Source organism: Mobula birostris, chromosome 20 (genome assembly GCF_030028105.1).
Source record: "Mobula birostris isolate sMobBir1 chromosome 20, sMobBir1.hap1, whole genome shotgun sequence".
Taxonomy (NCBI): Eukaryota; Metazoa; Chordata; class Chondrichthyes; order Myliobatiformes; family Myliobatidae; genus Mobula; species Mobula birostris.
The window spans coordinates 59,129,257-59,201,345 of NC_092389.1; the positions used below are offsets into that span (position 1 = coordinate 59,129,257).

At 46.0% G+C, this 72,089-nt stretch overlaps 3 protein-coding genes and 1 long non-coding RNA gene across 6 annotated transcripts in view; 2 read left to right on the forward strand and 2 right to left on the reverse strand.

The window, feature by feature from the left end:
* Window positions 1-692: 692 nt before the first annotated feature.
* On the reverse strand, window positions 693-12,214 carry LOC140185264 (E3 ubiquitin-protein ligase TRIM11-like). Its single transcript, XM_072238656.1, is given in 7 exon segments — window positions 693-1,315; window positions 6,787-6,905; window positions 6,993-7,015; window positions 8,933-9,166; window positions 9,585-9,680; window positions 10,370-10,837; window positions 10,839-12,214. Coding segments are annotated over 7 exon segments (1,740 nt in total). The 5' UTR covers window positions 11,082-12,214; the 3' UTR covers window positions 693-758.
* Window positions 12,215-12,684: 470 nt separating this feature from the next.
* On the forward strand, window positions 12,685-31,436 carry LOC140185379 (uncharacterized). Of its 3 annotated transcripts, XR_011882550.1 has the most exons (3): window positions 12,704-13,037; window positions 24,367-25,635; window positions 26,066-31,436. It is a non-coding gene; the product is annotated as an uncharacterized lncRNA (long non-coding RNA). The 3 variants fall into 3 exon arrangements; XR_011882548.1 differs by lacking the exon at window positions 26,066-31,436 and having other exon boundaries at window positions 12,685-13,037; window positions 24,367-25,996; XR_011882549.1 differs by lacking the exons at window positions 12,704-13,037; window positions 26,066-31,436 and adding an exon at window positions 15,121-22,570 and having other exon boundaries at window positions 24,367-25,996.
* A 5,828-nt stretch (window positions 31,437-37,264) lies between these two features.
* LOC140185343 (probable G-protein coupled receptor 139) lies at window positions 37,265-39,241 on the reverse strand. Its single transcript, XM_072238724.1, has 2 exons — window positions 39,175-39,241; window positions 37,265-38,172 (listed from the first exon to the last, which is right to left on the reverse strand). The coding sequence occupies exons 1-2, from the start codon at window positions 39,239-39,241 to the stop codon at window positions 37,265-37,267; spliced, it is 975 nt and encodes a 324-aa protein (XP_072094825.1).
* Window positions 39,242-71,625: 32,384 nt separating this feature from the next.
* Window positions 71,626-72,089, forward strand: part of LOC140185007 (probable G-protein coupled receptor 139) — a 2,186-nt gene continuing 1,722 nt past the window's right edge. The window contains exon 1 of the mRNA XM_072238236.1: window positions 71,626-71,701. Coding sequence (XP_072094337.1) covers window positions 71,626-71,701 — 76 coding nt within the window. The remainder of the gene's footprint in view (window positions 71,702-72,089) is intronic.

Genomic DNA, 72,089 nt, shown 5'->3' on the forward strand with positions numbered 1-72,089 from the left:
TAGAATATTTAAGCAAGGAGATAACGGTGAGCCTTTATAAGAGAGAAATTAGGCCGGGTTTGGAGTTTAATCAGTGTTTTGGGCCCCATATCTCAGAAAGGGAAGGGGAGTCTCATTGAAACCTACCGAGTGTTGAATGGACTAGATAGAGTGGATGTGGAGAGGTTGTTTCATGTGGTGGGGATATCCAGACTGGAGGACACAGTCTCAACATTGAGGGGAGATCTTTTGAACAGAGGGAAGGAGGAATATTTTTAGCCAGAGAGTAGTCATCCTGTGGAATACCCTGCCACAGACTGCGGTGGAGACTGGCTGTGGGTATATTTACGGCAGAAGTTGGTCATTTCCTTGTCGATCAGGCCATCAAAGGACGTGGCAAGAAGGCAGGAGTATGGGGATGAGTAGGATCCGGGATCAGCCCTGATGGAACGGCGGAGCGGAGTCGATGGGCTGAACGGCCTAATTCTGCTCCTGTGTGTTATGGTCTGACCAAGATTCACCCTGACCCCCCTCTCCCAGTCAGCACCGCCCCCACTTGTCGCATTTAACCTGTACATTATGGGTGGACTTTAGGACGCGGGGGAGCTCAGGACCCGCCGCCCGCGGCTGCTGCTGAATCCGCAGTGTTTCTGTTCGGTTGTCGGATGCAGTGAACAAGTTAAAATTAATGGATCAATAATTCTCATCTCGTGTTTATTTCACTGTCCGCACATTTACAGGGACTTTACTCCTGACGCCGGTCCCGGGACCCGACCCGTTTACAGACCCGGAGCGGAACCGGAGTAGATCCTCAGCCACTGGTTTCCATCCCAAGTCCGGAAGAGAGGATAAAGTTTTTCCGTGAATTTATTCCTAGTGAAGGTGTGGAGATGGGACTTGGTCTCCGCATTGTAAAATGAAACTGTCCCGGACTCGTAACTGAGATAAACTCCCACCCTCCCGGGGATGGGACCGACAGGGAGACGGGACTCAGGGGAGGGGAACTCGTCATCGAACACGTCACAATCCCGATGTAACACATCATCATCCTGCCCGATGACCCAGAATCCGGTCTCCGGACTCAGTCTGTCCCCTCTCTTCCTCTTCACAGATTCTGCGGCGACTCCCAGACCCCAGTCCCGATTCCCCGTCACCTCCACCTCCCAGTAATGTCTCCCCGATGTGAATCCCTCCGATCCCAGCACACAAGCCCAGTTTGTGAATCTCTTCCCGGTGTCAGGGAGATTCCTCCGGGTCCCGGTCCATCTCACAGTCTTCCGATCCTCAGACACCTCGAGACACGGATTCGCCGTTTCCACATCCAGGGTGACAGAGACTGGGGGGAGAAGCAGAGAATTAGAGAGTCCCCGGGGATCGGGGGGAGACTCGGGCAGCGTGGCCCCCGGGATCGGGGGGGAAAACTCGGGCAGTGCGGTCCCGGGAATCGGGGGGAAACTCGGGCAGCGTGGCGCCGGGGATCGGTGGAAGACTCGGGCAGCGCGGCCCCGGGGATCGGTGGAAAGTCCGCTCGGCCTCAGGCGCAGTCGGGTGGCCGACACGGACCTTTCCCGTGGTTTGACCCGACGAAAGCGGGTGGAGAACTAATGTCTCCCGAAGGGTTTTCAGCTGGACGGAGAGCCACAAAATGCTGGAGGAACCGAGCGGGTCAGGCAGTATGTGTGGAGAGAGATGGACAGTCTACATTTCAGGTCGACATCTTCCCTCAACAACAGAAATAAATAGGGGAGATAGACAGCAGTTCCGTTTTTTTTAGGTTTGGTTTTTTTTTCTCTCAATAAAATATCTTTTTCATGGTTAGTTACTAAGAGATTGGGAGGCTAAACGACATTTGTTACTTGGAATCTGTGCTTGTACATGCTAACCGTTATTCATGTAATCCCGATCTCTTTGTATCATTATTATTATATTTATTAATTTTGAAACTTAATAAAAAGATTGAAAAAGAAAGACAACAGAAACGAGTGCGGGAAACGGGTGGATTAAGATGGGAAGAGGGTGGGTGAATGGATTTTAACTGGAGGTCACAGAGGCTTTTCAGCCCAACTTGTTCTTGCTGACAAATTTAATGAGCTAGTCCCATTTGTCTATTATTCCTTTCCACCTTTCTTATCCACGTACCTGCCAAGATGATTTAAAACATTGTGACTCTACTCACTTCTACAGTTGATCAAGGGCCCGGTGTAAACAGAGATAATCCTCTTCCCTGTCCACTGTACCATGAACCTTAGTGTCATAGGCAAACCTACTAATGATGTCACCTACACTATCATACAAATCATTAATAGGAATGACAAACAACCGCGGCCCCAGCACCGACCTCTGCAGGTCACAGGCCTCCAGTCCTCTGTGATTAAGAGACACTTGGACAGACACTTCAACAGGCAAGGCACAGAAGGAGACTGACCTAATGCTGGCCAATGGGATGAATGTAGATGGGTAAATGGGTCAGCACAGAGATGATGGGTTGAAGGGCACATTTCTATGCTGTACGACGAAGGGCTTTGTGACTGTAAGTGAACTGAATAACTGAAACACCACCACCCACCCCGTGTTGAGAATCCCAAACAGACAGTGACCCCTGACCCTTGACTCCTCAGATGGGGAAACATCCTCCCTGTATCCTGGCTGTTGAGCCCTGAAATAATTTCATGTTTCCCTGAGATCTCCTCTCATTCTTCTGAACAGTGAACAGAGAACATAGAACAGTACGGCACAGGAACAGGCCCTTCATTCAATGTTAACATTCATTTGTGTGTGTGAAGTGTGGAGTGGGGGAGTGTGAAGGTTCGAGACAGTAAAGGAGTTGATAATGGGAACCAGCAGGGGAGAGATAAACGGCAGATTGAACCAGAACCAGGTGGGGGAGGGGTGGAGAGCCTGTGGGTGAACTGTGTGTGTAGACGCAACGAGAAGCTGGAGGGGGACAAAGATGGAGATGAGGATCCCTCTGTCCCCTTTCCCACAACCCCATCGCCCACAGCCCCTCAAGAGGAAAGGGGAGGAATTTTCAGGGACCTTGAAGCAACAAATGTACTAATGAAGTGTTTCAGTCCGAACTGTCGACTGTTTACTCTTTTCCATAGATGTTTCCTGACCTGCTGAGTTCCTCCAGCATTTTGTGTGTGTTGCTCTGCTTTAAATATACTCAATTATTTGGACTCCACAGCTGCCTGTGGGAGATTCACTATCCTGTGGATAAAGGAATTCCTCCTCATCTCTGTTCTAAATGGACATTATCTAATCGGAGGCTGTGCCTTCTGTTCTCGACCGATCCACTATAGGAAACATCCTCCCGACATCCACTCTCTCCGGGTAGGTTTCAGTGAGTTCAGGCCGAGACCCTTCATCAGGACCTGTGTTGCTTGGATTACCGGCATCTGCAGATTTTCTGGTGTTTCATATTTAAAGCTGAAGTTGATCGGTTCTTCATTAGTCAGGGTGTCAAAAGTTATGGGGAGGAGGTAGGAGAATAGTGTTGAGAGGGATAATAAATCAACCATTCTTCTAAACTCCAGTGAGTACAGGCCCAGAGCCATCAAACACTCCTCATATGTTAACCCTTTCATTCAGGGAATCATTCTCGTGAGCCTCTCCAATGCCAGCACACCTTGTCCTACATAAGGGAGCCAAAGCTGCTCACATACTCCAAGTGTGGTCTGACAAATACCTTATAAAACATCAGCATTACATCCTTGCTCCTGCATTCTAATTCTGATGAATGAAAGCAAACAATGAGTTTGCCGATCTTACCACTGACTCAGACTAAAAGTTAACCTTTAGAAAATCCTGCACAAGGACACCCAAGTCCCTTTGCACCTCAGAATTTTGTATTTCTCCGTTTACAAAATCATCCATGCCTTTATTCCTTCTGCCAAATGCACGTGCGACTTCCCTACTCGATAATCCATCTATCAGTTCTTTGCCCATTTTCCTGATCTGCCTTCCACAGCACTACTTACCCATTCACCTTTTCCATATCCTCTGAAACCCTGACCACAAAGGCATCAATACTGTTTGAAATCTTTCTTTGTCTATCTTGGCTTTGTGCTCCTCAAAGTTTTCCAACAGATTTGTCGGGCAAGATTTCCCCTTAAAGGAATCCATGCTGTCTTTTCTATTTTATCATGTGCCTCCATGTACCCAAAAGCTCGCCCTTAATACTGGACTCCAACATCTTCCCAGTCACACCACATCCAGACTAACACACCGATAATTTCTCTTCCTCACCTGCTCTCTCTTCTTAAAGAGTGAAGTGACCTTTGCAGTTTTGCAGTCGTCTTGAATGATCCAGAACCTAGTGATTCTTGAAAGATCATTACTAATGCCTCCACATTCTCTTCAGCTGCCTCCTTCAGAACACACCGGTGTAGTCCAACTGGTTCAGGTGATTTATTTACCTTCATACCTTTCATCTTCCCCCGTACTTTCTCCCTAGTAACAGCAACAACACTCATTTCTGTCCCCTGACACTCTCATTTCTGATAAACTTCTTGTACAGTATCTTCCAGTGAGGATTGACACAAAATACTAAATAGGTACTGCTGTCATGTCTCTGTCTCCCATTCCTAACTCTCCGGCCTCATTTTCTAGGGGTCCAATACCACTCTCACCTGGCTTTTACTCTTAACAATTTTGTGTCCTCGTTTTCATTGTTGGCTTGTTTTCCCTCATATCTTTTCTCTTCTGATTGCATTTTTGTTACTTTCTCTTGGTTATCAAAACCTTTACTCTCCAACATCCTGCTAATTTTTGCAACATTGTATGCCCTCTCTTTCACTTTCATGTTGTCTGTGACTTCCCGTGTCAAACACAGTTACCTCATCCTGCCTTTGGAATACTTCTTCACATTCGGGACGTGTCTATCCCGTGCCTTCCGAATTGCCCCCAGAAACTCCAACCGTTGCTGTTCTGCCATCGTCCCTGTTCTTGTCCACTTCCAACCTACTTCGGTTAGCTCCTCCCCATGCCTCTGTCATTCCCTTTACTCCACTCTAATACTGATACATCTGACTTTATCTTCTCCCTCTCAAACTGCGGCGTAAATTCTATCATTTTAAAATCACTGTTTCTGTCGGGTTATTTAACTTTAAGCTCCCTAAACATATCTAATTTGTTATACAAATCCCACTCCTGAATTGCCTTTTCTCCCATTGGGCTCAACCAGAAGCTGTTTGAAAAAGCCATCTCGGGGGCATTCTACAAATTCCCTCTCTTGGGATGCAGCACCAACCTGATTTTCCCAATCTACCTGCATGTTGGAATCCCCCATTCCTATTACCACCCTGCCCATTTTACATGCCTTTTCCATCTCCTGGTGTAATTTGTATCCCTTTTGTATCCAGGTCACTATTTGCAGGCCTGTATATAACTCGCATCAGAGTCTTTTCACCCTTACCGTTTCTTATTGATGCTGTAGCGCCGGTACCCACAAAGATTCTGCATCTTCCAAACTGATGTCACCTCTCTCTAAGGATTTCATTTCATTTTTTACAACAGAGCCTCCCCATCCCCTCTGCCTACCTGCCTGTCCTTTGAACACAAGGTGTATCCTTGGATGTTGGGCTTCAACCAGCATCTCCTTTCAGCCACAACTCAGTGACGCCAACAACGTTGTACCTGCCAATCTCTACCTGTGCTACAACATCATCTACCTTATTCCGTATACTGGAGCATTCAAATATAACACCTTCAGTCCTGTATTCATCAGCCTATTCGACACTGTCCACAGGAACTTAAGCCAGGTCTTTGATGTTGATGAAAGACCACACTGGGGGTATTGTCTGCATTTCTGCTGCCCCGACTCTGGGAGGGGTGTGATTACACTGGACAGGAAGCTTCAGGGTGGGGAGGCTCGGGTTAAAAACAGAGAGATTGGATGTGCTCGGGCTAATTCCCTGTAGTGTAGGATGTTCAGTTACTCAACTCTATAAAACCATAAGGGGCCTAGACACAAAAGGACATAATCTTCTTATCCAGGACATAGTAGAGAACCAGAGGGCTTAGATTTAAGGTGGGATGCGATCTATGGGGTAACTTTCTCAAAGAAAGGGAGAGAGAAGTGGGCAGAAGGAATTTACTATCAGCAGAAGCTGTAGAAAAAGATGTAATTAAAATATTTTAAAATCCATTTGGACAGTACACAGAGGGATATGGGACAAACACTCACAGATGGGACATGCTCAGGAAGACATCTTAGTCCAGCAGATGGATGAAGTGGGCCGTGGGTTCAGCATCTGCCAAACCCTCCCAGATCATCCTCCTGAGGAATCTCACCCCGGAGTCTGTCTGTGAACTGTTGATGTGACGTCATGTCAGAGGGCAGCTCAGTGCCCAGAACAGACAGACTGGGTAAGGACGGCAGATTTCATTCCGGAATAGGAATTTTAACCTGTCTCTTTGACCGTGTGTCACACTCTGATGGTCTGTGTATGTTATGGTGTTATTTGCTTTCACAACCAACAATATCATAAAATCAGTATTAATTTCCCAGCTCCTGTGGTAGGATTCAAACTCATGTCTTGGCGTGTTAGTGCAGTGGCCTGGGATCAGGGCCCAGTGGTTCATCTGCCAGTCCCATGTATTGGTTGTATTGTGACCCTGTGCTGGTGTGTTCAGGGGTCTGACATCTCCAGCTGACCATGTGACTGTGATGCCTCCCAGTCGGTGGGGTCGATGTGGAATAAACTTCAGTTCCCCTTCAGCCCATTATTACAGCCAATATTTACTTTAAATTGGAACTAAATTGAGTCTCATGAACAGGGAGAAATGAGTCTCTGTTAGTTTTACCTCGATTAATGGCATCAAGTGTTTCTCTCAGCACTGTGTTCAACAAATAGAGGTGATCGAATTTTTCAACCGGTAGGGTCTCATCTGTCACTGTCAATTCCTGGATATCGTCATTAATCCTGTAAATATTAAACTGCTGGTTATAAACTACAATTTTGAACTATTTTACAAATCCATACAGGGTTTCAGTAAAGAGCATGTCCTACCTCCTGTTCTGACGAGCTTCCTCCTGAAATAAATAAAACACAAATCTGAATAGACAGAGACTCTCGACATCCTGAATTTCATCCAAACCATTACAAGGTGTTAAAAATTCCCACTCCTGCAGTCACTCACACACACAGACAATACAGAGCCAGGGGTTGAAAATTCCCACTCCTGCAGTCACTCACACACACACACAGACAATACAGAGCCAGGGGTTGAAAATTCCCACTCCTGCAGTCACTCACACACACAGACAATACAGAACCAGGGGTTGAAAATTCCCACTCCTGCAGTCACTCACACACACAGACAATACAGAACCAGGGGTTGAAAATTCCCACTCCTGCAGTCACTCACACACACAGACAATACAGAACCAGGGGTTGAAAATTCCCACTCCTGCAGTCACTCACACACACAACAGACAATACAGAACCCGGTGTTGAAAATTCCCACTCCTGCAGTCACTCACACACACACACAATACAGAACCAGGGGTTGAAAATTCCCACTCCTGCAGTCACTCACACACACAGACAATACAGAACCAGGGGTTGAAAATTCCCACTCCTGCAGTCACTCACACACACAGACAATACAGAACCAGGGGTTGAAAATTCCCACTCCTGCAGTCACTCACTCACACACACAGACAATACAGAACCCGGTGTTGAAAATTCCCACTCCTGCAGTCACTCACACACACAGACAATGCAGAACCAGGGGTTAAATTACAGGGTATTTCTCTGAAAGCTGGGCCATTACTGAGAGGATGAAACTTGCAAGGAAGACAGGACACGTCATGCATTTTCATCTGGATGAAGCGTTAGAATGATGAGATGGGCGAACTCAAATCAGTGATGGATTTGATAATGAATCCGATAAGAAATTTAGTGAAGAGGATGTGGAACTCACTGGCACAGGAGTGGTTGAAGCGGAACAGCAGAGATTGAATGTCACGGGTAAACTAGATAAACAGATGAGGGACCGTGGAGTTCAGATCACTGTCGCTGGGTGTGGTGGGTAGGTGGGAAGAGGCTTGTGAAGCAGTGAAATTGATAGCAGAATATGGACCGAATGGCCTGTTTATGATGGAGAATGGGATATAATCCCGTGTGAAATTTATCTGAAGATGTAGAGTCGGTGAATGTTTCTGTAATCTGACGGAAACCGGATATAGCGGATAAATCTGATGTGTGGGTCACATTCTTTGTTCTCAGTGATTGACAGAAAGACCCTCACACCCACCGCACCAGACACACTCACAGCCCCTGACTGGAACTGTGTGTCAATGTGAGCTTTAGAGAATATTTAATGTGATAATCAAAGACACAATCAGCAGCTCTGCGTTATAATCAGAGTAAATCATTTCAGAGAAGATTGGATTCTGTCCTGTGATGTACAGAAGTTGTGGAAGTCCAGTTTTGGGACAATAGTAGCACTGAATAGTTGTATCAATTGTCTGGTGAGAGAGTTTACTGCCGTTTGTAAATGTTGTGTGTAGGAGCAACGCATCTGTTTTCTCTCTGCATTGTATTCTGAATTACATGGTTATTATGGCAACTAGTCACGTCAGTGGGGTGTGGTAAAAGGAAAAGGTGAGGTATTAGTACTTTGTTCTGGGCTGTTTTGAGCTGCGGACAGATGGATGGCATACCTTTTGTTGACAAATTCGTTACAGTTTAATTTACGATTAATTACGCTTAAGTTTCATCGCTTCAAGATTGTATGTTGCTATTGAAAGATCGAATACATATCTTCGACATTTTGGAACATGATTATTGGAGTGATCGGGAGGTGCAACTTACAAGTATAACAATCTGTGCGAGGTCGCCAGCAGCGGCAACTGATTTGTTAGAAATGGCCACTGTTTACTTCAAATATTCCACTGTTCATTTAGTGTCCTTTGACAGAAATAAATTGAAATAAAATCCCTCACCTTGAGAAATATCACACTGTCTTTTTGATCCATCTGTTCCTTTATCTTTGAGATTTCCTCCTGAATAATCCTAATATTCTTTTGAATCGCTCGAAGATTTTTCTCCATTGGATTTAGAATCTTTGCCTCTTCTGTCCTGAGATCCCTGAGCAAGCTCTGCTCTTTCTCAGTGATAATCTGGCGCAGTTCAGCAAACTGGGATGTGATGTGGGTCTGAACGCTGTGTGACTGTTTCTGTCGAATGAAAGGTGAAGTTTAATTTACTGTATTGCTGTGTTGTATTTCCTTATGACATTAAGGTGACCATTCCGTCCATTGAAGACCATGCTAGTTCTGAGAGCATTCCCGTCAACCCCATTCACTCACGTTTTCCTGAAACTTATTCTCTCTCAATGACCCATTAACTCCCACCTGATTCACATACACCCTCCCCCACCTTCACGGGGTTAATTGTAATGAACCACTTTTCCAGTGTGTCCTTGGGATGTGTCTGAAACTGTCGTGGTCACAGGGAGAACATGCAAACTCCACACAGACAGCACCAGGGGCCAGGATCGAACCCAGGTCACTGGAGCTGCGATACTCTACTATTCCGCATTAAAGGCAGCAAAACTATACAGTAATATCAGAAATTCCGCGCAGGAAGCCTCACCCGAACTCCGGAAATCTTCTCTTTCTGTTGCTGTTCCTTTTTCTGGAAGTCTGATTTCTTTTTTGTGAGAGAGTCTAAGGAAGATTTTAGCTGATCCTGGAAGTCAGAGAGCGAAGGAAATAGAAACGAAGATGGATGAAAGGAAACAGGTGATCAATCCCGATTATCGGACAAAATGCCGGAGGAGCTCAGTGAGTCAGGCAGCATCTATGCCGGGGAAATAAACAGTTGGTGTTTCGGGATGAGACCCTTCATTAGGACTGGGAAGGAATGGGGCAGAAGCCGGAATAAAAAGGTTGGGGATGAGAACCAGCTGACAGGTGACGGGTGAGACAACGTGAGGGGGGACGTGGGGGAGGGTGATGAATTAAGGAGCTGAGAGTGAACATGTGGAGCAGGTAAAGAGCTCAAGAAGAAGGAATCTAATACTAGAGGACAATTGAACACTGAAGAAACGGGAGGAATTGGGGGTGTTTGGAGTCCTGAATGGTGACGAGGGAGGAGGTGTAGCACTTGCCCCGCTTTCAGGAGTCAATGCCAGGAGGTAGATCCGTGGGGAGGAGCGAGTGGATAAGGGAGTTACGTACAGAGTGATTCCCACAAAGAGCGGAGAGCTGTGGGGAGTGGGTGGGATGGGCTGTGGGAGGGAGGCTGTGCTTGCTGGTAGAATCCTGATGGAGATGGCGAAAGTTGCGGAGAATAATATGTTAGTGACGGAGGCTCGTGTGCTAAGTAGGACAGGACAAGGAAGGATGGGGTGAATATAAAATCCGGGTTAGTTTTACCTTGTAGATTTTAACAGCTTCTTTAATCGGCATGAAGCGATGCTCTCTGTGTTTCTGCGCATCTCTACATATCAGACAGATCAGTGTCTTGTCCGTTTCACAAAACAGCTTCAGTTCTTCCTCATGTTCCTCGCAGTGAAGTTTACTTTCCTTCCCCTTCTGATTCGGGATAAGATTTCGAAATTTTTCTGCCAGATTTACTAAGGCCCGATTGGCCCTGAGGGTGCGGTCAGTAAACACCAACCTACATTCCGGGCAGGAGTTTCTCTCCTCCCTTTCCCAACACCGTGTGATACAAGAGCGACAGAAGTTGTGTCCACACTCCAGGATAACCGGATCGGTGAAGAAATCTAGACAGATTGGACAAATTACCTCCTCGGTTAAACTCTCGACCTGTCCTTTCGAAGCCATGTTAACTCCCAGCACTTCCTGATTCAGAACGCTTTCACTTTCGGGGAGCTGCTGATCCCCTGCAGTACCGCGATTGTCCACTACACGCGCTGCAGACTCGGGGAATGAACATCATGTCGCTGCCTGTGTCAGTGGGGAACAAATCGTGGTGATTTCCACACAAGGGTGGGATCGGAAACACATTAAACAGGTCGGGAAAGAAAAACTCGGCCATAGACAGCCCAGGCCCGGCTGCAAAAGGAGGAGGGGTTGTTATGGGGCTCGCAACCCCTGCAGAAAAAAAAAACACAGGACTGGACATTCCACGTCACGGGGTGGAAAGCATTATTTTGATTTATGAAATCTTGAAGAAAATTCCTGACTCCGCTCCAATGGAAGGCCAGTTTCCACAAATCTGGACAGGGCCCAGAAGTTGATTCATCGTGAATCTTAATTCGCCATGAAATATTCACAAGGATAAAACGTGCAATGCCTTTACCGGAAGATCAGTGAGCCTCTGTCACGCAGCTGCTGTGGCACAGGCTCATGCATCTTTCTCCACATATCTTCGCCAGTCCTCAGTCCGCAAAGGGATGAGTGACCGTCTCGTCTCCACTGCAGTAATCTCGGGGCAGCACGCTGTGGGAGTGATCTTCAGCCATGCAGCAAGGGTCAGACTAAGAGGGCCCTCTCACCGCCTTCCAGGTATGATTTGTCACGATGATAAAATATTTTGATCGCCCTCCTGATGAGCCTTCAGAAGGTATTGGATAAGGCCTGGTACATCACGGTAAATCCCTCCCAGCCATTGAGCACATCTACATGAAACGCTGTCGGAGTAGAGCAGCATCCATCATCAGAGATGCTCACCGCCCAGGCCAGGCTCTTTTCTCGCTGCTGAAATCAGGTAGAAGGTACAAAAGCCTCAAGACTCACACCACTACGTTCAGGAAACAGTTCCGATCCATCAACCAACAGACTGTTGAACAACACAGTATAACCGTACTCAATTGCCGTTCATTCAGATGCTCCCCCAACCAATCACCGTACTGGGCTTGTATCAAAATTAGTGACATTAGAGGTGGTTTGTCTGAGACAGATCTCACTGGGCCTGTCTCAGAATGAGAGGGATAAGAGACACCCACAGTCTCACAGGATATCGACAGGGTGGGAGCAGGACTGATGTTTCATCCCGCTGGGGTGTGGATCCAGGGGTCACAGACCCAAAATCCGAGTTCACCTCAGCAGGACTGAGATGGGAAGAAATTTCCTCACCCAGAGTGCAATGAATCTTTGGAATTTTCTCCACAAGGTTTCTAAATTGATTAGACATATCTGAGGGCTCAGCAGTGATGGGAACGTTGACGGAAATTGGTGCTGAGGTGACAGAGCAGGCATTTTCCGAGTGAATAGCAAAACAAGCGCAAGGGGCCGAATAGCCACGCCTGCTCCTATTCATTATTTTCTAAAACACGAGTTTACCTTTGCTCCCTGTTTCCGTTTGCCTTCAGCCCTTCGGATTCCATGGGAGAGCGGTGAGAGCTCCAGAAATCAATCAGGTTATTTTATGTTCTCTTTATTTATTGTTATTGAGTTATATTTGCATTTGCAGTTTGTTGACCTCTGCACTCTAGTTGATCTTTCACTGATCCTGGTCTAGTTACTATTGTATAGATTTTCTGAGTATGTCCGCAGGAAAATGCTACTCGGGGTTGTATGGGGTGACTTATATGTACTCTGATAATAAAATTTACTTTGAACTTTGAATTTCGGGGAGCTTCCTTTGATTCTGAGTACAAATTGAGACTGACAGCTACAGCTCACTGCAGCAGCCCGCCCTCAGACACACTCACAGCCAATCAGAGAGTACCGCTGGGAGAGTGTTGCTCCCATTGGCTGAGGGGTGTCAGTGGGCGGGACGCTGAGCGTTCGGTGCGGACGGAAGTTTGGAAGCGAGAGCGAGTTGATCCGCTGAGAGGCCAGAGATCGGGAGTTACCTCCGGTAAAGGCTGCAACGCCGGCCGGGGTCTTGAATCCTTACGATGGCAGAGGTGAAGAGACTGGCGGTGATTCTGCGAGATGTTTCACCTACACAGAGGGTGCCCGGAATTTCCCCGCTGTCGATCTGGGTCTCTTTTCTGGAGCTGCCTCCCTGAACTGGCTCCTGCTGCGGGGAGACGGGAGCTGCCCCGCATTGCTGCCGATGGATCTCCGGTGCTCAGTGCGCTCCCCTGCGCAGTCCGACAGGCTGAAGGCCAAAGGAGAACAAGGCGGGAAGGTAAACGCGTGCTTTAGAAAATTAAAAAAAAGGAGCGGGTGTGTCTGTTCGGCCCCTTGCGCCGGTTAGACCATTGACCATAAGGAGCAGAAGTCGGCCATTCGGCCCATCGAGTCTGTTCCGCCATTTTATCATGAGCTGATCCATTCTCCCATTTAGTCCCACTCCCCTGCCTTCTCACCATAACCTTTGATGGCCCGGCTACTCAGATACCTATCAATCTCTTCCATAAATATACCCAAAAACATGGCCTCCACTGCTGCCCGTGGCAACAAATTCCATAGATTCACCACCCTCTGACTAAAAATATTTCTTCGCATTTCTGTTCTGAATGGGCGCCCTTCAATCATTAAGTCATGCCCTCTCGTACTAGACTCCACCATCATGGGAAACAACTTTGCCACATCCACTCTGTCCATGCCTTTCAACATTTGAAATGTTTCTATGAGGTCTCCCCTCATTCTTTTAAACTCCAAGGAATACAGTCCAAGAGCGGACAAACGTTCCTCATATGTTAACCCTCTCATTCCCGGAATCATTCTAGTGTATCTTCCCTGTACCCTCTCCAACATCAGCACATCCTTTCTTAAATGAGGAGACCAAAACTGCCCACAGTACTCCAAGTGAGGTCTCACCAGCTCCTTATAGAGCCCCAACATCATATCCCTGCTCCTATACTCTATTCCTCTAGAAATGAATGCCAACATTGCATTTGCCTTCTTCACTACCGACTCAACCTGGAGGGTAATCTTAAGGTTATCCTGTACGAGGACTCCCAAGTCCTGTTGCATCTCCGAACTTTGAATTCTTTCCCCATTTAAATAATAGTCTGCCCATTTATTTCTTCTGCCAAAGTGCATAACCATACACTTTCCAACATTGTATTTCATTTGCCACTTCTTTGCCCATTCTTCCAATCTATCCAAGTCTCTCTGCAGACTCTCCGTTTCTTCTGCTCTACCGGCCCCTCCACCTATCTTCATATTGTCAGCAAACTTAGCCACAAAGCCATCTATTCCATAATCCAAATCGTTGATATACAATGTAAAAAGAAGCGGCCCCAACACTGACCCCTGTGGAACACCACTGGTAACCGGCAGCCAACCAGAATAGGATCCCTTTATTCCCACTCTCTGTTTCCTGACAATCAGCCAACGCCCTATCCACGTATGTAACTTTCCCATAATACCATGGGCTCTTATCTTAAGTAGCCTCATGTGTGGCACCTTGTCAAAGGCCTTCTGAAAATCCAAATATACAACATCCACTGCATCTCTGTTGTCTAGCCTACTGGTAATTTCCTCAAAAAATTGTAATAGATTTGTCAGGCAGGATTTTCCTTTAAGGAATCCATGCTGAGTTCTGCCGAGCTTGTCATATGCCTTTCATGCAGAACATGCCTGACCTTTGACCTCAGCGCCACTTTCCTCCAACTTTCCCAACATCGCAGAGCCCCTAAATTTGCTCTTTGAATTTAGAAACCTTGTGGAGGAAATATCACAGATTCACAGCACTTTGGGTGAAGAAATTTCTACTCATCTCAGTCCTGCTGAGCTGACCTCGGATTTTGTGACCCCTGGTTCCTCATCCCAGCCTGGGGAAACATCATTCCTTCCTCTACCCTGTCAATACCCTGTGAGACTGTGTCTGTAAACCTTCTCTGCACTCTTTCAGCCTTATTTATATCCTTCCTGTAATTTGGTGACCAAAACTGAACACAATACTCCAGATTCGGCCTCACCAATGCCTTATACAACCTCATCATAACATTCCAGCTCTTAGACTCAATACTTCGATTAATAAAGGCCAATGTACCAAAAGCTCTCTTTACGACCCTATCTACCTGTGACGACACTTTTAGGGAATTTTGTATCTGTATTCCCAGATCCCTCTGTTCCACTGCACTCCTCAGTACCTTACCATTAACCCTGTATGTTCTATGTTGGTTTGTCCTTCCAACGTGCAATACCTCACACTTGTCAGTATTAAACCCCATCTGCCATTTTGCAGCCCGTTTTTCCAGCTGGTCCAAGTCCCTCTGCAGGCTCTGAAAACCTTCCTCACTGTCTACTACACCTCCAATCTTTGTATCATCAGCAAATTTGCTGATCCAATTTACCACATAATCATCCAGATCATTGATATAGATGACAAATAACAATGGACCCAGCCCTGATCCCTGTGGCACACCACTAGTCACAGGCCTCCACTCAGAGAAGCAATTCTCTACTACCACTCTCTGGCTTCTTCCATCGAGCCAATGTCCAATCCAATTTACCACCTCTCCACTTATACCTAGCCACTGAATTTTCCAAACTAACCTCCCATGCGGGACCTTGTCAAAGGCCTTACTGAAGTCCATGTAGACAATATCCACTGCCTTCCCTTCATCCACTTTCCTGGTAACCTCCTCAAAAAACTCCAACAGATTGGTCAAACATGACCTACCACGCACAAAGCCATGTTGACTCTCCCGAATAAGCCTCTGTCTATCCAAATGCTTGTAGATTCTGTCTCTTAGTACTCCTTCCAATAACTTACCTACCGCCGACGTTAAACTCACCGGCCTATAATTTCCCGGATTACTTTTGGATCCTTTTTTAAACAACGGAACAACATGAGCCACTCTCCAATCCTCCAACACTTCACCCGTAGACAGAGACATTTTAAATATTTCTGCCAGGGCCCCCGCAATTTCAACACTAGTCTCCTTCAAGGTCCAAGGGAACGCCCTGTCAGGTCCCGGGGATTTATCCACTTTAATTTTCCTCAAGACAGCAAGCACCTCCTCCTTTTCAATCTGTACAGTTCCCATGGTCTCACTACTTGATTCCCTCAATTCCATAGATTTCATGCCAGTTTCCTTAGTAAATACAGACGCAAAAAAACTATTTAAGATCTCCCCCATTTCCTTTGGTTCCGCACAAAGCCGACCACTCTGATCTTCAAGAGGACCAATTTTATCCTTTACAATCCATTTGCTCTTAATATACTTGTAAAAGCTCTTTGGATTATCCTTCACTTTGACTGCCAAGGCAACCTCATGTCTTCTTTTTGCCCTCCTGATTTCTTTCTTAAGTATTTTCTTATACTCCTCAAGCACCTGATTTACCCCCTGTTTCCTATACATTTCATACAACTCCCTCTTCTTCTTTATCAGAGTTGCAATATCCCTTGAGAACCAAGGTTCCTTATTCCTATTCAATTTGCCTTTAATCCTGACAGGAACATACAAACTCTGCACTCTCAAAATTTCCCCTTTGAAGGCTTCCCACCTACCAATCACATCTCTGCCGGAGAACAACCTGTCCCAATCCACGGTTTTTAGTTCCTTTCTCATTTCTTCAAATTCGGCCTTCTTCCAGTTCAGAACCTCAACCCTAGGACCAGATCTACCCTTGTCCATGATCAAATTGAAACTGATGGCGTTATGATCACTGGAACCAAAGTGCTCCCCTACACAGACTTCCGTCACTTGCCCTAATTCGTTTCCTAACAGGAGATCCAATATTGCATCCCCCCTAGTTGGTCCCTCTATATACTGATTTAGAAAACTTTCCTGTACACATTTTACAAACTCTAAACCATCTAGACCCCTAACAGCATGGGAGTCCCAATCAATGTATGGAAAATTAAAATCCGATACCACCACAACTTTATGTTTCCTGCCGTTGTCTGCTATCTCTCTGCAGATTTGCTCTTCCAAGTCTCGTTGACTATTGGGTGGTCTGTAATACAATCCCACTAATGTGGCCATACCTTTCCTGTTTCTCAGCTCCACCCATAAGGATCAGTAGACAAGCCCTCTAATCTGTCCTGCCTGAGCACTGCTGTAATATTTTCCCCAACAAGCAATGCTACTCCCCCACCTTTCATTCCTCTGCCTCGGTCACATCTGAAACATCGGAACCCTGGAATATTAAGCTGCCAGTCCTGCCCCTCCTGTAGCCAAGTTTCACTAATTGCTACAACATCATAATTCCACATGTCAATCCACGCCCTCAACTCATCCGCCTTCCCTGCGTATAATACTCCTAGCATTGAAATATATACACCTCAGAAGATTTTTACCACCACTCACAACCTTTCTATCAGCGGATTTGCTTAAACTTTCAATATCATTTATTTTCACCCCAGCCACACTGTCAGCTCTGGCACTCTGGTTCCCATCCCCCTGCAAATCTAGTTTAAAGCCTCCCCAATAGCACTAACAAACCTCCCTGAAAGGATATTGGTCCCCCTGTGGTTCAAGTGTAACCCGTCTCTCTTGTACAGGTCCCACCTGCCCCAGAAGAGGTCCCAATGATCCTGAAATCTGAAACCCTGCCCCCTACACCAGTTCCTCAGCCACTTGTTCCTCCTCCAGAGCATCCTATTCCTACCCTCACTGGCACCTAGCACAGGGAGCAATCCTGAGATTACCACCCTTGAGATCCTGCTTTTCAAATTCCTACCAAGCTCTCTATACTCACTGTCCAGGACCTCTTCACTCTTCCTTGCTATGTCATTGGTACCGATGTGCACCACGACATCTGGCTGGTCACCCTCCCAATCGATCAGAGACATCCTTGACCCTGGCACCCAGGAGGCAACAAACCATCCTGGATTCTCTGTCACGACCACAGAACCTCCTATCTGCACCTCTAACTATCGAGTCCCCTATCACTACCGCTCTCCTCTTTCCCCCGCCTCCCTTCTGCACTGCAGAGCTAGACTCAGTGCCAGAGATCCGGCTACTGCAGCTAGTCCCAGGTAAGTCATCCCCCCCAACAGTATCCTATGCGGTATACTTGTTGCTGAGGGGAATGGCCACAGGGAACCCTGTTCTGCCTGCTCTTTCCTCTTCCCTCGCCTGACAGTGACCCAATTTCCTGTCCTCTGCTCCTTTGGCGTAACCACCTCCCTGTGGCTATGATCTATAATCTCCTCATTCTCCCGAATGATCCGCAGGTATCCAGCTCCTGCTCCAGTTCCCTAACGCGGTTTGTCAGGAGCTGCAGCTGGATGCACTTCTTGCAGGTGTTGTTGTCAGGGACACCGGAGGGCTCCCACATCCTGCAAGAGGAGCATTCCAACATCCTGCCTGGCATTCTCTCTACGCTAGACAATCTGAACAAAAAACTTACCGGAACCTACCCTGGCCTGTGCCTGTTCTCGCCGAAGCCTGTTGAGCCAAAGCCGCCCCACTCTGACTCAGTCCACTCCAACGATGGCCGCTGTATATGGTGATCTGCTTTTTAAACCTTGGCGCGCTACGTCACGCGCCTGCACAGTGCAGACCCTTCTCCCCGAGCAGATCTTTAAAAAAAACTACTTTTTCGACCCGAAATTCTTCCACTCACTTCTTCAGCTACTTGCTTCGACTGAAACAAGAACCGCTGAAATTTTCCCTTTTTAAACCTTGGCGCGCTATGTCACGTGCCTGTGCAGTGCAGACTCTTCTCCCCGAGCAGTTCTTTTAAAAAAAACTACTTTTTCAACCCGAAATTCTTCCGCTCACTTCTTCAGCTACTTGCTTCGACTGAATTCTCCTTCATTTTCTCTTCATTTCCTTCATCCCACAGGCTGACTCTGGGAGGGAGACCAGTCCTGTGCACAATGTTCCATGTATGCTCTCACCAGGACCCCATATACCTTCAGAAGAGATCTTTATTCTTGTATCAAACCTTCCTTCCCATTCATGCCCTTCATTTAATATCGAACTCAAACAGTGAACAGATACAACACACCCTCACTCATGAATTTAAAGGGCAGGTGTTGTAACAGGTTGAGCTTCATACCGGGGGCCACGGAGCAAGCTGGGAGTCACAAAGGGAGGAATGTGGGAGTGTTGTGTGTCTGAGCCCAGCTGTGTGTGTTTGTGTATCAGAATCAGGTTTCATATCACTGGCATATGTGGTGAAATTTGTTGTTTTGTGACAGCAGTACATTGCAATATCTAGTGATAAAAACTACAAATTACAATCAGTATGTATAAAATTAAATTTGAAGAGCACTGCAAAAAGCGAGGGAAAATACTGAGGAAGTGTTCTGGAGTTCATTGTCCATTTAGAAATCTGATGGCAGAGGGGAAGATGCTGTTTCTGAACCGGTGAGTGTGTCTTCGGGGCCCTGTACATCCTCCTTGGTGGCAGCAATGAGAAGACGGCATGTCCTGGGTGTTGGGTGTCCTTAGTGATGGCATCATCTTTTGACTGTGTCCTGGATGCTGTGGAGTCCAGTGTCCATGAAGGAGCTGGCTGAGTTTACAACTTTCTGCAGCATTTTCCGATCCTGTGCAGTGGCCTCTCCACACCAGGCAGTGACAAAACCAGTTAGAATGCTCTCCACAGTACATCTGTAGAAATTTGCAAGTGTTTTTAGTGACAGACCGATTCCCTCAATCTCCGAATGAAATATAGCCGATGTTGTGCCTTCATTGTAACTGCATCAATATGTTGGGCCCAGGATAGTTCCTCAGAGATGTTGACAAGCAGGAAATGGAAATTGCTACCTTTTTCACTTCTGATCCAACGATGAGGATTGGTGTGTGTTCCCTCGACTTCCCCTTCCTGAATCCACAATCAATTCCTTTGTCTTAATGATGTTGAGGTCAAGGTTATATATGTGTCTATACACACAGACGTGGGTGTGGAGAGAGCAGAGCAGTGGGCTGAGCACGCATCGTTGAGGTGTGTCAGTGTTGATTGTCAGCAAGGAGGAGATGTTATTTCTGATCCACACAGACTGTGGTCTCCTGGTGAGGATCCAGTTGCAGAAGGAGGTACAGAGGCCCAGGGTTTGGAGCTTGTTGATTACAATTGAGGGTCTGATTTTGTTGAACGCTGAGCTGTAATCAGCAGCCTGACTTGTGTATTGCTATTGTCCTGCTGATCTAAGGCTGAGTGGAGAGACAGTGAGATTGCATCCGCTGTGGACAGATTGTGGCGATCAGCAAATTGCAGTGGGTCCAGGTCCATGCACAGGCAGGAGTTGATTCTCGTCATGACCAACCCCTCATATAACCGTATAACAATTACAGCACGGAAACAGGCCATGTCGGCCCTTCTAGTCCGTGCCGAACTGTTACTCTCACCTAGTCCCACCAACCTGCACTCGGCCCATAACCCTCCGTTCCTTTCCTGTCCATATTTCTATCCAATTTAACTTTAAACGACAACATCGAACCTGCCTGAACCACTTCTGCTGGAATCCCGAGATTCGTTTTTCTGTGGGCAAGCTCAGTAAAGCAAAGAACCATAATAGAATTCACAAACAGGCACCCGTTAGTCTCGCGAGACCATGGATTTGCGCCTTGGAAGGTTTCCAGGGTGCAGGCCTGGGCAGGGTTGTATGGAAGACCGGCAGTTGCCCATGCTGCAAGTCTCCCCTCTGCTCGCCACCGATGTTGTACAAGGGAAGGGCACTAGGACCCATACAGCTTGGCACCGGTGTCGTCGCAGAGCAAATGTGTGGTTAAGTGCCTTGCTCGACGACACAACACGCTGCCTCAGCCAAGGCTCGACTAGCGACCTTCAGATCACTAGACGAAAGCCTTAACCACTTGGCCACGCGCCAACATAAAAAACTGTACTCAACAGGACAGACAAAAGAAAAAGGAAATCATATGCAAACAAAAACAACAAACTATGCAAATACAAAAGAAAATAAATAAATAAATATAATAATAATAATGCATATTAATAACATGAGATGAAGAGCCTTGAAGGTGATTACAAAGGTTTGAGATTGGTGACCCTGTCCACCTTTGATCCCCGATGAGGACTGGCTCATTGACCTCCTGTTCCCTCCCTCTGGGGTTAATAATCAGCTCCTTGCTCTTGCTGACATTGAATGAGAGTTTGTTATGAGACCACAAGTTACAGGAGAATAATTAGGCCATTTGGCTCACCGAGTCTGCACGGTAATTTCAACACGGCTGATTCATTATCCCTCTCAGCTCCAGTCTCCTGCCTTCTCCCTGTATCCCTTCATGCCCTGACCAGTCAAGGATCTATCAACCTCTGCCTTAAATATTAATAATGACGACCTCCACAGCTGGCTGTAGCAAGGAATTTCACAGATTCAGTAATCTCTGGTTTAAGAAATTCTTCCTCATCTCCATTTCAAAAGGACACTCCCACATCCTTTCCACAGGCCTTGCAACAGGGCCGGGATTCTTGTGATGTCTGCATGTGTATTTGAGTCTGTGTGCGTGTTTGCTTCTATTGATGTGTGTGAGTGTGCATGTACTGTACACAGCATGTGTCTGTGCGAGCACGTGTGTGTCTGTCTGTGTTTCGTATGAGTCTCATGGCCTGTGTGCCTCTCTGCGCGAGCAGGTGTGGATCAGTGTTTGAGTGTGTGTGTCTGACTGTGAAAGTGAGTGTGAGTGTGTGTCTGTGTGAGTGAGTGTGTGTGTGAGTGTGTGTGTCTGTGTGTGTGTCTGTGTGAGTGTGTGTGTCTGTGTGTGAGTGTGTGTGTGAGTGTGTGTGTCTGTGTGAGTGTGTGTGTGTGTGAGTGTGTCTGTGAGTGTGTGTGTCTGTGTGAGTGTGTGTGTGTGTCTGTGTCTGTGTGAGTGTGTGTGTCTGTGTGAGTGAGTGTGTGTGTGAGTGTGTGTGTCTGTGTGAGTGTGTGTGTGTGAGTGTGTGTATGAGTGTGTTTGTGTGTGTGTCTGTTAGTCTGAGTGTGTGAGTGTGTGTGTGAGTATGTGAGTGTGAGTCTGTTAGTCTGAGTGAGTGTGTGTGTCTGTGTGAGTGAGTGTGAGTGTGTGTGTCTGTGTGAGTGTGTTTGTGTGTGTGTGTGTCTGTGTGAGTGAGTGTGTGTGTGAGTGTGTGTGAGTGTGAGTGTGTGTGTCTGTGTGGGTGTGTGTGTGTGTGAGTGTGTGTGTCTGTGTGAGTGTGTGTGTGTGTGAGTGTGTTTGTGTGTGTGTGTCTGTTAGTCTGAGTGTGTGAGTGTGTGTGTGAGTATGTGAGTGTGAGTTTGTGAGTGTGTGTCTCATTCTGCCTTTGGAGGGATGTCTGTGTGCTTCTGCGTCTTTGCTCAAATTTGAAATTAAACTTATTATGAAAGTACATATACATAACCATGTACGACCATGATATTCATTTTCTGACGGGCATGCACAGTAGAACAGAAAAATGTAATAAAATAAAAATAAACTACACACGAAGACCGACAGACTCATAATGCTGAGACGATGAGTTGCAGAGGCCTGGAAAATGTGTCCATGCGTGTGGGACCTCCTTCCCCAAGGCAGCAGCGGGAAGAGAGCGTGGCCTGAGCGGGTGGGAGGTGTTATCATTGATGCTGCTTTCTTGTGGCAGCACTTCTTGTCGATGTGCTGAATTTTTTTTTGCTGGCTGGGAGATGTCCAGCACTTTCTGTAGAATTTTCCGTTCATGGGAACCGGTTTCTGTCCCGGGCTGTGATGCAACCAGTCAGGATGCTGTCTATCATGCATTTATCGAAGTTTGTCAGAGTTTTAGACGACAAGCTGAACTTGTGAAAACTTCTAAAGCAGTAGCAGTGCTGTGCCTTCTCTGTGACAGCAGGTACGTGTCAGCTCTCTGAACTGGCAGCGCCAAAGCATTTATAGTCATCAGCCCTGTGGAAGAATATTTGAAATATGAAATCAAAAGAGCTGTGTGTTGTTAAAGCGTTGTGGCCTTGTGGATTTTTCCCAGATAGAAACACAAGCTGATTTCCCTGTAACTCGGAGGGAGGAGAATGGAGAGAAGGGGAGGGGGGCGGGCAGAGAGGGTGAAAAGAGCTGTGTGTTGTTAAAGCTTTGGGACCTTGTGGATTTTTCCCAAATAGAAACATGAGCTGATTTCCCTGTAACTCAGAGGGAGGAGAATGGAGAGAAGGTAGGGGGTGGGGGAGAGAGGGTTAAAACAGTTGTGTGCTGTTAAAGTTTGTGACTTCGTCGATAGCCTGTATTTATCCAATTCAGTTGCAAGTCTGCAGAACTAAGGTCATTGTGCTGACCACAACCCCTCAGTAGAGCGATAATACAGCTGTACAAATGAGATAAGTGTGGACGGTTGGGAAAGGACGTTCTGAATTAACTCCTCTGTTCTGATAAAGTCACACACACTTGTCTGCTACTGGATCCGAACTCAAGCTGAGCTCCCTCTAACTCAGAGGGTGGAGAGTGGGGGAAGGGTGGGGGGAGAGTCGGTGGGGTGAGAGATGTAGTGAAAGAAGGGTAGGGAGGGGGAAGAGAGGGTTAAAAGTGTTGTGTGTTGTTAAAGCTTTATGATTTTTTCGATGGCCGGTATTTATCCAATTCAGTTGCAAGTCTGTTAACTAAGATCATTGTGCTGACCACAACCCCTCAGTAGAGCGATAATACAGCTGTACAGATGAGATAAGTGTAGACGGATGGGAAAGAACGTTCTGAATTGACTCCTCTGCTCTGAGGAGTTCATACACACTTGTCTGCTACTGGAACCAAATACAAGCTGATTTCCCTCTCATTCAGAGGGCGGAGATTGGTGGGAGAGATATGGAGAGAAGGTGAGGGTGGCAGACAGAGAAGGGAAGTGAGGGGGAAGAGAGGGTTAAAAGAATTGTGTGCTGTTAAAACTTTGTGACTTGACAGCCTGTATTTATCCAATTCAGTTGAAAGTCTGTAGTACTAAGATTATTGTGCTGACCACAGCCCCTCAGCAGAGCGATAATACAGCTGTACAGATGAGATAAGTGTGGACGGTTGGGAAAGAACGTTCTAACTAACGCCTCTGTTCTGATATGGACACATACACTTGTCTGCTACTGGAACCAAACACAAGATGATTTCCCTCAAACTCAGCGTTCCACAAATGTGGACTCTCTATGATCTCATGGTAAAATAAATGATTTTCCACAATGATTGTGGACAGAGGTTAAAACACCTGCGACATATTCACTGGAATTCAGAAGAATGAGACGAGGTCTTATGGAAACATATAAAATTATGAAAGGGATAGATAAGATTTAGGCAGGAAAGTTGCTTCCACTGGGAGGTGAGACTGGAACTTCCGGACACAGCCTCAAGATTCTGAGGAGTAGATTTAGGACGGAGATGAGATGGAACTGCTTTTCCTGGAGTGGTGAATTTGTAGAATTCTCTGCAAAATGAAGCAGTAGAGGCAACCTCAGTAAATATTTTTATGACAAGGGTGGATAGATTTTGCATCGTATGGGAATTAAGGGTTATGGAGGGTTAAGGGACAGGTAGGTGAAGGTGAGTCCTTGGCCACATCAGCCATGATCTTATTGAATGACGGAGCAGGCTCGATGGGCCAGATGGCCGAGTCCTGCTCCTAATTATTATCTTCGTATGTTCTTATATACCCACCTACAGAGTCTAAGACAGCCCGAGTCCAGCCCGGATCCAAGATTCTGGATGAAGTTTTAATGTTAGCAGACGACAGAACAAAGAGCTCGAATCCCAGCGTGACGTGCAGTAGAAAGAGTTTTTGAACTCCATCGACGAAGAGATGGAGATTGGACACGAACAATTAATGACATTAATAATGTTACCATGGAAACGTGGTTAAAGGGACTGTGTAAGGCTGCCACTGATGGGACAGCACGTCAGCATATTGATTTTGTAAATGTCACCAGGTGCAGACAGACAGCGGGATACGCTATTACTGACTTTATTTTCCATTTCCAGGACACATGGGAGTCTTCTGCTGGAATAGACTTGCAGGACAGCTCTGCTTTCGAGGTACAGACAGTCTTGAACTGCACAGCGACGCTGATTATCTACGACACCTTCTCCTGACATGTAAACCTCTGATGTATTTACATTCTACCACCCTGTATACTGAACTATTTCAGCTGATTTATTATCAACTGGTCCTTACCGAACACAGAGCAGAAACTCTTTCTTTAACCGGACACATCCATTACGTACGGTCCAGAGGGTGTATCAGCAGAGATGTCATTGAGTGAAGAACAGAAAGAAGAATTTGAAATACCAAAAACAACCCATCATGCTATCCATCAGATGGTCAGGATGTACAACAGTTCCTGTCTCCTGTCCTCCTCAGCACAGTGTCCCCACGGCTGTGTGCTGAGCCCATTGCTGTACACTCTGCTCACACATGACTCCACAGTCAAACACCTGAGTAATCACACCGTCAGGGTCGCCTATGACACCACACTTGTGGGGCTCATCGCCAACAACTGTGAGATGGCCGACAGAGAGGAGGTGGAAGAGCGCTGAGCCTGATGCCTCTTCCTCAATGTCAGCAGGATAAAGGAGATGGTTATTGACTTTGGGAGAACTCGCACCTCTCACATCGCTCTTTACATCAGTGACGTGGCAGTGGAAACTGTCAGCAGTCTCAAACTCTCATGGTGCCAGAACACATCCTACACCGTCACAGTAAACTCACCGACCCTCCGCTTTCTGAGGAGGCTGTAGAGAGCTGGGCTGTGCACTGTATATCCACACGCATTTCAATCTGCAGGTGCGCAGTGGAGAATATCCTAACTCGTTGCGTCACTGCACAGTACGGAAACTGCACTACAGCTGACAGGAAGGCTCTGAACTGGCGGTCCAAACTGCCCAAAGCATCAGTGACATCAGCCTGTCCACCATCAGGGAGATGGATACAAAAAGGTGCCTGTCCACCATCAGGGAGATGGATACAAAAAGGTGGCCTAAAGGCCAGTAACATCATGCAGGATCCCACCCACCCGACTCACGGACTGTTGTCCCAATCCCGTCATGGAGGAGGCTACATTGCATCCACACCAGAAACGCCCCAGTTACTCAAAACAGTTACTCGCCCCAAGAAGCAGTAACTGACACCTCCTCCCATTAACCCACTCCTCCACACCCGCAACCACCAATACTTTATCATTTCCTGTCAGTCACCTCATGTACAGCCAGGTGTCACTTTAAGGACATACAATCAATCTGTGTATATAAGCTATCCTATGTATTTATATTTATTGTATTTTTATTATTGTGTTCTTTATCATTGTGTGTTTCCCTTTTTATTGCTGCATCTGATCCGGAGTAACAATTGTTTTCTTCTCCTTTACAGTTGTGTACAGAAAATGACATTGAACACAGCTGCTCTGATAAACATACCGGCAACATCATCACAGACACATGACAAAGCCGCGCTCACAACAACAGAAACACAAATCATTCACACATTTTACGAGAAGCAATACAAATAGAACAAAACCATGTAGAGTGTAGTGGTCAACATATTCATAGTACAACATCGCACTCATAGTGTTAAAAACTAAAGTGGCCAGTTCCAGATAAAATGTTAAACCAGCCTTCCTGTCCGTAAAATATGAATGCAATTGATTGTCACAAACAAGAGAAAATCTGCAGGTGCTGGAAATCCGAGCAACACACAGACACAATGCTGGAGGAACTCAGCAGACCAGGCAGTATCTATGGAAAAGAGTACATTCGACGTGTCGGGCCGAGGCCATTCGGCACACTTGCCTTTAGATAATCCAATAGATTTAGCACTTCTGATGTCAGCCTCACCGCCCTATAATTGCCTGGTTGAGAACAGTAGGTGGTGAATCTGTTCAATTCGTTGCCACAGGTGGCTGTGTTGGCAGGTTATTGGACTATAAATATGGCGGAGGTTGACAGGTTCTTGATTACTCCGGGCGTGAATTGTTCTGGTGGGAGGGCAGAAGGATGAGTTCAGGAGGGAAATGGATCAGCCATGATGAAATGGGGGAAGCAGACTCGATGGGCCGAATGACCTGATTCTGTTCCAGTGTCTTGTGCTCCAAACACATATTTATCACCTCACCAATACTTTCCGGTTTCTGCAGAGATCGCTCCCTCCATTTGTCCTTCTCCACTAATGTTCCTCCTGGCAGCTTTCCCTGAAAGCGAGATGAGTACGACACCCGGTGGATCCGGTGCTCCTGATGCAGCTCCTCCACGTTGGTGAGGCCCGGCGTAAACTGGAGGGATCGCTCCGTCCAGCACCTCCGTTTCATCTGCCAAAACTGGAACTTCCCTCTGACCAAACAATTTTATTCCTGTTCTCATTCCCGTTCCAAAAGGTCGGTCCAAGGCTTCCTGTTATGCCATGATGATGCCAACCACTGGGTGGAAGAGTAACACCTTATAGTTTCTTTATATAAACTCCAGCCAGATGGTATGAGTATCGATTTCTCCTTCCAGTAAACGTTATCCTTTCCCCTCTCCTCATCATCTTTCCCCCACTCTGGCTCTTCTCACTTGCATATCACCTCCTACTGTTAACACTCCTCTTGCCCTTTCTCCTATGGTATATCCTCTCCTTTCCAATCAGATGTATTACTCTCCATCCCTTTATCTTTCCCAGCTGAAGGACTTCACCTTACAGCTATCCTCCTCCTTCTGCCCCGCCTTTTTATTCTGGCCTTCCCCCTTCCATTCCAGTCCTGAAAAAAACGGTCTCAGCTCGGAACGTCAATTGTTGATTCATTTCCATAGACGCTGCCTAACCCGCTGAGTTCTTCCAACATTTTCTGTGTGTAACTTTCCTACCCAGCGGCGTCCTGGCGGAATGGCAGGTCCTCTGTGGACGGCACTCTCGCCTGGTGGTTTTCTGCCGCAATGGCCGGTAACTTGTTGATAACACCTGCCACCTGGTGGTGTCCTCCCGCAATGACAGGTCCGCGGTGAAGAACCCTCATACTTGACGGTGTCCAGCCTCTCTGGACAGCACTCAACAGTCCACGTTTTGTAAAATGACACTTCATCGGGACCGGAAAGGACGGGAACAGGTGCTAGAATGAGAAGTTGAGGAATGTCGTAGATGTACAAGCTGGCAGTTGGTCGGTGAGTTTGGCAAGCTTGGTGGGAGGGGATGGAACTGAATTCAGAAGCTGGGAGATGAGGGTTGGAAAAGTTAAAGAGCTGCAGAAGAACGAATCTAATGGGAGAGTAGAGTGTAGCACTGACGAAAGGAAGGATGATTGGAACCAGAGAAAGTTGATGGGCCCGCGGTAAGAAAAAAAGGTGACAGGGTAATTAGTAACACACATATAAAATTGCTGGAAGAACTCAGCAGGCTATGCAGCACCTATGGAAGAGAGTACAGTCGACGTTTCCGGCTGGGACACCAGCAGGGCTGGTGGAATAAAGATGAGAAGTCAGGCTTACAGGCTGTGGAGTTGAGAGAGAGAAACAAAAGCTGATAGGTACAACCGGAAGGAGGGGTATGGGTGAAGTAAATAAGGTAATGGAAGAAAGTAAAAGAGGGTGGAGCACCAGATGGAGGCGATACCCATCTGCCCTCTATTACATTTCCCTTGTCCAGTCCCGTACCTCTTTCCCCAATAAACTTCCCAACCCTTTGCTGTTCTGACGTTCTCCCATGAAATGTCTTGATACAGCTTTGAATTTATCGTTCCCTCAGCGATTACAAGCTGTCAGGACCTTACGCAGCGAAGAAGTCCCAAAGTATAATGCTCCTTCCATCATGCCTCAGAGTTATGATGAGGTTCTGGTGTTGGTGGGCAGTGCTGTTTTCCCTCCAAACAAAGTAATGCGCATTTCTGCCAAAACCTTCAACATTTGTCTCACCTGTCCTCAGAACATTGTCCCAGAAGTCTTGTAGAGCATCCAGGTAGTCTTTTGTAAGCTTGAGACGTGCAGAAAGGTTTTTTTTTTTGAAGAGCAGTCATTTCCTCCGTGGTGTTCTTCCATGAAAACAATTCTAGCTCACTGTTTTTCTAACAGTGGACACACAAGACTTCAGCAAGTTCTAGAGATTTCTGCATGTTTTTTTTTTCCTGTTATCCTTGGGTTATTTTTCATCTCGTTAAGGATTCCCTTGTGATCTTTGCAGGACGTCTAATCCTAGGGAGAGTGGCAACAGTACTGAATTTCCTCCATGTGGAGATAGGTTCCTTTACTGTGAACTGAAGCAACACTCGGGACTTTCGAAATGTTTTTGTAGCCTTTTGCATCTTCGTGCATCTCTACAGTACTTCTGCTGAAAGTTATTTTTTTGATCGAGATATGGTCCACATTAACAGGTGCAGGCTCTGACGGTAACTCGACTTTGTGAATCTTCATATATATATATATATAGGGCAGGACACCTCTACAACCAACAATTCAATCTGATCTCATTGAACACGGGACTCCGAATAGATATTGTAGACGGCATTATCCCTGAGGTTCACATACTTTCCCCAGCAAATGTAAGTATTATTGCTTCATTTTTCTCATTAAATAAATGAACAAGAGTTGTTTTCTCTGTCTAGTTTTATGAGATTAATGAAGATCAGATCATGTTTATACAGAAGTTGAGAAAACTCTGCGGGGTTCATAAACTTTCTAGCACCACTCTAAACCTGGCCCTCACAGCTACAAAAACCCTGGCCCACACGGCGCCACAGCACCTGGCCTTCTCACCCTTCAGCCCTTGCCTAGACACTACCGATAAGCAATAAACCCACCACAAATAGATAGTTCTGTAAGGCTCAGGGCTACCAGCTCGTGTTTGTCTGGGGGAAAGCCTGTCCGGCCGTCAAACCGTGTCTCCCGTTTGCGTAGTCGCTGTGTAATGCGCCCTGGTACAAACTCACACAACAAATATCAGACAGCACACAATGTACGATTTACAGATTACACTTTATAGATCTTACTGGAACTGTGTAATTAACACAGATACAATATAAAAGGAAAGTTAAAGGCGCCAAACTTATCAGAGTTCAACCACTTCGTGCACAGCAGTTGGAGCTCAATTAACGGGGTCTTCTTTCCACCAGTCGATCTCCTCCGACCCGCCGCCTGGGACCAACCACGGTGGTCGATCAGAGGGCGTCCAGCACGTACTTCCTCTTCGGTTCTCCTCCCGACAAGTCGGTCCACTTACCCAGACTCCCACACATACAGATAGAATAACACAGCTTCCATTGGTTAGTTCCTCTGTTATCTATAACTATAACCCAAGCATTTCAACGACGGAGAACATTACCTAATAGTTAGCATTGCAAAGAAGCCATTTCAGCATACTTAGCAGTTAACAGTTAACATTACAGTTAATATTACTGAGAACCCTACAGTTATAAACATACACATTAAAATTTGTGCAAAGACGAGGAAGACCCCAGTAAAGGTAAGTGTTGACTTAGTTAGTGAAGGCGTGGGGCAGAGCAATATGGCAGGTTTCGGTGATGATGAACGACCAATTATGAGATCAGGAAACACCAGATCATTTCCCACTGCCCGCAGAACTGCATCTAATCAAAGGCGACACGCTTTTCCTTCTCCTTTTCCACGGGATGGCAACAAAAAAAAAAAGCCGAGATAAAAAGAAAGAGAAAAGGAACCAGGAGGTTAAACACAAGCTGGGATTGCAGAAAATATGTCACCCCTAAGCTCCAGGTTGCAGGGTTAAGTAACACCAAATATCCAGTAAATTCTGTTAATTTAATCCTGAGTACACCCCCACCCCCACACACACATAACATAAAGATCAGAGAAAACCAAATGTGGGGAGGTTACATCTTAATACGAGGTGAAGCCAAATAACCAGGCCTCGGGACATAATCTATTCCCCAGATGGTCAAAATAAAACCTAACACTGCGGTCTTACATACCTTAACCCTCACAGTGGAAAGCCTTTCATTATCATGGTCCATGGAGAAAACATAACCTCCACAAACGACCACCCACCATCACAAACACTGCTCCATACGTCACTATAATCCTGACCCACCCACCCACCACCAAAAACACTGCCCCACACGCCACTATAATCCTGGCCCACCCACCACCACAAACACTGGCCCACAGACGCATATGCGGCCTAAAGCGTCTGGGGGTCCATTTCAAGTGTTATTGTGGGGCCCTACCGCCGATTCCCCCTCTCCCCAAAAAAAAATAAAGAATAAAAACTAATATTCAAGTTGGTTTGCATCAATAATGGTATCATTTCGGACTTAAACGTTGATGCATTATATGCACTTTCAGCATAATGGACAGAGAGCTCAACATAATCCAAACAATTATCTTAATTAAAAACTGAAACAATGACATTTTTTACTTTGGAATGAGAAGCCTCGCCCTTTTCAGCAACTAGTCTGCATCGAATGGCACTATGTGTTAGGTATCAGCTGACATAAGAACAGACAGCTTAAAGAATGTCCCTCTAATTAAATTAATGACAAAAGCAATGTCATATTTAATAAAAAATCACACTTTATTAATTCAATAAACAGTGTCTGAAAGTGAACTTCTGGAAGGTTACAACAAACTGCCTCTCGCTCTCTTTAAGCACCACGGACAGCTCACGTAAGACCTGGAGAGCGAACAGGAGGAGAGTCAGAGAGAGAGGGGACGCAAGCGGGAGAGCGATATTACGATTTGTGGAAACGCCGCCAAATCACCTATACACATTTTGAGTGAAATATGTGGCTTATTTTATTATAATTATAAACTTTATTTCTGCTAAAAATGTGTTAAAGGACTTATCACTAGAACTTCAACACCCTCCTGTGCTTGAGTGCTGAGAATGCTTTAATGAGCTCATCTTTGTCCAGTGATCTTGCTATTTCATGCTGAATTGATACCTGAGCAAGAGCTGACAGACGCTCCTGGAGCATTGTTGTCCTCAGATGCGTTTTCATGAGCTTTAGTCTCGGAAAACTTCTCTCTCCACTCACTACAGTCACAGACATTGTCAGCATGAGTCTCAGAGCAATGGTGAGGTTAGGATACAGTTCAACCAGCTTGTTGCTGTAAATGTAGCTCAGAATTTGCAGGCCAGTTTTTTTTTTTTTTTTGCAGGCACAACAGCAGCCGACACCTCGCGCAGAAGGTCCTCAGCATCCACATCACCAAGTGTCCTCTCCATGTTTACGCAGCTGTCTTTCAGTGTGCGACTTTGGGTGGCTTTTTTCATTTCCTCTCTTCCATAAATGAAGCCAAACAGACTGTAAAACGACTCCATCAGCTTGAAGCGCTTACTGATGCCTGTGATGGCAGAGTCCACTAGTGGAAGGAAAACTTCTCTCTTGTACCGTTCCTCGGGTGCCACTGTCAGGGAAGGATCTGCACTTTGGGACTCGCACTGGAACTGGCGTTTTGGTTTTCTGATTCATGCAGTAGGAAAGACCATTGGTATCCCTATCTCTTCAGCTGTGTCTCTGGCATCTGTTTGGGCGGATGAAAGGCCGTTCTCTCTGTATTCCTTGAGAAATTTCAGAACATATTCCACCTCGCGCTGTAGCACATCGATTCCCACTTGTGGGCTCTGGAGCAGCTTGCTGACACGATTCACCTCATGTAAAACGTTGTACCAGATGATACCAGTCAGCAGGAATTTCCATGACATGATCTCCTGTTCTAGGCCTCTGGCTGCAGATGTGGTTTCACTGTCACATTTCTGTGTGGCATGTTCAATCAGTCACAGGAGCGCATTGCCAACATCGGGAAGCTGGTAGCGCAGGACTTTCACACTTTCCACGCGGCACTCCCATCGCGTGTTGGATATGGCCTTGAGGGTCATCTGTGGCACGTTCTCTTTGAAAAGCTCCCATCTCTGTGTCGCTGAGCTGAGCAGTGTGGAAAGACGTTGCAGCGCCCCAAAGAAGCTCACAGACTCCACTGTTGATTTTGCAGCATCGACAATGACTAGGTTTAGGCTGCGGCTGGCGCATGGCATGAACAGAGTTTTTTTGTTAGTACCTAGCACCCTCTTCTGCGCCCCGCTATTTTGCCCCGCATATTGCTCCCGTTATCATATGCCTGCCCGCTGCATTTTGAGATATCTAATCCTAACTTCTCCATATGCGTTAAGAAAACGTCGGTTAGGCCTGCGCCTGTTCTGCACCCTCCACAATCGTACTGAACCTCCTTTGCAGTCTTCCAGCACAAAAGATGCTTTTTATAGAATGCGATCTAGAACTAAATGCAACTTTTCAAGAAACTTAGCAACTCAAGCAGCATCTATTGAGAAGAATAGAGTCGAGGCTTCGGACGAGACCATTCCATTACATTACGGTGAGTCAAAGCGTCTGGCAGCGACACCTGCAAGAAGTGCATCCAGCTGCAGCTCCTGACAAACCGCGTTAGGGAACTGGAGCAGGAGCTGGATGATCTGCGGATCATTCGGGAGAATGAGGAGATTATAGATCGTAGCTACAGGGAGGTAGTTACGCCAAAGGAGCAGAGGACAGGAAATTGGGTCACTGTCAGGCGAGGGAAGGGGAAAGGGCAGGTAAGCAGGGTTCCCCTGTGGCCATTCCCCTCAACAACAAGTATACCGCATTGGATACTGTTGGGGGGGATGACTTACCTGAGAGACGCTGCGGCAGCCGGATCTCTGGCACTGAGTCTGGTTCTGCAGTGCAGAAGGGAGAATGGAAGAAGAGCAGAGCGGTAGTGATAGGGGACTCGATAGTTAGAGGTACAGTTAGGAGGTTCTGTGGTCGTGACAGAGAATCCAGGATGGTTTGTTGCCTGCCTGGTGCCAGGATCAAGGATGTCTCTGATCGATTGCATGACATTCTGAAGTCGGAGGGTGATCAGCCAGATGTGATGGTACACATCGGTACCAATGACATAGCAAGGAAGAGTGAGGAGGTCCTGGAGAGTGAGTATAGAGAGCTTGGTAGGAAGTTGAAAAGCAGGACCTTGAAGGTGGTAATCTCAGGATTGCTACCTGTGCTACGTGCCGGTGAGGGTAGGAATAGGATGCTCTGGAGGATGAACAAGTGGCTGAGGAACTGATGTAGGGGGGCAGGGTTTCAGATCTCAGGATCATTGGGAACTCTTCTGGGGCAGGTGGGACCTGTATAAGAGAGACGGGTTACACTTGAACTACAAGGGGACCAATATCCTTTCAGGGAGGTTTGTTAGTGCGACTGGGGAGGCTTTAAACTAGATTTGCAGGGGGATGGGAACCAGAGTGCAAGAGCTGACAGTGTGGCTGGGGTGAAAATAAATTATCTTAAAAGTTCAAGCAAATCCGCTAATAGAAAGGTTGCGAGTGGTGGTAAAAATCTTCTGAGGTGTATATATTTCAATGCTAGGAGTATTGCGGAGAAGGCAGACGAGTTGAGGGTGTGGATTGACACGTGGAATTATGACGTTATAGCAATTAGTGAAACTTGGCTACAGGAGGGGCAGGACTAGCAGCTTAATATTCCAGGGTTCCGATGTTTCAGATGTGATCGAGGCAGAGGAATAAAAGGTTGTGGGGGGGGGGGGGCGATAGCATTGCTTGTCAGGGAAAATGTTACGGCAGTGCTCAGGCAGGATAGATTAGAGGGCTTGTCTACTGAGTACTTATGGTTGGAGCTGAGAAACAGGAAAGGTATGGCCACATTTCTGGGATTGTATTATAGAACACCCAATAGTCAACGAGAATTGGAGGAGCAAATCTGCAGAGAGATAGCAGGCAACTGCAGGAAACATTAAGTTGTGGCGGTAGGGGATTTTAATTTTCCACATATTGATTGGGACTCCCATACTGTTAGGGGTCGAGATGGGTTAGAGTTTGTAAAATGTGTTCAGGAAAGTTTTCTAAATCAATATATAGAGGTACCACCTAGAGCGGATGCAATATTAGATCTCCTGTTATGAAACGAGTTAGGACAGGTGACGGAAGTGTGTGTACGGGAACGGCTTGGTTCCACTGATTATAACACCATTAGTTTCAACATGATCATGAATAAGGATAGTTCTGGTCCTCGGGTTGAGGTTCCTAAACTGGAAAAAGGCCAAATTTGAAAAAAAAATGAGAAAGGATCTAAACAGTGTGGATTGGGACAGGTTGTTCTCTGGCAAAGATGTGTTTGGTAGGTGAGAAGCCTTCAAAGGAGAAATTTTGAGAGTGCAGAGTTTGTATGTTCCTGTCAGGATTAAAGGCAAGGTGAATAGGAATAAGGAACCTTGGTTCTCAAGGGATATTGCAACTCTGATAAAGAAGAAGAGAGTTGTATGACATGTATAGGAAACAGGGAGTAAATAAGGTACTTGAGGAGTACGAAAAGTGCAAGGAAATACTTAAAAAGGAAATCAGGAGGGCTAAAAGAAGACATGAGGTTGCCTTGGCAGTCAAAGTGAAGGATCATCCAATGAGCTTTTACAGGTATATTAAGAGCAAAAGGATTGTAAGGGATAAAATTGGTCCTCTTGAAGATCAGAGTGGTCGGCTATGTGCGGAACCAAAGGAAATGGGGGAGATCTTAAATAGGTTTTTTGCGACTGTATTTACTAAGGAAACTGGCATGAAGTCTATGGAATTAAGGGAAGCAAGTAGTGAGATCATGGAAACTGTACAGATTGAAAAGGTGGAGGTGCTTGCTATCTTGAGGCAAATTAAAGTGGATAAATCCCCAGGACCTGACAGGGTATTCCCTCGGAACTTGAAGGAGACTAGTGTTGAAATTGCAGGGGCCCTGGCAGATATATTTAAAATGTCGGTGTCTACGGTTGAGGTGCCGGAGGATTGAAAAATAGCTCATGTTGTTCCGGTGTTTAAAAAAGGATCGAAAAGTAATCCAGGAAAATATAGGCCGGTAAGTTTGACGTCGGTAGTGGGTAAGTTATTGGAGGGAGTACTAAGAGACAGAATCTACAAACATTTGGATAGACAGGGACTTATTAGGGAGAGTCAACATGGCTTTGTGCGTGGAAGGTCATGTCTGACCAATCTATTGGAGTTTGTCGAGGAGGTTACCAGGAAAGTGGATGAAGGGAAGGCAGTGGATGTTGCCTACATGGACTTCAGTAAAGCCTTTGACAAGGTCCCGCATGGGAGGTTAGTTAGGAAAATTCAGTCGCTAGGTATACATGGAGAGGTGGTAAATTGGATTAGACATTGGCTCAACGGAAGAAGCCAAAGAGTGGTGGTAGAGAATTGCTTCTCCGAGTGGAGGCCTGTGACTAGTGGTGTGCCACAGGGATCAGTGCTGGGTCCATTGTTATTTATCATCTATATCAATGATCTGGATGATAATGTGGTAAATTAAATCAACAAATTTGTTAATGATGCAAAGATTGGAAGTGTTGTGGACAGTGAGGAAGGTTTTCAAAGCTTGCAGAGGGATTTGGACCAGCTGGAAAAATGGGCTGAAAATGGCAGATGGAGTTTAATACAGACAAATGTGAGATATTGCACTTTGGAAGGACAAACCAAGGTGGAACATACAGGGAAAACGGTAAGGCACTGAGGAGTGCAGTAGAACAGAGGGATCTGGGAATACAGATACAAAATTCCCTAAAAGTTGCGTCACAGGTAGATAGGGTCGTAAAGAGAGCTTTTGGTACATTGGCCTTTATTAACCAAAATATTGAGTATAAGAGCTGGAATGTTATGATGAGGTTGTATAATACACTGATGAGGCCGAATCTGGAGTATTGTGTTCAGTTTTGGTCACCAAGTTACAGGAAGGATATTAATAAGGTTGAAAGAGTGTATAGAAGGTTCACAAGGATGTTGCCGAGACTTGAAAAACTCAGTTACAGAGAAAGGTTGAATAAGTTAGGACTTTATTCCCTGGAGCGTAAAAGAATTAGGGGTGATTTGATAGAGGTATATAAAATTACGATGGGTATAGATAGAGTGAATGCAAGCAGGCTTTTTCCACTGAGGCAAGGGGAGAAAAACACCAGAAGACATGGGTTAAGGGCGAAGAGGAAAAATTTAAAGGGAACATTAAGGGGACTTCTTCACACAGAGAGTGGTGGGAGTATGGAATGAGCTGCCAGACGAGGTGGTAAATGCGGGTTCTTTTTTAACATTTAAGAATAAATTGGACAGATACATGGATGGGAGGTGTATGGAGGGATATGGACCGTGTGCAGGTCAGTGGGACTAGGCAGAAAATGGTTCGGCACAGCCAAGAAGGGCCAAAAGGCCTGTTTCTGTGCTGTAGTTTCTATGGTTTTCTTTTGTACAGGTACTACATTTTGTTTTCTGTATTGAGGTTGTTCCAGGTCAAATTTGACCCGTATCTATTGAAATGGATTTTAGATCTCTGAAACATTAATTAAGGATTAATCATACATTTATTAATGTCAGACAGGCTATTTATACACTACGAATAGATCTGTGGTCCAAAACTTGGGATAGACACTTGTTATGAGGGGATTCATGTGAAGGTATAGAATATGAACAGGTTGCTTGGGCTAATGTCCCGGAGCTGCCGGTCGATGGGGCAATCTGCCCGGGAATAAGACCTGGGAGATTAGGCGGTTAACGTGAGGAACTGGAGTTCGGACTGGAGACAACGCGGCCGCCTTTGTCTTGTGCTCAGGACGCGGCTTTGTTAATGAACCGTAGCATCGAGGTGACCGGATATTTCACCGCGCTGATCAGCTGCTCCCTGAATTTCGACTGAGTCACCGCGTAAATAAATGTGTTCGTGCAGCAGCTGAGATTCCTCAGCAAATAGCCGACAAGATAGAAGATCCATTCCGAATCATTGAAATCGTATCCTTTTCCTGAGATCTGATAATATATGAAATTTACAACCAGTGTCATCCACAGGAGGATGAAGTTGCCGGAGAGGGTGAAGAGTAAAACCACAGACCTCCTCCTGCTCTCCATCTCCGGGTCACTGCGGTTCTCTCCCTTGCTCTGACCCTTCAGCCCCTTACGGACCCGACTGGCCACCAAAATGTGTCTGACTGTCAGAGCGTTGAGCAACAGGATCGCAGCGAAAGGGAGGAACGAAGTTAAAACCGTATCGAACCAATCGTATACTACCCACCCGGGGTCAGTGAAATACTTGTCCATGAGTTTACAGAACCACGGTACATTGTCGATGATCACGCTGGGTTCCTGCGTGAAGTATCGGGGAACATGTCTCTGACAGGACAGTACTCCGGTTAGTGTTAGAACCACAGCCGCAGTTTTCCCGGTGCAATATTTTGTCTTCAGCTTCTGGCAGCAAATGGCGACAAAACGATCAAAAGTGAAAGTGACGGTGAACCAGACAGAACAGTCAGTGGCGGAGAACGTCAGTACTTCGATAACACTGCACACCGGGGTGATGCCCAGAAAACTCCACGGGAAATAATACAATCTGATTCGATACAAAATGACCTCGGTGACAATGGTCAGTAGATCCGCCGCTGCCATGGCCACCAGGTAGCGAGTGGTGCAGGTAGAGAGACCGCACTTTCCCCGGGACAGGATCACAATCGCCACTAAATTCGCTGGTGAAAGGGAACAGAGTTTGGGAATTACTGAACCCATTCTGCGGGAATTAACACGGGATCGGGTTTCAGCTAATGATCAGGGGTGCTGGAGTCTGCGAATGCTAATCTAACACCAGACACGGCTCACACCCTCTCTGACCTGCTGTCCTCAGTGTGAGGATCAGAGACATTCGTCGGCGATTAAAAAAAAAATCTGCATGAACAACAACAACGATCAGTGCTAATCCAGATTCCAGTCGCTGATTTAACCGTGACTGACCAGGCGTCAGGAAACTCAGCATCAGGTGCAGCCAAAAATGAATACAGAAGTGAGGAACACACACAAAATACTGGACGAACTCAGCAGGTCAGGCACCAGACATGGAATTGAACAAACTCCAGTTTCGGGTGGGATCCTTCATCAGGCCGAAGTTGTCCCCCAATTTATGACGGGTCGTAGAGGGAAAGTAGAAATAACTCTGTAATCAGAGGCTGACGGGCTCCATTAATGGATTGATTCTACAGCACAGATGAATTCGATAACACTAGCGAGCAGATGCATAGCCACTGGTTCTGGTGATAAGACCCGATTATTGACCAATAGACAGTGAAACCCGACTCTGAGAGATTCTAGGGGGAGACGTAAAACACAGGACCAGGTTTTCTCTTTGATCAATAACTCAGAAACAGTGAGATTTACGATGTAACCCGACACCCCCCCCCCCCCACCAATCTCACCTTCAGCAGAGCTGCCCGTCGCCAAAACAGGGCCAACTCTAGACAAGCTGTCATTAAAGGCAAGACTAACATTCGAGTCGATACCCTGAGTTTGAGGAGAGACAGAGGTTTAGTTCCGCTTGTTATTAAATGTGAAAATCTGAATGTTGAACTGACAGGATCGATATTTCTGACGGATATTTGTGCAATTATCATCAAGTTAGAAGCTCGTCAAATGATCATAAACAGATTCACATGGTTAACACACAGAAATACCAAACATGAATTGCTCTGCTCACTCACCAGGAACTCCAATGACGGCAATGAACACGTACAATATTTTCTCCACACTCTCGTATCTAACTAACATTGCAGACATTTACTCTGTCCAGTGTCTGAGCCCCTATGCTACTAGCGATTTCGCGGAATAAAGTGTTGTGGCACAATATTCCTGGGGTTTTTAATACCATTTAGCTACTCCACAGGGACAGGTTTCAACAGGTTTAAAAATAAGCATGTTTAAAGTACTTACAAACTGATTACATCAAGCAGGTGCAATCCCCGCGGTGACAGATTGCGATTAATTTAAGTAATCATTTTAGAGGATTTGTGAGAGTTAGTTTGCCCCAAGAAATGTGACTGAACCTTCCGAAGTGTCTCATCAGTTAAACGTGTTTCCCCTGTAAATATGTACTTCAAAGGAACCATTTGTCAAACACACAATATTGCAGTAAATTATGTCATTGTAGCTTATGAAATGTATTGAATCACCCACTATTACTCTTGATATAGATTGTGTTTTAGGAATTCTACCGAGAGGGTCCCCATGAAACTGCCTGTGGGGTTCGTCTGGGACCAAACTCTCACCCTTATACATGGCCAGCAAACTCAGCAATCTAGTGTGGGCGGGAGATTATGTTTTAATCTTATCACCCCGCATATGTCAGAGAACATGGCGGAGGGCTGGAGAGGTGGTTAAGAAAATGCAGTTGTGTGTGTGTGTGTGTGTGTGTGTGTGTGTGTGTGTGTGTGTTTGTTCTGGTGTGTGGGGAGGTGGTTCGTGTGCGTGTGTGCTTGTATGTCTCTGTGCGCGTGCGTGTGTGTCTGTGTCTTTTTGTCTGTCTGTGTGTGTCAGAGTGTTTCTGTGTCTGTGCGTGTGGGTAGACTCACTGTCTCTGCCTGACCCTGCCTGACTGTACACCTGTCCGTATACTTCGAATTCAGTTTATTTCCCCTTGGTGCATTTCCTTCCCATTTGTCTCTGCAAACTGCAGATGCTCGCGAACTCTCATTTCAAACATTTCACAAAATGATTGCCTAAATCATAAAACATTAAGAACAAATTTCAAAATTCAAATTGCATTTACAATTAATGTCTGTAGAAATGAAACAACCCGGAGATTCGTCACAGCTCCAAATCAGCGGACACCCCAGCATGCACACTGGATTATCCCAGAACAAGAATCGTTTCGAATAGTTCACAAAACAGCTGCCTCCACCTTGGAAAAGGGCAAGAGAAAATTTCAAAGTCCAAACTCCATTGACTATTGAAGTATCTCTTCATAAAATAACTTTTAGAGTCGTCATACATCTAAATCGTGAGAAACCTGAAATAGATGTGCACCCCCAAATTCATGAGCATGCTCCAAAACCACCGATTCCCCAAAATCCGTGTGCACCCTCAAAACCGCCATCATTCCCAAATTTCTGCAAACAGTCACAGGAACGCCCAAATACGTATGCACCCTGAAATCGGTGAGCACACCCATTTTCTGTGTGCCCCCACATCCGCCGCCACCCTAAAACCGCACACACCGCAATATTCGCTGACAAACACCCATTTCTGAGCTAAATCCATGTGCTCCCTCATATTCTCCAAATCCGCAGAATCCTCAAATCCGTCTGCACCACCAAACCCGTCTTAGAAAGTTACAGGTCAACTTTACAAAACACTGACAGTCATAGTCATACATTATCGATCCCGGGGGAAATTGGTTTTCGTTACAGTTGCACCATAAATAATAAATAGTAATAAAACCATAAATAGTTAAATAGTAATACGTAAATTATGCCAGTAAATTATGAAATAAGTCCAGGACCAGCCTATTGGCTCAGGGTGTCTGACCCTCCAAGGGAGGAGTTGTAAAGTTTGATGGCCACAGGCAGGAATGACTTCCTATGACGCTCTGTGTTGCATCTCGGTGGAATGAGTCTCTGGCTGAATGTACTGCTGTGCCCAACCAGTACATTATGTAGTGGATGGGAGACATTGACCGAGATGGCATGCAACTTGGACAGCATCCTCTTTTCAGCATCCTCTGGTAGCAGCGGAGTTGACTGAGTCTGTTCGAAAGGGGTCAGGGGCTTTGCTGCCTGTTCAGTAGGTCATGGAGAGGATTTGACAGATTGTTCATAATCGATGACAGTTTGTTTAGTGACCTCCACTCCACCACTCACTCGAAAGAGTCGGGCTTCTGGCCAAGGATGGATCCAGCCTTTTTGATGAGATTATTTCGTCTTTTTGCATCACCAACACCGATGCTGCTCCCCCAACAGAAAACAGCAAAGAAGACTGCACTGGCTACAACAGATCGGTAAAATATCTGCACCAACCTTCCTCACACATTCAAGGATCTCGACTTCCTTAGAAAATAGAGTCTGCTCGTCCCCTTCTTTTAAACAGTCTTTGTGTTGGTTTTCCAGTCGTGTCTTTTGCTGAGGTGAACCCCTAAGTAACTGTACACCTCCGCCACAGTAACCTCTTCCTCCAGAACGTATACAGGACTCGTCACAGTCCTCTTCCTCCAGAATGTATACAGGACTCGTCACAGTCCTCTTCCTCCAGAATGTATACAGGACTCGTCACAGTCCTCTTCCTCCGAAAATCAATAACCATTTCCTTGGTTTTGGTCTCAGATTGTAATGGTGCTGCAAAATCCCAGACAGCAGGATCATACAGGTCTTCAGTACCCTGGGGCTGATACCGGCAGGGTCAGCAGATGTAGTCTCTCCCCCTGTCTCCTACCCTGACCTACAGTCACTGTCAGACGGAACAGCAGATGTAGTCCCTCTCCCTGTCTCCCACCCTGACCCGCAGTCACTGTCAGACGGGTCAGCAGATGTATTCTCTCCCCCTGTCTCCTACCCTGACCCGCAGTCACTGTCAGACGAGACAGCAGATGTAGTCTCTCCCCGTGTCTCCTACCCTGACCTGCAGTCACTATCAGACGGGACAGCAGATGTAGTCTCTCTCCCTATCTCCTACCCTGACCTGCAGTCACTGTCAGACGGGTCAGCAGATGTAGTAGATGAGGGATTCCCCCTCCGACCAGTGTTGAGCCTTGCTATTACAGTCTGATACCAGAGGTCACCATTCAGACTAAAATCATTTCAGCTGTCTTCCATCCATTGACATTTGCAGAATTTTGACCGTGTGGAAAAGGCAAAGGGTCTGTGTGTGGGAATATCAAACACAAAGCACATCAGTTCTGCTGTGTTTGTTACTTCACCAGGAATTGAATGTCTTCAGTCCTCGAAAGTGGGGAGGAGATGCTGGAGAAGACAGCACACAGTTGTGACAAGGAAACCCGAATATGTGTACACGTCCGTGATCTGAGCTGATGAATGGCCAGTCAGTTGGTAGCGGTGGGATGTCATTCACGGGCTCTCATTTTGGAACGGATGCACGAGGACATTGTACCTGCAGATACACCAGCAAGTTCACACTGGGGTGAGGCCGTTCACACTGGGGTGAGGCCGTTCACCTCCGGGTGTGGGAAAGGATTCATACAAACATCTGATCAGCAGAGATACCGGAGCGGTCACTCGAGGGAGAGCCCATTCACCAGCGGCGAGTGTGGGAAGGGTTCAATCAGTTAATTCAGCGACTGAAGCTCCAGCCATTTCACGCAGAGGGAAGCAGCTGTACACCGGTTCGGAGCGTGGGAAGAGTTTCATTCAGTTGACCCACCTTGAGAGGCTCCAGCGAGTTCACAATAAGTAGAGGCCATACTTCTGTACTGAGTGAGGAAAGAGATTTAATCAGTCATCGCATCTGCTGAAACTCCAGCAACTTCACACCAGGGGGAGGAAGTTATTCTGTACGCTGCGCACATTCAAATATAACACCCCCAGTCCTGCATTCATCCCCCCTTATCAATGTTATCCCACTTTAACGCTGCAACTCATCCCGTTGACTGTAATTTTGCCCTGACATCAGCCTCTGCTCGCTAGTACTGTCACTGCACACTATCTGTTGCCAACCAGCTACCTCATCCCCAGCACTCACACTCCGGTTCCCATCCCCCTGACAAGTTATTTTAAACACAAGCTGTAACAAACCTGCCCACGAGCACACTGGACCCCGCCAGGTTCAGATACAACCCGTCCCTGTTGTACAGATCATTGCGACCCCAGGAGAGATCCCAATGACCCAGAGATCTGATGCAATGCCCCTGCACCAGTTCCTCAGCCACACATTCATCTGCCGAATCATCCTATTCTTACCCCGTTTTGAAATGTTGCCTCACCTGGAAGGACTGTTTCTGAGCCAGAATGGAGCTGAGGGAGGAAGTAAATGGGAGCGTGTAGAACTTCCCTCGCTGGCAAGGATATGTCCCAGGAGGGAGATCAGTGGGGGGACCGGGGTAAGGTAAAGATAGGAAGGTAGGAAGCGGTTTAGACAAGATAACCATGCAAATCGGTCGGGTTATAAAAAATGTCAGCTGGTGTGAGTGTGTTTTGTGAGCCCTGCTACCTGCCACGCTCGGTGTCCTTCTCAGGTCAGCTGTCAGCTATTGCGCCAGTGTGGATGGTGGAGGCTTTACAGGGATGGTAAATGGTGTAGGGGTCAGGCGGGGTTACAAAATGACGATGGGTGTAGGGTAAGAAGGGTTTTCACAGATGGTGATGGCCGCAGGGATCGGAGGTGTTAACAGAAATGGGGAGTGATGTAAGGGTTTTCACAGATGGCGAGGGCCGCAAGGATCGGGGGTGTTAACAGAAATGGGGAGTGACGTAAGGGTTTTCACAGAGGGCGAGGTGCAAAGGAATGCTTCACCGCTGGGGAAATGTACTTCACTTGTACCAAAATGGCATTTCTTTCTGTAACAAAATGGAACCTGTAGTGTATCAGAGTGATTTGCTAAAAATCTTCGTGCAACATGATGCTGTTGGTACTCTGAGCACTTGAGTGCAGAACCGCAGCTGTGTGACTGGAAGAATGCCAAACAATGATTCAGCAGACAACAGAATGCACCTTGTCCTTGAACTTGTGTCCAAAGGGGTGATGGTATTGTCTCTTTTTGATAAAGCTATTACCAGATCTTGGGCAGTGCTAGTCTTCCCTTGCTGCAAGTAAACATTAGATTAGATTAGATTAGATTATGTGGACACTCAATCCTCGTTTATTGTCATTTATAAATGCATGCATTAAGAAATGATACAATGTTCCTCCAGTATGATATCACAGAAACACAGGACAGACCAAGACTAAACCGACAAAAAACACGTAATTATAACATAGAGTTACGACAGTGCAAAGCAATAGCATAATTTGATAAAGAGCAGACCATGGGCACGGTGAAGAATAGACTCAAAGTCCCGATAGACCCAACATCTCACGCAGACGGTAGAAAGGAGAAACTCTCCCTGCCTTGAGCTTCCAGTGCTGCAAACTTGCCGATACAGCATCCTGGAAGCACCCGACCTCAGCCGACTATGAGTCCGTCCGAAAACATTCGAGCCTCCGACCAGCCCTCTGACACCGAGCACCGAGCGCTTCGACTCCGCCCTGGCCTCCGAGCAACAAGCAAAGCTGAGGAATCGGGGCTTTCCCCTCCGGAGATTTCGGATCACACAGTAGCAGAGGCAGCGAATCAGGCATTTCAGAAGTTTCACCAAATGTTCCTCCGTGCTCTCACGTCTGCCTCCATCAAATCAGAATTGTGCACGGCACCCTACTTGACAGATAACAGATATTCATCACCGGAGTGGCCGCTGCGCGCTGCGTCGCGCCGCCATCTTCTCCTCCTCCTCCTCTGTGTAAGGGGAGTTTGGACAAACTTGGGCTGTTTTCTCTGGAGTGGAGGAGGCTCAGGGTGACCTGATAGAACTCGACAAGATTACGAAAGATCTTGATAGAGCAGATAGCTGACATTTTTAATCTTCTGGGTCGCAATGTCAAATACGAGAGATCATGCATTTAGAGAGATGAGGGACCTGTGAAATTCGTTGCCACGGACGGCTCAGAGGCTAAGTCATCCTGTTTAGTTAAAACATACATTGACCGGTGCTTGATTAGTAAAGGTAGGAGAATGGGGTTGAGAAGACCATAAAAGACACTGGGACAGCTGCAGAGTAAGGAAACTTTAGAGGGAGATGCATCAAGTACAGACAGACGGGACAGACTCAGACAGGGGTTTTTGTCTGGCACGGAGCAGTGGGTCTGAACACTGGTTCATTTTCCACTCTCGGACCTTCAGAGATCATTTCTCATCAGTACATGTTTTATGAACAATACGTTTCAATGGTCAAGTTCAACGAAAATTTATTATCAAAGTATGTGAACCAAGCATTAAAAAGGGCCACTTTTCAGCATAATTGTATAAGGGCTAAGAGAGTTGTAAAAGAGCGCCAGAAGGCTTTGTGTGTCAATGCAAGGAGCATTCATAATAAGGTGGATGAATTGAAAGTGCAGATTGTTATTAATGATTATGATATAGTTGGGATCACAGAGACATGGCTCCAGGGTGACCAGGGATGAGAGCTCAAAGTTCAGGGATATTCAATATTCAGGAGGGATAGACATGAAGGAAGGGGAGGTGGGGTGGCGTTGCTGGTTAAAGAAGAGATTAAAGCAATAGAAAGGAAGGACATAAGCCGGGAAGATTTGGAATCGATATGGGTAGAGCTGCGTAACACTAAGGGGCAGAAGACGCTGGTGGGAGTTGTGTACAGGCCACCTAACAGTAGTAGTGAGGTCGGAGATGGCATTAAACAGGAAATTAGAAATGTGTGCAATAAAGGAACAGCAGTTATAATGGGTGACTTCAATCTACATGTAGATTGGGTGAACCAAATTGGTAAAGGTGCTGAGGAAGAGGATTTCTTGGAATGTATGCGGGATGGTTTTTTGAACCAACATGTCGAGGAACCAGCTTGAGAGCAGGCTATTCTGGACTGGGTTTTGAGCAATGAGGAAGGGTTAATTAGCAATCTTGTCGTCAGAGGCCCCTTGTGTAAGAGTGACCATAATATGGTGGAATTCTTCATTAAGATGGAGAGTGACATAGTTAATTCAGAAACAAAGGTTCTGAACTTAAAGAGGGGTAACTTTGAAGGTATGAGATGTGAATTAGCTAAGATAGACTGGCAAATGACACTTAAAGGATTGACGGTGGATATGCAATGGCAAGCATTTAAAGGTTGCATGGATGAACTACAACAATTGTTCATCCCAGTTTGACAAAAGAATAAATCAAGGAAGGTAGTGCACCCGTGGCTGACTAGAGAAATTAGGGATAGTATCAGTTCCAAAGAAGGCGCATACAAATTAGCCAGAGAAAGTGGCTCACCTGAGGACTGGGAGAAATTCAGACTGCAGGAGAGGAGGACAAAGGGCTTAATTAGGAAGGGCAAAAAAGATTGTGAGAGAAAACTGGCAGGAAACATAAAAACGGACTGTAAAAGCTTTTATAGATATGTAAAAAGGAAAAGACTGGTAAAGACAAATGTAGGTCCCCTGCAGACAGAAACAGGTGAATTTTTTATGGGGAGCAAGGACATGGCAGACCAATTGAATAATTACTTTGGTTCTGTCTTCACTAAGGAGGACATAAATAATCATCCAGAAATAGTAGGGGACAGAGGGTCCAGTGAGATGGAGGAACTGAGCAAAATACATGTTAGTAGGGAAGTGGTTTAGGTAAATTGAAGGGATTGAAGGTAGGTAAATCCCCAGCGCCAGATGGTCTGCATCCCAGGGTGCTTAAGGAAGTCGCCCAAGAAATAGTGGATGCATTAGTGATAATTTTTCAAAACTCGTTAGATTCTGGACTAGTTCCTGAGGATTGGAGGGTGGCTAATGTGACTCCACTTTTTAAAAAAGGAGGGAGAGAGAAACCGGGGAATTATAGACCAGTTAGCCTAACGTCGGTGGTGGGGAAACTGCTGGAGTCAGTTATCAAGGATGTGATAACAGCACATTTGGAAAGCGGTGAAATGATCGGACAAAGTCAGCATGGATTTGTGAAAGGAAAATCATGTCTGACGAATCTCATAGAATTTTTTGAGGATGTAACTAGTAGAGTGGATAGGGGAGAACCAGTGGATGTGGTATATTTGGATTTTCAGAAGGCTTTTGAAAAGGTCCCACACAGGAGATTAGTGTGCAAACTTAAAGCACACGGTATTGGGGGTAAGGTATTGGTGTGGGTGGAGAGTTGGTTAGCAGACAGGAAGCAAAGAGTGGGAATAAACGGGACCTTTTCAGAATGGCAGGCGGTGACTCGTGGGGTACCGCAAGGCGCAGTGCTGGGACCCTAGTTGTTTACAATATATATTAATGACTTGGATGAGGGAATTAAATGCAGCATCTCCAAGTTTGCGGATGACACGAAGCTGGGTGGCAGTGTTAGCTGTGAGGAGGATGCTAAGAGGATGCAGGGTGACTTGGATAGGTTGGGTGAGTGGGCAAATTCATGGAAGATGCAATTTAATGTGGATAAATGTGAAGTTATCCACTTTGGTGGCAAAAATAGGAAAACAGATTATTATCTGAATGGTGGCCGATTAGGAAAAGGGGAGGTGCAACGAGCCTGGGTGTCATTATACACCAATCATTGAAAGTGGGCATGCAGGTACAGCAGGCGGTGAAAAAGGCGAATGGTATGCTGGCATTTATAGCGAGAGGATTCGAGTACAGGAGCAGGGAGGTACTACTGCAGTTGTACAAGGCCTTGGTGAGACCACACCTGGAGTATTGTGTGCAGTTTTGGTCCCCTAATCTGAGGAAAGACATCCTTGCCATAGAGGGAGTACAAAGAAGGTTCACCAGATTGATTCCTGGGATGGCAGGACTTTCATATGAAGAAAGACTGGATGAACTGGGCTTGCACTCGTTGGAATTTAGAAGATTGAGGGGGGATCTGATTGAAACGTATAAGATCCTAAAGGGATTGGACAGGCTAGATGCAGGAAGATTGTTCCCGATGCTGGGGAAGTCCAGAACGAGGGGCCGCAGTTTGAGGATAAAGGGGAAGCCTTTTAGGACCGAGATTAGGAAAAACTTCTTCACACAGAGAGTGGTGAATCTGTGGAATTCTCTGCCACAGGAAGCAGTTGAGGCCAGTTCATTGGCTATATTTAAGAGGGAGTTAGATATGGCCCTTGTGGCTACGGGGGTCAGGGGGTATGGAGGGAAGGCTGGGGCGGGGTTCTGAGTTGGATGATCAGCCATGATCATAATAAATGGCGGTGCAGGCTCGAAGGGCCGAATGGCCTACTCCTGCACCTATTTTCTATGTTTCTATGTTTCTATGTTTCTATGTTTAAATGCTATCAAACAATTCATTTTCATGTTGGCAAGGCAACTCAGGGCAATCCCCCAGCCTAGGGTACGGAATGGGACCAATTCCAGGCGGGGAGGGGTGGGTGAGTCTGGAACTTTGTGAAGGAGCCCTAACACCATCCTCCTCATTCTCCTCATCCCTTCCTACTCCCCTCCCTCACACTCCACCGCATGTGTCTGTGTGTGTGAGAGAGACCTGTCTGCCCACTTCACCCTCCATCAACGATGTCCCCTCTCCCCCAACTCACTCACACTCCCGTGCACACAGCAATCCTTGCGGGCTCAAATGATCCAAAAATCTTATACCCTCTCTTGCTGTACCAACTCCTCAACCACGTGTTCAACTGTATATTCTCCCTATTCCTGGCCCTCCCTCCTGTACCAACTCCTTAATCACGTGTTCAACGGTATATTATCCCTATTCCTTGCCCTCCCTCCTGTACCAACTCCTTAACCAGGTGTTCAGCTGTGTATTCTCCATATTCCTGGCACGTGGCACAGATGGCAGTCCTGAGATCACAGCCCTGGACGAGCTGCCCTTTAACACAGCACCCCACTCCCTGAACTCCCTCTGCAGAACCTGGTTACTCTACCAGCCCGTATCATTTCAGAGCCGAGCACACAGGAGGCAACACACCGTCTTGGAATCTCATTCTCACCCACAGAACATCCAGTCAGATCCTTGAGCTAATGAATCACCTCTGACCACAGCTCACCTCTTCTCCACCCTTCCCTTCTCAGTCTCAGAGCCAGACTAAGTGCCAGAGACCCTCCTGTTGTGACCTTCCTTTGCCAGGTCATCCCACCGTCCCCAATAGTATCTAAAGTGATATATGTGTTGTTCCAGGGGATAGACACAGGGGTACACTGCACTCTCTGTTTCCCCCTTCCCTCTTCCTGACTGTTACCCAGTTTCCTGTGCCGTGCACCTTGCGTGCAACTACCTATCTATGTGTCCTACCTATCACCTCGTCAACCTCCTGAGTGATCTATAGTTCATCCGGTTCCAGCTCCAACTCTTTAATGTGGATTATTCGGAGATGAAGCTGGATGCCCTTCTCACAGGTGTATTTATCAGGGACACAGGAGGATCTCCTGCCTTCCCACATCCCGCAAGAGGAGCTTTCCACTATCCTGCCTGGCATCTCGACTGTTCTAACTGAGTAAATGTAAGGAAGGGAACAAAAAATAAAATCTACCTCCGGCATAATTTCGCCTTCTCTGACTGAGTGCTCTCCGCACTGAAACCTCAAAGAGGTAAAGCCTCAAAGTCTCCGCTCTGACTCTGTCCACTTCAACAATGACCGCTCCACTTGCTCCTGCCTGACATTAATATATTCTTGATAATCCATCATGAATGCTGATTGGCAACTGGTGAAAGCTCAAAAATAACCTGCCCTGAAACTACTGCCTTTAATGCTCAATTGGCGAACCTGAGTGAATTCCGTCCTCTCAAACTTCTGATCTCTCCGATTAACGATGGGTCAACGCCCGGCAGGGTGACACAAGGATGAATGACTGATTGAAACCCATCCCACATTCAGAGCAGGTGACCACCCTCAGCACAGTGTGACGCGCCACTGTCTCTGCAGTGTGGATGAGTGTGTGAATGCCTTCCTACAGTCTGAGCAGGTCAACGTCCTCTCACTGCTGAAAACCGTCTGGTGTGTAGACAGGCGAGATGAAAGTGTGAATTCATTCCCAGTTGGAACAGGTGAACGGCTTCTACCCAGTGTGAACTCGCTGATGTTCATTCAGTTGAGATGACTGAGTGAATTCCTTCCCGCAGTCTGAGCAGTTGGTACAGTTTGTCCCCATTGTTTACTCGCTGAAGTTCATTCAATACTGGACTGAAAGTGTTATATTTGAATGCACGCAGCATAAGAAATAAAATGGATTATCTTGAAATTCAGCTGCAGATTGGCAAGTATGACGTTGTGGATATCTCTGAAACTTGGTTTAATGATGGCTGCCATTGGCAGCTGAATGTCCAAGGATATACGGCGTATCAGAAAGACAGGTTAGCAGGCAGAAGGGGTGCTGTGTTTCTGTGTATAAGCCCCACGTGGCTGTTGAGTTTGATTGACATGTGGTAGAGTTATGAGTGTGTCCTGGACCAGCTCACAAATGTTCTGACCGTGACTGAGTCACGGTAGAAATTGGAGGATTTAATGAGTATAGAAGTGTTTATTCATCATCACAAACTGATAGTTTATGAGGACACTCTTGATAGAGTCCCCACAAAAATCAAACTACATCAGGAGCTTATAGTCTTGAGGAGAATGGCAACAGTCGGTGATTCAATACTGTTTCAGACGCTACAATGCCATATTTTACATTGGAATTACATTTAATTGAGATGGCACATCAGAAGGTTCAGTCACCTTCGTTGGCGCAGACTAACTAAGACAAATGTCCTCAATATTAATTCATTAATTTAATCACAATCTGCCACCGCGGGAATTGCACCTGTCTGATGTAATCGGTTTAGTAAATATTTTAAATGCCTTTATTTTTAAATCTGTTGAAATCTGTCCCTGTGGAGTCGATAAATGTTATTAAAAACCCCAGGCATGCAGCCTTAAGATTTAATTCCGAGAGATCACCTGTCACACAGGGGAACATATCACTGGATAGAGAGAATATCTACAATGTTGGATAAGTACAAGAGTGTGGAGAAAATACTGTACGTGTGTATTGCCGTCATTGGAGTTCCTGGTGAGTGAGCAGAGCAATTCATGTTTGGTATTTCTGTGTGTTAACTGGTGTGAACCTATTGATCATCATTTGTCAGGCTTCCAACCTGATGAATATTGTGCGAATATCCGTCAGAGTTATCTATCCGGTCAACTTAACATTCTGATTTTTCATCTAAATTGACCAGCGGAACTATACGTCAGACTCTTGTCAAACTCACAGGATCGACTCGAACGTTGTCATTGCCTTTAACGACACCTTGTTCGCATTTGCTCCGGATCTGGGCACAGACAGCTCTCCGGGGAGGGATGATTGGGAGGGATTTAATGGGACTTTTTCGAGATTTTGCCCTGTGCTTGGCAAAGACAGCTCTCCGGGAAGATTTGCCTGTGAGCGTTTACATTTTGAGATTCACTGTTTCTGTGTTTTGATCAGAGTGAATGCCTGGTCCTGTTTTTTCACGTCTCCCTGTGGAGTCGCAGTCGGATACCATTGCCTCTTGGTCAGTAATTAGGTCTGGTCGTCTGAAGCAGTCTCCAAGAATCTGCTGACGAGTGGTATCGAATTGAACTGCGTTATGGAATTAATCATTAACGGAGCCACTCAGTCTCCGGTTACTAAGTTGTTCCTGCTTTCCCTCTGAGACCCGTCATGAATTGGGGCAGCGCTTCGTCCTGAAGAAGAGTCTTGTCCCGAAATGAGAGTTGGTTCAATGTCATGGATGCTGCCTGACCTGCTGAGCTACTCCAGTATTTTCAATGTGTTGCTCCGTTCTGTATCCGTCCTCGGTCCCATCAGATGCTGAGTTTCCAGAGACCTGGTCAGTCACGGTTAAATCAGTGAAACCGGCCCCATCACCGTCTGGGATCGGGATCGGCACCGATCGTTGTTCATGCAGCTCGTTTTCATCGCCGACGATTGCCCATATATTTTCTGATTAACTGCATTTCATTGGCTTTGTATCTGTACTCGGCACACTCATAATTCAATCTAATCTCGTCTAATCTAATCTCCACACTGAAGAAGGCAGGTCAAAGACAGTGTGGTCCGTGTCTGGTATTACATTAGCAGCCGTTCACAGACTCGAGCACTCCCGATCTTTAGCGGAAAGCCGATCCAGTGTTGATTCCCGGAGATAATATTTAGTAATACACTGTTTTTTTTTCTTTTTTTCCACTTCCTTCCCCCCTCTCTCTCTCTCTCTCTCTCTCTCTCTCTCTCTCTCTCTCTCTCTCTCCTCTCTCTCTCTCTCTCCCCTCCCTTTCTCTCCTTCCCTCACTCCTCCTCCCGCTCTACAGTGAATTTAGTGGCGATTGTGATCCTGTCCCGGGGAAAGTGCGGCCTCTCTACCTGCACCACTCGCTACCTGGTGGCCATGGCAGCGGCGGATCTACTCACCATTGTCACCGAAGTCATTTTGTATCGAATCAATGAGTATTACTTCCCGTGGAATTTTCTGGACATCACTCCTGTGTGCAGAGTTATCGAAGTACTGACGTCCACAGCCACAGACTGTTCTGTCTGGTTCACCGTCACTTTCACCTTTGATCGGTTTGTCGCCATTTGCTGCCAGAAGCTGAAAACAATATATTGCACCGGGAAAACTGCGGCTGTGGTTCTGACAACAACCGGCGCACTGTACTGTCTGAAAAACGTTCCCCAATATTTCACACTGGAACCCTGGACGATCATCGACAATGTACCGTGGTTCTGTAAGGTCATAGACAATTATTTCACTGACCCCGGGTGGGTGGTTTACGACTGGCTCTTTGCAGTTTTAACTCCGTTCCTCCCTTTCGCTGGGATCCTGCTGCTGAACGCTCTGACAGTCAGACACATTTTAGGGGCCAGTCGGCTCCGTAAGGGGCTGAAGGGTCAGAGCAAGGGGGAGAACCGCAGTGACCCGGAGATGGAGAGCAGGAGGAGATCTGTGGTTTTACTCTTCACCCTCTCCGGCAGCTTCATCCTGCTTTGGATGACATTCGTTGTAAATGTGATATATTATCAGGTCTCAGGAAAAGGATACGATTTCAATGATTCTGAACGAATCTTTCATTACGTCGCTTTTTTGCTGAGGAATTTCAGCTGTTGCACGAACACATTTATTTACGTGCTGACTCAGTCAAAATTCAGGGAGCAGGTGATCAGCGTGGTGAGATACCCGGTCACCTCTGTGTTTCAGTTCATTAATAAAGCCGCCTGCTGAGTACAAGCCAAAGGCGACCGCTCTGTCTCCTGTCCGGGCTCCAGCTCTTCACATTCATCCCCTGATTTTCCAGGCGTTATTCCTGGACAATTATCCCATCGACCGGCAGCTCCGGACATTATTTTAGTCTGTGTGTTCGGGGAGGAGGTGGCGGGGCCAAACACCGTCCTGGAGATACAGTTTCTCATTGCTTCTGCCAGATGTCAGTCAAAGAACCACTCCGGAATGCTGCACACCCATTGGTCTGTGGCAATGCACATCTATCCCCATTCCCGCCTGCCAACCACACAGACCAATATTCCTAGAAAACGACGGAGGTCTACTATGAGGCTGGTTATCTAATCCAATGTCAATCACACCAGTCTCCGCCTTCCCCCTGAAAGATTGTCTAGCAGCGGATAAACAGCCGTTGACACTCCAGCTACTATCTGGTCTGCAGTGTGGTGTAGAGAATTGTGAAATACGGTGGCGCGATTGATAAGTTCGTGGCCTAAACCAGAAGGACTCTATTTTAGAAAACCTGGCACATTTACATTTCAACATACTCCCCTCCTACAGTTACACACTTATTGCAGCGGTCGCGGAGCATACGGATCCCTTCTTTGTAGAAGTTGGCATCTTGGACCTCCAGAAGTGGTCCACAGCAGGGGTGATTGATAAGTTCGTGGCTTGGGGTAGACGGAGATGTGTTATTAATTTCAACCTTTCTCCGTAACCACTCAAAGTACTTTACCCCCGCAAAACCTATAGTGTTTAGGCCGTGAAACACAGTACTGTGAATTGAATTAAAGTCACTCTTATAACTTAAATCAAGTTTAAAAATGAAATCTATTAACCCCCAAAGATGGTGATGGTTTGATTTCTTTCAACTTGCTATGCGTCACCTTGAAACAGTATGTGTTGAGCTGTTTCACAATGACAAAAGCTACACGACGCAGAATGAGGTTTTCCAACACAACGTAAGAAATAATTAAGGACAGTCTGGCCAGTTCTAAGTCGTGTCGATCTTATTCCTTCCCTGCTTGTTCTTACCTCCTTTTTCCCTTATACACAACAGTTTTGTGTGTCCTGTAAAGGTCTCTCCTTTTGGGCCCATATCCCACCAGTCTTGACAGAAACGCCGAATTGTTAACCCCTACAAACCTCTTAGCTTCTGAATTGCTGAGTGGAAGGTCTTTATGCACAGCTGAACTTTTAACAGCATTTGTAACTAAAGTTTCAATCTGTTCATTCCCGTCAGCACCTCCGTATACAGGGACCCACAAGACGGGGACATATAATCCAATACTGTGAACATGAAAACCATAAGACTAACTTAATGACAACAAATTCTACTGTTTATATTGATGAACGGTTGTTAATTTGTTACTTTATCGTTACCTGTAATTCAGCCTCAAACACAGCTACTCAAACATTCCCAGTTAAATTATCTTTCGATTCTTCTGCAACAATATTTAACATATCATAATAATATTCCTTAATATACTGATGAAGCGACAGACTCTCAGGCATAATATAATCCTTAGACTTTACTAAACTGTGTGACCTAAAATCAAGTAGCCAGAGGCAGAACCAGGTGGGGTTTCATAGAAGATGACAGTGCATAATCCAACAATCTCATCTTCTCAGCCTGATAAGATCCCTGCCACCTAAACCTGAAAACACCGTTCGTGTGATGTTACCAACAGTCCTGTAACAAAACTTCAACAAAATCATTACTTTGCCCCCTCAAGTTAACCCAGTATGTTAACACGGTGGTCCCCAACCGCCGGGCCGCAAAGCATGTGCTACCTGGCCGCGATGAAATGATATGATTTGGCGATATGAAACGATATGAGTCAACTGCACCTTTCCTCATTCCCTGTCACGCACTGTTGAACTTGAACAGTAGGGTGGCCAACTGTCCCGTATAAGCCGGGATATCTCGTATATTGTGCCAAATTGGTTTGTCCCATACGGGACCGCCCTTGTCCCGTATTTCCCCCGCTAAGGTAGAGCGTTCCTATGAAACTGTCAGTAAGCCGAAATGGCGCAAAGCGAAGAAGCAATCACCATTAATTTATATGGGAAAAATTCTTCAGCGTTCTCAGACCCAAAAAATCACCGACTAAAACATACCAAATAACACACAAAACCTAAACTAACGCTAACATATCGTAAAAGGAGGAATGATATGATAAATAAACAGCCTATATAAAGTAGAAATAATGTATGTACAGTGTAGTTTCACTTAATAGAATCGGGAAGATGAAGCCAAAACCGATTTGCAGAAAAAATATGGGCACGTACACTGATACGCACGTCATGTATGCGAACGTCACGCATGCGCACACAGGTGCACGCGCAAGGCTTTATAGACGTGGTAATCTTTTTTGGGGTTAACACAAGTGTCCCGTATTTGACTGATGCTTTTGTCCCTTATTTGGGAATGAGAAAGTTGGCAACCCGACTTAAACACCACCCCCACCCCCCACAAACCCCGTCGGCCGGTCCGCAGGAATATTGTCAATATTAAACCCGTACGTGGTGCAAAACCGGTTGGAGACCCTGTGTTAAAATCAACAACAATCTCCGTAATTGTAAGGGTAGTTCTCCCATTTCAACAGGTAAAGTCGAAACACGGGACGACCTCACTGCATCACAACAGAATCTGAAAGGTTATGCTTGTATCATATCCGAACATTTTAATGTTGAAAATGAAGCTGATCCGTAAACCACGCAGCTATAATCAAGCAGCTCACACTAAAAACGCTGGTGAACGCAGCAGGCCAGGCAGCATCTATCGGAAGCGGTACAGTCGACGTTTCAGGCCGAGACCCTTCGTCAGGACTAACTGAAAGAAGAGCTAGTAAGAGATATGAAAGTGGGAGAGGGAGGGGGAGATCCGTAATGACAGGAGAAGACAGGACGGGGAGGGATGAAGCCAAGAGCTGGAAAGTTGATTGGCAAAAGGGATACGAGGCTGGAGAAGGGAGAGGAGCATGGGGCGGGAGGCCGAAGGAGAATGAAAGGGGGAGGGGAGCCCAGAGAATGGGCAAGGAGTTATAGTGAGAGGGACAGAGGGAGAAAGAGAGAGAAAGAGAAAAAAAAGGACAAAAAGGAAATAAAGACATACAATAATAAATAAGTCAATAAGCAACTAAATAAATAAGGGATGGGGTATAAAAGAGAGGTGGGGCATTAACGGAAGTTAGAGAAGTCAATGTTCATGCCATCAGGTTGGAGGCTACCCAGACGGAAAATAAGTTGTTGTTCCTCCAACCTGAGTGTGGCTTCATCTTGACAGTAGAGGAGGCCGTGGATAGACGCATCAGGATGGGAATGGGACGTGGAATTAAAAAGCGTGGCCACAGAGAGATCCTGCTCTTTTTCTGGCGGACAGAGCGTAGGTGTTCTGCGAAACTGTCTCCCAGCTAGCGTCGGGTCTAGCCAATATATAGAAGGCCGCATCGGGAGCACAGGACGCAGTAAATCACCCCTGCCGACTCACAGGTGAAGTGTCGCCTCACCTGGAAGGACTGTCTGGGGCCCTGAATGGTGGTGAGGCAGGGAGTGTAAGGGCATGTGTAGCACTTGTTCAGCTTACAAGGATAAGTGCCCGGAAGGAGATCGGTGGGAAGGTATAAGGGGGACGAATGGACAAGGGATTCGCGTAGGGAGCGATCCCTGCGGAAAGCAGAAGGGGGGGGGTGGAGAGGAAGTTTTGCTTAGTAGTGGGATCCCGTTGCAGGTGGTGGAAATTACGGAGAATTGTATGTTTGACCCGGAAGCTAGTGGTGTGTTAGGTGAGGAGAAGGGGAGCCCTATTCCTAATGGGGTGGCGGGAAGATGGGGTGGGTGCAGATGTGCGTGAAATGGGAGAGATGCGTTTGAGATCAGAGTTGATGGTGGAGGAATGGAAGCCCCTTTCTTTAAAAAAATGAAGGACATCTCCTTCCTCCTGGAATGAAAAGCATCATCCTGAGAGCAGATGCAGCATAGACGGAAGAATTGCGAGAAGGGGATGGCATTTTTGCAAGAGACCGGGTGGGAAGAGGAATAGTCCATGTAGCTGTGAGAGTGCGTAGCCTGAAAGTAGACGTCAGTAGATAAGCTGTCTCCAGAGATAGACAGAGTAAGATCATGAAAGAGGACGGAGGTGTCGGAAATGGACCAGGTAAACTTGAGGGCAGGGTGAAAGTTGGAGGCAAAGTTAATGAAGTCAAAGATCTCAGCATGCGTGCAGGAAGCAGTGCAAATGCAGTCGTCGATGTAGCGAAGGACAAGTGGGGGACAGATACCAGAATAGGCACGGAACATAGATTGTTCCACAAAGCCAACAAAAAGGCAGGCACAGCTGGGACCCATACGGCTGCCCATGGCCACACCTTTAGTTTGGAGGAAGTGGGACGAGCCAAAGGAGAAATTGTTAAGAGTAAGGACTAATTCCGCTAGACGGAGGAGAGTGGTGGTAGAGGGGAACTGATTAGGTCTGGAATCCAAAAAGAAGCGTAGAGCTTTGAGACCTTCCTGGAGGGGGATGTGAGTATAGAGGGACTGGACATCCATGGTGAAAATAAAGCGGTGGGAGCCAGTGAACTTAAATTCATTGAAAACATTCAGAGCGTGAGAAGTTTCACGAATATAGGTGGGAAGGGATTGAACAAGGGAGGGGATAAAACAGTGCCGAGGTATGCAGAAATGAGTTCGGTGGGGCAGGAGCAAGCTGAGACAATCGGTCGACCTGGACAGGCAGGTTTGTGGATCTTGGGTAGGAGGTAGAAACGGGAAGTGTGAGGTGTGGGAACTATGCGGTTGGTGGCAGTGGCTGGGAGATCTTCTGAGCTAATAAAGTCGGTGATGGTGTGGGAGACAATGGCCTGGTGTTCCTTACTGGGGTCATAATCGAGGGGTAAATAAGAGGAGGTATCCGCGAGTTGTCGCTGTGCCTCGGCAAGGTAGAGGTCAGTACGCCAGACTACAACAGCACCCACCTTATCGGTGGGTTTTATAGTAAGGATAGGATTAGAGCGGAGAGAGTGGAGAGCAGAGCGTTCGGAAGGAGTGAGGTTGGAATGCGAACAACATGTGGTGAAGTCGAGACGGTTGATGTCTCGTCGGCAGTTAGCAATAAAGTGATCCAGAGCAAGCAGAAGACCAGAGCAGAGTAATTAATGTTCCGTATTTCTGTGCGTTAACCGGTTTGAACCTGCTTATGTTCATTTTGCAAGCTTCCAACTTGATGATCACTGCAGAGATATTTGTTAGAGATATTGATCGTGTTAATTCAACATTCCTAATTTTCATATTTAATGACAAGCTGAACTAAATCCCTGTCTCTCCTCTCACTTGTGGGATTGACTGGAACGTTGTTCTTGCCTTTAATCACACTTTCTCCAGATTTGTCCCGGTGCCGGGGACAGGCAGATCTCCGGGAAGGTTTGACTGGGATGAGTTTACATGGTAAAGTTTACTGTTTCTGAAAGAGCCCCTGTGCCTGTGTTTCACGTCTCCCTGTAGAGTCTGTCACGGCCGGATACCACCACCTGTTGGTCAATAATTGGGTCTGATCATTTGAACCAGTATCTACTGCCGTGTGTTAAAGAATTGAACTCAACTGTGGAATTAATTCACTGACGGAACCCCTCAGCCTCAGGTTGCTAAGTTTTTCATGCTTTCTCTCTGAGTCGTCGTAAATCGGGGCACCGGTTCTTCTGAAGACGGGTCCCGGCACGAAATGAGAGCTTGTTCAATTCTATGAGTGCTGCCGGACCTGCTGTGTTCCTCCAGTACTTTGTGTGTGCTACTCTCCTCTGTATATCTTCTCGGCCCCATATGACACTGAGGTTCCAGTGTCCCAGTCAGTCACGGTTGAATCAGTGAAACCCCATCAGCGACTGGAATCAGGATCAGCACCCATTGTTGTTGTTCATGCAGATCGCTTTTTATCGCTGACGATTCTCCACACATTGTCTTATCTCCACACTGCAGAAGGCAGGTCAGAGACAGTGTGCCTCCTGTCTGATGTCAGTGACTGCAGCACTCCCGATCTTTAGTTGAAACCGGACCCTTTGTATATTCCGGAGAATATGTCCAGTGATGCCCTCTTTCTCCTGCCTCTCTCTCTCTCTCACTCACTATCTCTCTAACTCTCCCTCTCCCTCTCCCTCTCTCTTCTGTGAATTTACTGGCGATTGTGATCCTGTCCCGGGGAAAGTGCGGTCTCTCTACCTGCACCACTCGCTACCTGGTGGCCATGGCGGCGGCCGATCTACTGATCATTGTCGCAGGGGTAATTTTGTCTCAAATCAATGTGTATTACCCAGAGAAGATTTACGAGGATGATTCCTGGAATGCAGGAGCTAACGTATGAGGAGCGTTTGTCGGCTCTTGGATTGTATTCATTAGAGTACAGAAGAATGAGAGGGGATCTCATAGAAACGTTTCGAATGTTGAAAGGGTAGGACAGGGTAGATGTGGAAAGGTTGTTTACATTGGTGGGTGAGTCCAGGACAAGAGGCCACAGTCTTAGAATTAGAGGGTACCCAGTTAAAACGGAGATGAGGAGAATTTTTTCTTAGTGAGATGGTCGTGGATTTGTGGAATTCGTTGCCATATACAGCTGTGGAGGCCCGATCATTGAAGGTGTTTAAGGAGGAGATTGACAGGTATCTAATTAGTCAGGGTATCAAGGGATATGGGGAAAAAGCCGGAAATTGGAAATAGATGGGTGAATAGTTTAGCTCACGGGGGAGCAGCGGAGCAGACTCGATGAGCCGAGTGGCCTACTTCTGCTCCTTTGTCTTGTGATCTTGTGATACTTCCCGAGGAGTTTTCTGAGCATCATCCCGGTGGGCAGTGTTATCGATCTCCTGAAGTTCACAGCCTCAGACTGTTCTGTCTGGTTCACCGTCACTTTCACCTTTGATCGGTTTGTCGCCATTTGCTGCCAGAAGCTGAAAACAAAATATTGCACCGGGAAAACTGCGGCTGTGGTTCTAACAACAACCGGCGTACTGTTCTGTCTGAAAAACGTTCCCCGGTCCTTCACATGGGAACCCCGGATGATCATCGCCAATGCACCGTGGTTCTGTAAACTAATGGACAATTATTTCACTGATCCTTCCCATAGTGGGTGGGTTATGATTGGCTCGATACGGTTTTAACTCCATTCCTCCATTTCGCTGGGATCCTGCTGCTCAACGCTCTGACAGTCAGGCACATTTTAGTGGCCAGTCGGGTCCGTAAGGGGCTGAAGGGTCAGAGCAAGGGGGAGAACCGCAGTGACCCGGAGATGGAGAGCAGGAGGAGGTCTGTGGTTTTACTCTTCACCCTCTCCGGCAGCTTCATTCTCCTGTGGATGATACACATTGTGAATGTTATATATTATCAGGTCTCAGGAAGAGGATTCGAAATCAATGACTCTGAATGGATCTTTCGCTACTTCGGATATTCCTTGAGGGATTTCAGCTGCTGCTCGAACACATTTATTTACGCGGTGACTCAGTCGAAATTCAGAGAGCAGGTGATGAGCGCGGTGAAACATCCGGTCACCTTGGTGTTTCAGTTCATTAGTAAAACCGCGACCTGAGCACAAGCCAGAGGCGGCCCCCAGTGTCTCCAGTCCGGGATCCAGCTGCTCACATTCATTGCCTGAGCTCCCTGGTGTTATTCCCGGGCAGATTGTCCCATCGACCGGCAGCTCCCGGACATTAGGATAATGTGTGAGTGGAGGGGCAAAGCACCGTACTGGAGACTCGGTACCTCATTGGCCCTGCCGGATGTCAGTCAAAGAACTACTCTTGAATGTCGCACACACATTCGTCTTTAGATATTTCCATCAATTACAATTCCATCACACCGACCACACGTTCCGACGTTTCCAGAACGTGGGGATGGGGGTAGTGGTGGGGAAGGTGGCCTGTAGGTGGGGCTGGGCTCTATTCTGATGCTGATTTGCTAATCCAATGTCAATCACACCAGTCTCTGTCTTCCTCTGAAACGACTTGCTAACGTGAAGTGATCGAGCGGGGATCGGATGAACGGCGTTTACACGCCAATTAAAGGCGCATTCCCGCCATCAACTGGACTGGCGTGTGGTGTGGAGAATTGGAAAGTAAAACCGTCAAATAAAAAGTAACTAATTTCTAATAAAAACTAACTTCACACCAAACACTGTAGATTGTACGTAATGGAACACAACACTGTGAATTCAATTAAACTCACTTCCGCAACTGAAGGAAGTGTTTAACTGAAAGCTGTCGATCCCCAAAGATTGTAATGAAGTCTGCAGTTAATTTCTTTCCACCTGATATGGTTCACCTTGAAATAGTGTGTGTTCAACTGTTTCACAATGACAAAACCTATCGGACCCAGAATGATGTCTTCCAACACGATATAATGAATAATTAAGCAGAGTATTACCAATTTTAAGTCGTGCCAATATAATTCCTTCCCTTCTTGTTTTATCTCCTTCTCCCTTAGCCACAATGTTTTTATGTGTCCTGTAAAGGAATCTGCCCTTGTGCCCATTATCCCACCAATCTTGCCATAGAAGCCGAATTGTTAACTCTAAAGCCCCCTTAGCTTCTGATCTGTTAACTGGGTGACCTTTATCCATAGTGAACATTTTAACAGCTTTTTCACAACCCGCTCATTCCCCTTAACAGCTCTGTGCGCAGGTACCCAACAGAAGAATGCGTATAAACTTCGAATATGAAACAATGTTTGCAGAGCTTCCAACAGTAAATCTGATCGATTGCTGGAACAAGCTGCTTTAAGACTCATCGAAACCGAAAAGCAATCTGAACAAATTACAACTTACACGGACAACTGAGGCACGAAATAATCACACAGACATTCCCAGTTAAAATGTCTTTTGATTCTTCTTCAACAAATGGTGAACATATCATGATAAATTACTTAATATTCTAATGAACCAACAAACTCTCAGGCATAACAGAATCCTTAGACCTCATTAAAATGTGAAACCTAAAATCAACTAGTCATAGGCAGAACAATATGAGGTTTCAGAGTATGTGACAGTGGGGACACGGGTTAATCCAACAATCCCATCTTCAATACAATATAAGATCCCAGCCACATAAACCTAAAAACATTATTGATGCGATGTTCCCAACAATCTTCTAACAGGATGATATTTCTTTGGCCCCTCAAATTAATCCAACATGTTAACACCAACTGCAACCTCCGCATTGGTAAGGATATTTGTCCCGTTTCAACCAGTAAAGTCGAAAAAGGGAACTACCTTGTTTCACCACAACACAATCATAAATTCTACATTTTGCTTCACATCCAAACATTTTAAATGTTGAAGATCAAGCTGATTCATAAGCCAGACAGCCATAATCAAGAAAACATCTAATTAATCAAAGAGTTTCGTATAGCACACCGAGAATACTCACATAGACACCTGAGAATATTTAATGCTCCTTTACATGTATCAATTTTTTTACTGATATGGTGCTTCCATGCAGTTTATAATCCATCCACATGCCTGGTAATATTACCACTGACAGATCGTCAAGCACTTGAACTTCAAGATAGTTTTTGCAGCAATATATAGAGGTACCAAGTAGAGAAGGGGCAATGTTGGATCTCCTGTTAGGGATTGAGATAGGTCAGGTGACAAAGGTATGTTTTGAGGAGCGCTTCGCGTCCAGTGACCACAATGTCATTAGTTTCAATATAATTATGGAGAAGGATAGGACTGGACCCAGAGTTGAGATTTTTGATTGGAAAAAGGTTAACTTCGAGGAGATGCAGAAGGATTTAGTAGGAGGTGATTGGGACAATTTGTTTTATGGGAAGGATGTAACAGAGAAATGGAGGTCGTTTAAAGGTGAAAATTTGAGAGTACAGAATCTTTATGTTCCTGTTAGGTTGAAAGGAAAGATTAAAAGTTTCAGAGAGCCATGGTTTTCGAGGGATATTGGAAACTTGTTTCGGAAAAACTGAGAGATCTACAATAAATATAGGCAGCTTGGAGTAAATGAGGAGGTCGAGGAATATAAAGAATGTAAAAAGAATCTTAAGAAAGAAATTAGAAAAGCTAAAAAGAAGATATGAGGTTGCTTTGGCAAGTAAGGTGAAACTGAATCCAAAGGGTTTCTACAATTAGATTAACAGCAAAAGGATAGTGAGGGATAAAATTGGTCCCTTAGAGAAATAAAGTGGACGGTTATGTGCGGAGCCAAAAGAGATGGGTGAGATTTTGAACAATTTCTTTTCTTCGATACTCACTATGGAGAAGGATATTGAATTGTGTAAGGTTAGGGAAACAAGTAGGAAAGTTATGGAAACTATGATGATTAAAGAAGAGGAAGTACTGGCGCTTTTAAGAAATACAAAAGTGGATAGGTCTCCGGGTCCTAACAAGATATTCCCTCGGACCTTGAGTGAAGTTACTGTGGAAATAGCAGGGGTTCTGACAGAAATATTTAAAATGTCATTACAAACGGGGATGGTGCCGGAGGATTGGCATATTGCTCATGTTGCTCCATTGTTTACATAGAAACGTACATAGAAAATAGGTGCAGGAGTAGGCCATTCGGCCCTTCGAGCCTGCACCGCCATTTATTATGATCATGGCTGATCATCCAACTCAGAACCCCGCCCCAGCCTTCCCTCCATACCCCCTGACCCCCGTAGCCACAAGGGCCATATCTAACTCCCTCTTAAATATAGCCAATGAACTGGCCTCAACTGTTTCCTGTGGCAGAGAGTTCCACAGATTCACCACTCTCTGTGTGAAGAAGTTTTTCCTAATCTCGGTCCTAAAAGGCTTCCCCTCTATCCTCAAACTGTGACCCCTCGTTCTGGACTTCCCCAACATCGGGAACAATCTTCCTGCATCTAGCCTGTCCAAACCCTTTAGGATCTTATACGTTTCAATCAGATCCCCCCTCAATCTTCTAAATTCCAACGAGTACAAGCCCAGTTCATCCAGTCTTTCTTCATATGAAAGTCCTGCCATCCCAGGAATCAATCTGGTGAACCTTCTTTGTACTCCCTCTATGGCAAGGATGTCTTTCCTCAGATTAGGGGACCAAAACTGCACACAATATTCCAGGTGTGGTCTCACCAAGGCCTTGTACAACTGCAGTAGTACCTCCCTGCTCCTGTACTCGAATCCTCTCGCTATAAATGCCAGCATACCATTCGCCTTTTTCACCGCCTGCTGTACCTGCATGCCCACTTTCAATGACTGGTGTATAATGACACCCAGGTCTCGTTGCACCTCTCCTTTTCCTAATCGGCCACCATTCAGATAATAATCTGTTTTCCTAGTTTTGCCACCAAAGTGGATAACTTCACATTTATCCACATTAAATTGCATCTGCCATGAATTTGTCCACTCATCCAACCTATCCAAGGGTTCTAAGAGTAAATCTAGAAATAGTCCTGACGAAGGGTTTCGGCCTGAAACGTCGACTGCACCTCTTCCTAGAGATGCTGCCTGGCCTGCTGCGTTCACCAGCAACTTTTATGTGTGTTGCTTGAATTTCCAGCATCTGCAGAGTTCCTGTTGTTTGAATTATCGGCCTGTGAGTTTGACGTCAGTGGTGGGTAAATTGATGGAAGGTATTCTTAGAGATGGTATGTATAATTATCTGGATGGACAGGGTCTGATAAGGAACAGTCAACACGAATTTGTGCGTGGAAGGTAATGCTTGACAAATCTTATTGTATTTTTTGAAGACGTTACTAGGAAAGTGACGAGAGCAAAGCGGTGGTTTTTGTCTTTATGGACTCTAGTGAGGCCTTTGACAAGATTCCAGACGGAAGATTAATTAGGAAGGTTCAATCGTTAGGTATTAATATTGAAGTAGTAAAATGGATTCAGCACTGGCTGGGTGGGCGACGCCAGGGAGTGCTGGTGGATAAGTGTTTGTCAGATCGGAGGCCGGTGACTAGTGGTGTGCCTCAGCGATCTGTACTGGGTCCAATGTTATTTGTCATATACATTAATGATCTGGATCATGGGGTGGTAAATTGGATGAGTAAGTATGCAGATTATACTAAGATAGGTGGAGTTGTGGATAATGAAGTAGGTTTTCAAAGCTTGCAAAGAGATTTAGGCCAGTTACAAGAGTGGGCTGAAAGATGGCAGATGGAGTTTAATGCTGATAAATTTGAGGGGCTACATTTTGGTAGGACCAATCAAAATACGACATACACGGTAAATGGTAGGGCATGAAAGAATGCAGTAGAACAGAAGGATCTAGGAATAATGGTGCATAGTTCCCTGAAGGTGCAATCTCACGTGGATAGAGTGATGAAGAAAGCTGTTCGTATGCTGGTCTTTATAAATCAGAGAGTTGACTATAGGAGTTGGGATGTAATGTTGAAATTGTACAAGGCATTGGTGAGGCCAAATTTGGAGTATTGTGTACAGTTTTGGTCACCGAATTGTAGGAAAGATGTCAACAAAATAGAGAGAGTACAGAGAAGGTTTACTAGATTGTTACCTGTTTTTCATCACCTAAGTTACAGAGAAAGGTTGAACAAGTTGGGTCTTTATTCTTTGGAACGTAGAAGGTTGAGGGGGGACTTGATAGAGGTATTTAAAATTATGAGGGGGATAGATAGAGTTGACGTGGATAGGCTTTTTCCATTGAGAATGGGGGAGATTCAAACAAGAGGACATGAGTTGAGAGTTAAAGGGCAAAAGTTTAGGAGTAACATGAGGGGGAACTTCTTTACTCGGAGCTGTGTGGAACGAGCTTCCAGCAGAAGTGGTTGAGGCAGGTTCGTTGTTGTCGTTTAAAGTTAAATTGGACAGCTATATGGACAGGAAAGGAATTGAAGATTATGGGCTGAGTCATGGTCGGTAGGACTAGGTGAGAAAAGAGTTCGGCACGGACTAGAACGGCCCAGATGACCTGTTTCCGTGCTGTAATTGTTATATGGTTATATAACATTTAAAAGCCTCGCTCTGGGGAAGCTCCAATCAATATTGGAAAATGAAAATTGCACATTACGGCGACCCTGTTATTACTGCACCGTTCCAGAATCTCTCTCCCTATCTGCTCCTCGATGTCCCTGTTACTATTGGGTGGTCTATAAAAACACCCAGAGTTATTGACCCCTTCCGGTTTCTAACTTTCACCCACAGAGACTCGGTAGCATTCCTTCCTTTTCTGCAGCCGTGATACTATCTCCGATCAGCAGGGACACGCCCCCACATCTTTTATCTCCGTCCTTGTCCTTTCCAAACCCTTGCACTCCAAGCAGCCATTCCTGCCCCCAAGCCATCCAGGTCTCTGTAATGGCGACCACATCATAGCTCCAAGTACTGATCCACGCTCTAAGTCTACCCGCTTTGCTCATGATGCTTCTTGCATTGAAGTAGACACATTTCAGTCTCAGCGCATTCCTTTTCCATCACCTGCCTATCCTCCATCTCACAGCCACCCCCATGTACACGTACAGTTATCCCAGAGGAAAAAAGAATCATTTCAAACAGTTCACAAAATAGCTGCTTCTACCTTAAGGAAATAATCGGAACAACGTTCAGTTTAAATGTATTTATAGATTTCTTAATAAAGGATCTGTAAAAAAAAAACAATGTTGAGATTATTTACTCCTCCAAATGCACCGACACACGGCATATATTATTAATGGTTCTATAAATGAACAACTTTGAGATTCGTCACAACCCAAATCCACGGGCACCCTCAAATCTTTGCGCACCTACATGCGCCGACACGCACTTAAATCTACATACAGCTCCAAACCTATACGCACACCCATATCTGTGTGGGCTCTTAAATCAACACGCACCCCGACTATCCGTGTGCACACACTCACACAAACTCCTAACTCAGTACACAACACTAAATACCTACACACCCCTAAATCCGCTGACACCCCCACAGGACCATTAGATTATCCCAGAGTAGGACTCATTTCCCACCGTTCGACGAGTAGCTTGGTCACATTTAAATAATAAGGAGAACAGATATCAACGTTCAAGGTGCATTTATTCTTCTATTTCCATAAATCGGACAATTGAGATTTGTTAACCAACCACCCGCACCCCACAACCACCGACAGACCCAAATCCGGTTGCACCCAGAAATATGCGCACAGATCCAAAACAGCACGCGCTCCTCAATACCTGTACAACCCCAAATCAGTGTGCGCCCCAAAATCTGCGCGCACCCTAAAACCGACTGACAACCCCACATGCTTATCAGATTATCCTTGAGCAAAAATAATTTCAAACACTCCACAACCCCACTTGGAGTACTGTGCTCAGTTCTGCTCGCCTCACTACAGGAAGCATATGGAAGCCATGGAAAGGGTGCAGAGGAGATTTACAAGGATGTTGCCTGGATTGGGGAGCATGCCTTATGAAAACAGGTTGAGTGAACTCGGCCTTTTCTCTTTGGAGCAGGGGAGGATGAGAGGTGAACTGATAGAGGTCTATAAGATGATGAGAGGCATTGAACGTGTGGGTCGTCAGAGGCTTTTCCCAGGGCCAAAATAGTTGCCACAAGAGGACACGGGTTTAAGGTGCTGGGGAGGAGCTACAGAGGCGATGTCAGAGGTAAGTTTTTTACAAAACAGAGTGGTGAGTGCGTGGAATGGGCTGCCGGCAACGGTGGTGGAGGCGGATACGATAGGGTCTTTTAAGCGACTTTTGGATAGGTACATGTAGCTTAGAAAAATAGAGGGCTATTGATAAGCCTAGTACTTACTAAGGTAGCGACATGCTAGGCGCAAATTTGTGGGCCGAAAGGTCTGTCTGTGATGTAGGTTTTCTAAGTTTCTATGTTTCTAATTTTCAAAAATTGCAGCCTCCAGCTAATGAAAATCAGTAAGAAGGAAGTACGAAACTTAAAGTGCATTTATTCATAAAGTGTCGATAAAAGAAACAATCTTGAGATTTGTAACAACCCCAGATCCACCGAACCCCCAAAGTGCGTGTGCAACCCCACGTGCCCGTGTAACAGCATATTTGAGGACACTTCCGGAATCTGCGCCCATCCCCAAATCCCTGTACATCTACAATCGAGCTGCAAGTCCAATATTCACAATTCGTTATCCAAGAGATAAAAAAAATATTTCAAACAGTTCAAAAACACCTTAAAGAAATTGTAAGGACAAAGTGCATTTTAATGTACATTTGAAGATTCATTCATAAACTATCTACAAATGAAACAATTCGTCACCCTTCCAAATGCACCGATGCCATGGAAATCTGTGTGCAGCCACATGGTCGAAGACACGCCCCTAAATCTACGCACATCCTCAATAAGAGTGCACGCAAAATCATAGTGCACCCCAAACCCGCTGACAAACCCACATTGGATTATCTCAGAGAAAGAATCCTTTGCAGCAGTTCTCATAATGGCTGTCTCGTCATGACAAACATTGCAAACATACAAAACAGATCTGTGTGTCGTCTCAAATCCGTTTGCACCGCCATGTTCGACAACACTCTCATAAATCTGGGTACACCAAATCCGTGTGAACCCGATATTCAGGAACATACCCCTAAATTTGAGCCAATCCCAAAAGGAGTGCGCGCCCCAATCCCGCTGCCCCGCCGCACATGAACATTAGATGGTCCCTGAGCAAGAATTATTTCAAGCAGTTCATAAAATGGCTATCTCAGCATTAAAAATCCGCAAGTAGACCAAAATTGGTGTGCAAGTCTTGATACTTCGAGACACGCAAACCTGCGTGTAACCCCAAATCCGTATGCACCCTATATTCGACAACCCACCTCTAACTCCCTGCGCATCCCCAAATGTGCACTCCCAAATATACGCACATGGTCAAATAACAGCACAACGCAATCCCGCTGTCAACCCCACGTGCACATTGGATTATCCCAGTGGAATAAAAGAATCAAAGAGTTCCCAAACCGAGCCATTAAAAAACACGCGCTGAGGTCAAAGTTCAGATTAAATACGTATCTATAAATGAAGCACATCTGAGATTCGTCACAGCTCAAAATCTGTAGCCACCCCGTTGTTGCACTGTGAATGCCTGAAAACACAAATCTCAGTGTAGTAGAAGGTGACATGTTCGGACTTTAATAGTAAAGTTAATTTCATATTTGAGCAGACACAGCAACACAGAGACGCAAAGGAGCATGGGTCTCACACAGTCTCAGACTCAGTTGTCATACTAAAACACACACCGTCACTCACATACTCACAAACACCATTGGCAGAAGCATAAACACCTGCACAGTAACACACACACACACACACACACACACACACACACACACACACACACACATTCAATGGCATAAACACATAGACAGACAATAACGGATATACACACATTGATAACTGAACATTTTTTCTCCTCCTCTTCAGCTCTCCGTTGAGTTTCATGGCTCTACGGTGTGTTATTAACAACACATACTCACCCCCACCCCCCCAGCTTAGACTGCTGAGATTGCAAGGCATGGAGAGGATTCGGGGTGGGTCCTGGTGAGGTTACACGCTGTTATTATTAATACATTCTCAAACACCAGCTTAGAGGGCTGAGTTTTTTGCAAGCTATGGAATAGGGTTAGGGTGGGTCCTGGTGAAGTTACAGGGTGTTATGATTCATCCATACTCGCCACCAGCTTTGCTGAGTTTGCATGCCTTGGAGTAGAATTAGGGGTTTGTCCTGGTGAGGTTGGTGGTGATATTGTTTATTCATCACCACAACAGATATTCACTCGGTGACCCTGTCGGTAGAGACCTCCACACACAAACTAGATCACGAATTTATAATTGGAAGGGAATTGATAACAGTAGGCGATACAACAGAATTTCACAAGCTGTAATGACATAATTTACTTCAATATTCTTGTGTCTGACAAATGACGCCTTTGACGTACATATTTACACTGGAAGCACATATAACTCATGCGACAACTCAGACGGTTCAGACAGCTTTTTGAGGGCAACTAATCAACACAAATGATGAAAAGTATCTACGAAGAGAGATCCAAATGCCCACGGTTGCTGTTGTGAGGGCTGACACATTGACAGGCAGGGAATGTAGGGAAACCGATCATACAGAGGGAGTTAGGATCCATTGAATGTGACGTCATGGTTGGCACAGACACTATGGGCCGAACGGTCTGTTCCTGGGCTTTACCTTTCGCTGTTCCATGTGGATGTAAGACAAACGGAAGGAAGCGACGTTCCTGTTCTCAGAGCAAACATTTGTTACAATGGTGATGAGCATCGACATGTTTCCGACCCAGGACAAAGTTTGATATACCTCTGGCACCCTGAGGAAGGTGAATGGTAATCAGGAAAGAGGGATAGATTTCCATTCAAAGCAACACGATAAAATATTAAAGGAACTCAACAGGCCAGGTAGCTTCGATGGAAAAGAGTATTGTCTACGTTTCGGGCCGAAGTCCTTGATCAGGACTTGAAAATAAAAAGAGAATTCAGAGCAGGAAGGCGGGGGACGGGTAGTGAAAAAGACGTACCGTGTGCTAGGAGATAGGTGACAGCGGGAGTGGGACAGGGGTGAAGATAATTCGTGAAGGAGACAAATGGTTGGAGAAAGAAAAGTCTGATTGGAGAGGGTAGAGGTCATGGCAGAAAGGGAAGGGCTGAACCACAGGGAGTTGGTGGGCAGAGTGAAACGGGAATGGGGGAATGGTGAATGGGCGGGGTGCACATTAACCGAGGTTAATCAGTGTTCATGGCTTCAGGTTGCTACCAATCCAGACGGAAATAACGTGTTCCTCCTGCATCCTGTGTGCCTCATCACGGCAGTTGACGAGGCCATGGACTGACGTGCAGGAATGAGAATGGGAAGTAGAATTGAAATGTGTGTGTTGATTTGATTTCCAGCATCTGCAAATTTTTTTTGTGCTTGTGGTTAGATTCAGATGAGGTGCGATCGGAATTGGTGCAGAATCAGAGCGGAGCGGCCGTTTTACTCTCAGTCGATCTGCTTTAACAATTCCTCAATTGATGGACAAAAGTCACACGGTGACAAACAACAGGTGATAATCTGGGTCTGATGGCATTTAGAACAAAGGTCCCTTTGCTGGATGAATACTACTCTCAATTTACAGCCCTGAGTACATCACATTATCTATTACTATCTGTCACTGTGAGGAATGCACATGTCTGACGTAATCGGTTTGGAAATAACTTGAAAATGTTTATTTCTCAATCTGTTGAAGTCTGCCCCTGTGGACTCGCTAAATGGTATTAAAAACCCAAGGCTTATGATGCCTTAGCATTTCATTCCGAGAGATCGCCGGTAGTACAGCGGATCGAATCACTGGGCAGAGGAAATGTCTTCAACGTTGGATAGTTACAGAAGTGTGCAGAAAATTTTGTACGTGTTTATTGCCGTCATTGGAGTTCCTGGTGAGTGAGTGGAGTTCATATTTGGTGTTTCTGTGTGATAACCGGTGTGGACTGTTTATGATCATTTGACAAGCTTCCAACTTGATGACCATTGCACAAATATCCGTCAGATATATCGAACCTGTCCATTTGAAAGCTGATTTTGCATATTTAATGACAAACAAATCAGATTGTCTGTCTCTCCTCCGCCACAAGCGTTCGACTCGGACGTTTTTTTTCGTGTCTTTAATGACACCTTTTCCAGAGTAGTCCCAGTGCAGCTCTCTGACTGGATGGGCTTTGATGGGAATTCGTCCAGATTTATACCCGTGCTGGAGAAAGGCACTTTCCCCCGAAGATGGGACTGGGAGGGATTCACATTGTGAAGTTCATTATTTCTGAGGAATTG

Bases quoted from the DNA above. Each gene is read 5' to 3' on its own strand.
- LOC140185343 (XM_072238724.1), bottom strand. From the start codon at position 39,241: ATGTTAGTTAGATACGAGAGTGTGGAGAAAATATTGTACGTGTTCATT. The intron at 38,173-39,174 runs GTGAGTGAGCAG...CCCTTTCACCAG, and splicing joins TGCCGTCATTGGAGTTCCTG to CGAATTTAGTGGCGATTGTG.